This window comes from Lactuca serriola, chromosome 7, assembly GCF_051521515.1.
Source record: "Lactuca serriola cultivar US96UC23 chromosome 7, Lser_US96UC23_V15, whole genome shotgun sequence".
NCBI classification, from domain to species: domain Eukaryota; kingdom Viridiplantae; phylum Streptophyta; class Magnoliopsida; order Asterales; family Asteraceae; genus Lactuca; species Lactuca serriola.
In genome coordinates, this window is record NC_136414.1 from 131286791 (window position 1) to 131358879 (window position 72089).

Sequence of the window (72089 nt, forward strand, 5' to 3'; positions counted from 1 at the left end):
GAGAGTGGACACCCATTAAACTGACATTTTATAGGCAGTAACCTTATACCCCCCTTATAGATCGACTTCGTGAATTAGGCCTACTAACGGTAAGACTGACTTTACTCTTATACATATATATAAATATTATTAACTTCTAATATTATAAAGTATAAGGGTTGAATTTTAACTTTTAAAATTCCAAGATCTAGTTTGGAATTAAAGTATACATGGGGGTAACTTTACAAATTCCAAAACTTGAGGACAAGTTTTGAAACCTTTCAAAACTCTTGGCTTTTTCAAAACATATGAGTTTAATTAAGGATTAATGAAAAAAAATCAATTTCCATAACTTGAGGACAAGTTATGGAAGACATTAAATCATTTAATGATGACATTAAAAATAGAGACTTTTCTATTTTCATAACCTATGAGACTTAATGACACTTTAAAAAGAAAAACTCATCACTTTCCATAACTTGAGGACATGTTATGGAGTTCATAAAAACCATTAAGATCAAATATTCCAATTAACACAATAATCGAATAATTTTTCTATGATCTAGATTAAACTCATAAGTAAAGATAATTCACATCAACAATTTTCAAGAAATTAGATAATCATATAAACTAATACAAATCTTGAAACTTTGACAATTATCCTTTGAAGACTCTTGGACTTCATAACCTAAAGAGTTAATAAATGAGACATTTCACATCCATAACTTATGGAAGTTTCTAAACTCTTAAGATCATAACTTTAAAAAAACTTTTGAGTTCCAAAATTTTATGACAAAATTTGTAACTCCTTAAAACCACTTAGATCAAACTTTTAAAACAAATAAAATAATCATATCATTCTATCTTTTAATAAATTGACCTAATTCAACTCTTGTAGTAAAGTGACTCAAATTTTGCAAATAATTAGTTTTTCATAAAATCAAGAAATTATCATAAAATTTGACAGACTTCATGTTTTTTTTTCTTTTTTTTTCCATCAACTTGAAAAAAATACATTTGCATCAAATATATTAGAAAACAACCCATGGCTCTGATACCACTGTTGGGTTTTGGTATAATACAACATCCTATGGTGCACATACAACCCTAAATACCTTGGATCTATGTTTTCACTAATTATACATGCAAATGGTTTCCAAGGCATTAAACCTATAACTAGCATGCATTTGACATAAACCATATAATATACTAGTTATGGGAACATACCTTTTATGTGGCTTGAAGTCTTGATGTATTTGGACTTAAGAGCTTAGCACCAATAGTATGAAATGCCTCAAATAGAATCACAACACACCTAGGACAAAGGTGGCTCTTGAGAGAGAATTCCATGCACCAAAACACCTCCATATTTCTCTAAGAAAAGAAGTGGTGATTTTGGCTATGGAGTAACCTATTTATATGTAGGATTCCAAGGGTCATGGGTATAACCCATAATCCATACCCATGGGTTTTATGATCCATGGTTCATGTGGCCCAACTCTTTATGTATACATACATAAACTTGGTCCAACATGGATCATATGCCCAACACATATAAATATAACTAATTATCATAATTAGTCCCCATAGATTTAATTAGTCTCTTTTCATCACTAAATTAATTCTAAATTAATTCTTGATCAATACTAATTAAAACATATGATTTCATATTAATATATTATAACTTATGATATATTAATAAACCATAAATAACCTTCTCTCAAAAGTCCATCCTAACAAATTGTCCTGATGATATGCAACCCAAATGGACCATGCTACTCTCGGGTCAAGTACATACCAATAATAGTTATGGGCTTAGACATCTAATCCAACAAAAATTAGCCGAAGGAGTCTAAAAAAAACTTGCAGATTACGTCTCAACCTACACGTGGATATGAAGAACGTCAAAAACAGAGCTCGTATGCGAAAGTTACAGAATTTAAAATTCGGGAATAGGATGATACGCAGGAGGGTGACGTGGCTTAATCTCAGCCCTTCCCCCCCCCCCCTTCGACGGCCTCGATTTGGATGACCAACACCTGGCTCTCAAATGCGCAACATACTGATTATGTGCAACGTACTGAGTATGCGCAACGTAATCCGAGGGTACGCCCATCGTACTGCGCAGCACCATCCTATAAATAAGATGTGAGGTTCTTCACATTTCTTCACACCTCAACCTTACTTTCTCTCTCAAACATATATATAAACCCCTCTTAATCCCTAGTACTTCCCAAGTGCTAATAGTTGAGTCCCGAAGCACCAGAAGGCTCCGAGAAGAAGAGCTTTTGGCTTGGAAGTTCTACCCCCGCAGAGCCCGGTTCCTATCCAAACTCCTAGTAAGTGAGTTATGCTTACCCTACTTTATGTATAGCTTATCTTTAAGTTCAATATCGTTATTATGAACTTATAAACATTATATGTATTATAAAATATAGTATACAAAGTGTTATTATAATATCTTGTAACTACTCGCGATACGGGGAATCTGGTTTGAAGAGCCGCATAGGGTTGTTGAATTTCAGAACAGCTTAAATGCCAAAATGGTCCTACCCTGGTGTTTCCTGTCTGTACGTAGTGGTTGAAAAGTATTGTTTAACACTTATAAAACAATATCGCTCGTAAATAGTTGCAATAAATATTAGACTAAAATCAAGTGGTAATAATACTAGGTTTCGTCGAAGGCAAATAAAGTTGTTAGAAACGAAGCGTTGCTCGAGTTTGGAGTCATCGCTTAAACAAGTGAGTGCATAGTCCCTTTCATGAACATGATTTTAATCTTGATTAAATTATTAAATATATGTTTGTGTGTGAAATATTTTTTATTGCCTGAAATACGTGTTAAGAGCATATCTGATAATATATGATAATTTAGGATAAAGAACAAACCTAAATTAATTGAGATGGATATCAGGTAGTATCTCCTTATGAATGTGGGTGAGATATACACGTAAGGTCGAAATTTAAGATTTTTCATTGATCCGAGAGCATGCATTAACATAGTCATTTGTCCTTAGTCTGAGAGTATGGAGAGGACATAGTTATTTGTCATTAATCCGGGAGCATAGATTAGACATAGTTAATTATCCCTAGTCTGAGAGTATAGAATGGGCATAGTTATTGATCCAAGATAAAGGCTTAGACATACCTGATCTGGGAGTATCGATTAGGTAAAGAGGTTAACTTTAGATTCGAGAGTATAAATCGCGTCATCCTGAGGATCGACAGGGTGGGGTAAAATTGTATGTATGAGTTGAAATTGTATATATTGTGAGTTCTAAAACATATATATATATATATATATATATATATATATATATGTGTGTGTGTGTGTGTGTGTGTGTGTGTGATATAACATTGTGGGATTGAAATCCCTAAGTACTCACCATGTTTCCCAACCTGGCCCACTCGGATTATTTGTATCACAGGTATCGATACGAAGCTAAATTACACTGAGAGATTAAATGATATGTAAATCACTAGTGTAAATGAATGTTTTAATATAAACAAGGTCTTTTTATTCTTATCTTTCTGTATTGACGATGACATGCCAATGTTTTAATATAAACAAGATATATTTCTTCAGAAATGCTTTGATAATATATTTATCATGTTTTCTAGGAACAAATTTCGTAATATTATTCTTTAAAATGGATACTCTAATTTTTAAATAAGTATAAATAAAAATTTTAAAATGACCGTGAATTTGGGGATGTCACAGTTGGTATTAGAGCATTAGTTTAAGTGCACTACGAATTTGTAGGAAATTTCTAAACTTAAACTTAGAATGCGAAGCGATGATTGTGAGATGAGTGTCTGCTATATTTACAATGTTTGGATGAATAGATATGATGTGACAACTCAAAGAATTTGGATCAAGCAAGGTCTAAATTGTAACCATGTACTAGTAAATTCACCACGTCACTTTGTTGCAATGAAATTTTACAAACCAAAAGGGCATTGTTTGTATAAGTTAATGTAATTTATACTTAGAAAACCGTGTCGCAATTAACCTTGAAAATCAACAAACTATAAACAAAATCACACATTAAAAAAATACCTCCCAAAACCGAAATCTTCTTAAGTCCAAACCACTTGGCCGAAATCACCCTTTAATGGGTGATGCTTAGACTGAAAACCCTCCCATGCATGTGGAGCCGCAAGACCGAAAACACCAAGGACAAGCCCACTAAGGCCGAAAACTCCTTGTGTGAGGGAGCTAGGACCGAAATCACAAAAGGAATGAGGTGATTTCGGTCATGCATAGCCGAAAACACCACCATGAACCTTCCTAAGGTGGTTTCAGTGGGATTTAAGAGGATAAGCTTTGACTTTATGACCTGATAGTGTAATCTTTTCCCATGCAAAACAATACCCAACAAATACCCATGTATTACCCCACAGTTAACCAATTATACATCACATCACTTTCCTTTCCTTATCTTTGGACGAAGTCATATCCAAAACCCCACCATTTCTCCATTTTTACTTTCTATTAACTTCCATTTCCTCTCAAGACCAAATAACAAGCTTCCAAGTTCAACATTCTCCAAGCATTATCCTTAGATTTTTGTAAGTATTTTTTTAGATTTCCTAGTGATTCTTTACATTTTTATGTTGGTTTCACTCTATTTACACACATTAAAATTTGTTAAAACCTTTAGGATAACGTTTTTCTCAAAGAAGTTCATCAACCTTATCCAAGAGTTTAGGCTTGGAAATCTTCACATCATCACTTCAAACAACCCACAAATCCACTCAAGGTGAGTTCATACCCCCACATTTTCAATCTTTTTCATGTTTTTAAGGGGGGGGGGTGGGGGGAGGGGGGAATACAAGTCAAAAGTTGTTTATCATACAACTACTTACATGTTTTCATCTTTATGTTAAAAATAAGATATTATTTGCATAAGATATGATTATCACTACTTTTTATACAATATTTGTGATATATTAGTTTTTATATGCAAAGTTAACAAAAACGTAAATTATTATATGCTACAAATATCATAAGGAAAAGTATGATTTGGAAAACTACAAGGTTTTGGAAACTTTTAGTAAAAGATAGTTTTTCTAGCAAAAATGGTTACATTATAGTCATTTACTATTTTGGTGGGTTATAACCCAAAGATATCATGTTTTGATTTCATATTTTGACACTAGACAAGATAACAACTTTATATTTATATAAAATATTATATAAATAGTCTCAACAAACATACAAGATAAACTATAATTGGTATAATTTGGGAGTCTCAAAACTACACTTTAATTACAAAAGAACCATATAATTATTGAAAGGTATAATTATTTCATTTTACAAGAAAAAAGAGTCATAGTTCACATAAATCTGTTGATGTTGTTGTGAGACATTCGCTTCACCGTACCTACCTAGTGTACACCATAAGTCTTGCATTATAACCAGAGTCTCCTTGAGGGAGAGCGAGATAGTTGTGTATACATCTATATGGAATTGACAACCCCCCACCTCAACTGTTAGATACAGTTAGACCAGCAAGTCTAGGGTGACAAATGTCTACCAGCTCCAACGCCTAAAAATGTCGTTCAGGCATATCAGTCATATTATCATGGTTATAATAAATCACAAAGGGATTAACGAAACTACTCCGTTTATGGGGTAACTTGCACTTCATTAGTCTTATAAAAAGATGAAACTACATACTATTTTCAGGATAGCATTACTTACATTTTGGTCTTAGGGTTTAAGACTACACTTCATATTTAAGAAAATATTGGATTTTCTGGAAACATACATTATCATTTTCAAGGAAGAGTTACAGAGGAAAGACATACATTTTAGCCTTGAGTATAAAACTTACAACTTGTTTTTAAAGAAAATATCGGATTTTTTAGAAGTATCCAAAATCATTTTACACAAAACCGTTACAAACCCTTTTCATAGAAAATGCTTATGAACTCACCAACTTAATTGTTGATACTTTTCAAAATCACTTGTATTCTCAGAAAACCAGTAAACATGTATTCAAACTATTTTGAGGGTCGGCGTCATTGTTGCATGCTTTCTACCTTTCAGTTATTTGGATTGAACTTTTGAGAAAACAAAGTTTGAAAACAAAGTAAACTTGAAATCTCAATGTATGAATGATTGTGTTGCTATGTTTCATTTATATTCAGTTGTTATGATACTATACATGACGTCACTCCATCCGTCCCCAGATGTTTCCGTTGTTTTGGTTTGGGGTGTGACAAATTGGTATCAGAGTGTTGTTTATAGTGAATTAGTATATCAAACAATACAAGATATATAACTACAAATACAATGGGGATAAAACACTCTAACTACAAATATACTTTTAAAAATATCATAATATTTTAAGTAAAGTATAAGTACATACAAGTTAGGTCAGTATCATAACGACACCATAATAAAAGTAGTATGATGACTTGAAAACTACGGTTAGGCCTTGGGATATGTAATTAGACCTTGAATAAATATAGGTTGATCAACTATATTTATCCGAGGTGTAACTAGCATATGCTGGGAAATAGTCGTAGTAAACTACGAGTCTAAGACTTACCAACACTAAGATACCAAGAATCAAATGCAACATTTAAAATACTATAGGAGTATTTTAGGATACCATAGAAGCATACACTTAAACCCCCTATGTAGTTCTTATACCTCTATTCTTGCACATGCGACATGGCTGAATTTCACCACGAAGACCCTTACTACCTTCCCATGGCAGCCAACGGATGGATCGAGGAGGAGCTAGAAGAGGTTCATGAGGAGAACCCAGAAGAGGTTCCTGAAGAATACAAAGAGGAGGATTACGAGGAGGAGGATTCTGATGAAGAGTCAGACGAAGAGGAAACCGCTGGAGAGATCATTAGCGAACCTTACCTTATTAGGAGCAGGCAAGAGACCCTTTCACCTCCTTCCTTCCAGGTACGTTAGCACCCAAAAGGGGTACTCTTTGGATGCACATTCCTAGTAAGAAAATATTGTCCATTCAAGGACAAGCTTCATTGCTGACATCTACCACTATCCAGAATGTACCTCCACAAAAGGAAACCTAGCTACATCCCTGGACTAGAGGAGACGGTCTACGATCCACATTAGGCATACACCATACTTCGGGCCCCAGTACCCTCGCAAATCAAGCACTACCTCTAATTGTACCACAAGTGGCCCGTCTAGACACCCAGGCTCAAGCTCTCCATCATGAGGTAATGGAGATTGGAGGTGAAGCCTGAAATGCGAAAATGCGAATTTGACGCCTCCACGAAGAACAAGAGCACCATTCAAGAGATATACTGAACCAGCAAGCAGAGCAGGAGAACATTACAGACCGTATACACTCCTTAGAGGAGGAAGTGGCTACCATGAGGAAACAAATCCTTGCAGCTAAGGCTAGGGCAGCCTTAACATAACAGAGAGTGGAGGAGGCCACTCGCGAAATGAGTGAAATGGCTGGGAACCTTGTGCGCCATTTTGGCATATCATAGATTAGTATAGTCGAGTGAGTTAGTGACTACACTACTCACACTATGTCTGAGGTTTATTGCAGCTTTCATCACAACTAGTAGTAGTAAATCAAGAGAGGTACGCCATCCAAGACCATGTAACCTGAAGCAACTGAATGTATTGATGGCTATGTTCTATTTTGATAACTTAACATTCATACAATACCTACTACTTACCACCATAAGTACATTTTGACGATGTGGTCGAAACATTTGGGAATCATACAACAAAACATGTAATTTAAAAGTGTGCATATATACATATATACATACATACATACATACATACATACATACATATATATATATATATATATATATATATATATATATATATATATATGAGATACAACTAGCAACAACCATAGTTACTTATGAACTCGTTTCATATTATACGACATAATTGTTGGGTTTTAGGTATTATAACACTCCTATGGTGCACATACAACCCTAATAGCTTTGGATCTAAGTTTTCTCTAGTTACACATGCAACAAAATTTTCCAAAGCATGAAGCCTACAACTAGCATACAATTTGACATATGAATCATAAAAGTAAGTTAGAAGAATACCTCTTAAATGTAGCTTGTAGGAATTGGTCTTTCAATAATCCATATGATAAGCCCTTTGGACTAACTCTTCATGGAGTCTTACACGAACTTAGTCCATTACTAATCAATATGGATTATTAGCCCAAACTATATATATCACTGATTTACACAGTTAGTCCCCGTTAATTTAATTAGTCTCTTTTGATCACTAAATTAATTCCAAATTAATTCTTGATCAATACTAATTAAATATTATGATTTCTCAATTAATATAATATACTTATAATATATTAATAAAGCACATTAACCTCTTTCTCGAATATCCATCCTATCAAATTGTTCTAGAGTGTTACAACCCAAATGGACCATGCTTGTATCAGGTCAAGTACATACCAATTATAGTTATGGGATTAGACACCTAACCCAACAGTCTCCCACTTAGATAAGTCTAATAACTATTATTGTAAGTACGACTTCAAAATCTGATTAGCAATTGTAGCTCTCAAAAAGACTGTTGTCGAACTCTGATCTTATTAGTAAGGCGTCCACTAGATAAGGGATCATATATTCCTCCATTCTAGATATCGTATGGACGTGAGATGCGGATTATAATCATTCTATTTATACATGTGTTGTTTCCCGTTTTCTGATTTCTGACAACCGACTAATTGAACAAATCAAATTAGTCCAGGCTTCGCCAAGCGCTTAGGGTTGTCATCACTAAATCATCGAGGGGCCCATAGATATTGCTTTTATCCCACATTGGGTAAAAGGAATGGATAAACTTCGATTCATGTGTTTGATCTATTTACTCATCAAATCACACACAATGATATGTTTTATAACACTGAGTTACTAGTGTGTTTACATATCATCAATGTGCAAGCGACTTGTAAACTGCAACTCATATCTCTCTGTTTCAAGAATATAAGATATTATTGTCTCATGATCAGTCGTGATATAATGCATGAAGTGATTCAAATGAGCGTGAGTTTAATCCAACACTTAAATCTTATTTCAAGAGCACTCATGAATGTTTGTAGCAAACTTTTTCTATGTCTAACACCTTAGACAAACTTACAAAAACTCATTCATGACAGTCTATCTTCAATACCTACTTCCAAAGTATGATCGACTGTGGATAGTTTGAATAATTTTATTATTTGGAAGTCAAAACATGCAAAGTGAAACACAAGAATAATCGAATCTAATATGGTCTCAACCCTTTGAATACACTACTAGAAAAATACCCTTTAATGACGCGCGAACCATGACACACGCTATTTTATGATACACAAAAGTGTGTGCTCTAAAAATAATGTCATCTCTCCAAAAATTAGAAGGATTTAGGGCACGCTATTTTGCACGCCTTAAAATAAGTGTCACATTGAAAAAAACACGGAGGGCACATAACATAAAATGGGTGTCGTGTAACCATGTCGCTTTATATTTTCTTAATGAAACGCGGGGTCTCTTCTCTAGGGGGAAATGAAATTCTGAAAAGTTTGAAAGGCCCGTCGTGTTATTGCCTTCTTTCCACCGTTCTTCTCTCTCTTACTCAAATACCCCAAAAAACCCTAAGTCATCACCAAATCTCTGATCTCCCACCAGCAAAATGTCTCTGCCTACTCTCTGCCCTCACACTACTTCTCTCAATTAAAAATGCAAAAACCCTCAATCAAATAACCATGGCTACTTCTCCCTTCCTTATCTTCTCAAAAACCCCAAATTTCTTTAACTTTAAATCAATTGCGAATCCGACCCGAAGACCCATACTCCAAGCTCACTCTCCTTCTGGAAGATTCTACACCTTGCCATTGTCAAACTCGTTTGCTTCCTCCACCTCTTCCTTCTCGTCGAGCCCATCATTGTTCTTTCAGAACCGATCTGCATCACCTACACGTGTCAACGTATACGGATCATCTCCATCGGCGTCGAATATACGATTTTCTCTCGACAATCATAAAATTTCTCCGAGTCGTTCGATTTCTGTAATTCCGAGGAGTAATAATAGTAATCAAGCGTCGAAAAAGCAGTTGGATAAACCAAGGAGGACGTGTATGTGTTCGCCTACTTCGCATCCAGGTTCATTTAGTGTTTGATTCTAGTGTAAAGATGATTTATCTTCTATCTCTTACTGGCTATATGATCCTCGTATACCCGAGTTAGAAAAATTTCTACACAAGTATTTGTTCTTCCCTTCTAACAAATTCTCTGATGCATTTCATGAAGATTATGTAGACAAGTTGTTCAATGAAATTCCAGGAGACGAGTTTTGGTCTGAACTAAAAGCCATCAGATGGTATCCTGTTTCTATTGACCCACCTTTGACCGGACTTCCATGGTTAGTGTCAGATAATACATGTACACACATAATACATGTACATAGATGGTATCTTTTTTGGTTTTCCCGTTGTTTTTTACTTTTCAAATTGTACACACATATAGCTATACATACATGCATATGTATACATACATACATACATACATATATATATATATATATATATATATATATATATATATATATATATAAATACATGTATGTATGCATATAGATACATGTATGTATGCATCTATGTGTGCCTCCTTGTCATTTTTTTCCTATTTCAAAAAAAAAAATTAATGAAGATGGATATATCATAGACATGATCAGACTTGCTTGATGAATACGGTTCTCAAATGTAGGTTCTCTTGAACTTCATGGATTTGCTAGAAATATTCATAGTAAGTTCAGTTCCAACTGTTGGATATAATGTCTAAGTCGATAACTTTATTTGGTATGTACTTGACCCGACCCGGCATGGTCCATTTGGGTTGCATAGTATTTCAATACTTGGATAGACTAAATGAGAGAAAGGACACTTGTGATTATTAATATATTATAAGTTCTAATATATTAATAATAGAATTATTTAATTAGTGTTGATCAAGTATTTGTTGGGTTTTAAGCATTCTAACACACCTAAGTGTACATTCAACCCTAAATACCTTGGATCTATGTTTTCTCTATTATACATGCAAATATGAACTTTCCAAGGTATTCATCCAAATTAGCATAATAACATTGATTCAAATGAATATATCAAGTTAGAATTACATACCTCTTTGATGTAGATTTTCTTCATGAAGCTTGAGTGCCTAGTGCCCCAAGTGTGACACCTCAAATGGTTCACACAACACCAAATACACTTGGAATAGATTAGAGAGAAATCCACACTTCATAAAACCGGCTAGCCCTTCATTCTCACTCATAGTGGCCGATTTCTTGAGCCATGGGATTCTTTTATATGGTGGCTATTAGGGTTACACCATGTAACTCATAACTTTACCCATTCCTTATGCTCCATGGATTTTAACCTCCATGGAGTATCCATGGGTCACCCCATGCACTTACTCCAACATAAGGAATCTTGGATCACAAGCCCACATATATAAGAATGCAAGATTTACACAATCATCCCATATATTTAATTAGTCTCCTTTTGATCACTTAATTAATTCCAAATTAATTCTTGATCAATACTAATTAAATAACCTTATTAATATTAGAACTTATAATATATTAACAAACCTTAAGTGTTATTTCTCTCATTATAGTCTATCCAAATGCATGATGCCATGCAACCCAAATGGACCATGTCGGGTCTGACCTTGTCGAACTATTATTGCGTATGACTTAAGGAACCTGCAGGATAAGTCTAAAACTATTATTGCATATGACTTCAAGAACCGACTGGCAATCGTAGCTCTCAAAAGCGTCTGTCGAACTCTGACCTTGTCGATGAACTCTGACCTTTGTCAATGACTTTTCCATTAGATAAGGGATCATATATTCCTCCATTCTAGATATCATATGGACTGAGACATGGATTATAATCATTCTCTCTGTCCATTTGTTGTTTCCCGATTTCCGATTTATGATGACTAACTAATTGAACAAATCAAATCAGCCCTGGCCCGGCCGAGCACTTCCATTTGTCATCATCAAATCATCGAGGGCCCAAAGATATCACTTTTATCCCGAAGGTAAAAGGAATGGATAAACTTCGACTCATATGGCTTGTTCTACTACTTGTTGAATCATACACAAAGACACGTTTTGTAACACTGAGTTACCGAATGCGTTTTCGTGCAATCAATGTACAACCAACTCATAGTAACAACTCATATCTCTAGGTGTGAAGAATATAAGATATTATCGTCTCATGATCACTCGTGATAAAATCCATGAAGTGATTCCAATGAGCGCGGGTTGAATCCAATACTCAGAACTTATGAGCACTCATGAGTGTTGTAGCCCTTTGTCCAACATCTTAGACCTCTGCAAGCCAACCCATGAAAGTCTTAATTCATATCTACTTCCAACATATGACCGACTGTGGATGGTTTTAATAACTTAGTCATCCAGAACAATGACCTAGTTATTCAGGAAGTTAAAACATGCAAAATGAAACACAAGAATGATTGAATCGAATATGGTATCAAAATCTATGAACATAAATAAAACACCTTTTATTTATCACCATATGATTACACATTATTCATTGTATACTGTTTCAGCTATCAACTTTATTCTTGAATTTAAAACAATAGTTGTCCCATGCTCCAAGCATGTACACTATGTTTTCTAAACACTAGTCATGTCATACACCAAGTATGCATACTATGTTTGTCTATGATCTTTACTTTGTGAAACAGATCAATTGAACATAACTCCAATGATCCTCTATTCACAGTCCCAAATCCTTACTACAAATGCAAGAATTCCAAATTCATGGCATTTATTGAAATCTGTTAGATTCTAAACTTATATTGTGACAACCCGAAATTTCCATTTTGTACAAACATTATCTATTCAATAGAAGCTAGACCAGTTTCTAGGAATTTCAGACTTTTCCGAATAAGTTTGTGTACAATAGGGTTTACGTTTAAGGAGATATCAGGAGAGTGGATACTCATGGGTTTGTGAAACTTGAGTATTTCAAAACTTCATAATATTAGATTTCAATTCTGGAATAAAAATATTTTCTGCCAAAATATCTCAGGACTATAAATAGATTTCTGAACTAAATTCATTCATTATTCACATTTCCAACTAGAGAAAAGCCATTTTCTCTCTCACGGATCTTTGGGTTTTCATCCCAAATCGTGAGTACACTTCTCTAGTTGTTTTATAATGCTTGTTATATGCTTAATAACATAGATTACATATCAAATATGTGAGAATCGGGAGTTTACCGCCCAAGAACGTTCTTGGGGAGTAAACTCCAAAATGAAGCTTAAAGGCTATCTAGTCCCATTTCCTTGTTAAGTAACTAGCTTAGGATAATATGTATGTACATTTGAGACTAGAAAACAATCAAAAACACATAGCTTAGGGTGTTCACAGCCCAAGAACTTCTTGGACCGTGAACTCCAAATTCAAGGGCCGAATGTACCCTAATCACTCCTAAGGCTTAAGACATTAACCCTCAATTACTTCTAGCTAATTTGTGGACTTTAAAACATCAAAATCACCCCTTAAAGGGAGTTTACGGCCAAGGAATACTCTTAGGCCGTAAACACCAAATAAGGGCACCAAAGTGTGCCTAGGGTCCTCCTTAGCCTTAAACAAATGACTAGAAATTATCCTACTTGTGCTTGGCACTTGAAAGAATAAAAACACCCATCCCATGAGAGTTTACGGCTGTAAACTCTAAGGGATTTGGCCTTGGGTCCGTAAACTCCTCAAAGGAGTATTTCTATGCCCTAAACTACCCAAAGGATTACACAACCAAGCAAGGCTTATTCTAGAAATCAAATAGCACTTCAAAACATCAATTACCACCAAGATTGGAGTTCACGGTCGTAAACTCAAGGGTTTACGACCGTAAACTCCTTGTGTGGGGTTTATTGAGGAGTAAACACTTATACAAGGTCCTTGGAAGCATTAAACCCCCTTTAGCCTTGTCCCATAACAACCTAGAAGCAACCCTTAGGACCTATAACACTTATACAAAGTGTTTACATGTTCCTGAGTGTCCCAACTTATTTCATTAGTTATTATTTAGCTAATTAGTTATATATATGCTCATTATATGATAACTAGGCTCGTGCGTGTGAACAAGTCTCTGTTTGCCACCTAGCACGGTATCTGACACTTCAATCCAATCCACTTACCGCAAGTGAGTTCATACCCCTTTAATTAACCTTTGAAATACTTTTAAATGTTTTAAATACTTTTATGGGGGGGGGGGGGGGGGGTAATACAAGTTAAATACTTATAGTTATTACATCAATCACATGTGATTAATAACTAGAAAACCAATGATTTTATCACTGTTCAAACTGTTTTACTTCAAAATGTTTTACAAACTCTTTTACTTATCAAATACTTTTATTTAAACTTTGTTATACTTCTTATAAATTGCATGCCCATATATGTATAGATATATAAGGAATGTTTAAAGGGCTTAGGAAGGCCATCCGCCCTATTTCCTTTTTCTCGATTTGGATGTGGTCTGGTGGGATTTCGGGTAATCGTCCGAAGGTCGTTTCAATATTAATTATATATCAAATGTACATATATAGACATAAAAGTACTTCCATATTCATGCGTATTAGTCACATCATTAGTAAGTTACCATCGGGGTAACACATGATCATACTACTACAATTTCTAGATCAATGAGTCAGTTCATTCATGAGTCAATATTTATTACTATGAGTACATATACAACTATACTAGAAAGAGAACATATACAACTATACTAGGACGAGAACATATACAACGATACTAGAACAAGTAACATTACATTACATATACATGAATACGTTAACAATTATGATCCACTGTATCGGAGCATGCCTTAAATGTCATGGCCCGAGCTGTAGCCAGAATTCTCTTGGAGGGAGAGCGTGAGTTTGCGTATAGATCTATACTGGATTGACTATCCTACACCCTGCTGCTAGCTACAGCCGGACCTGCAGGTCTGTGGGTGCTAAACGTCCTTCCGTTATTACGACAATTCGTATGTCGTTGTTACCAGTCGATAGTATGGTGCAATTAATCACATGATACCTTAATATAAATCCGGTTTAAGGTAGTTAGTACAGCAGTAGTTCCTATAATACAACCTAACAGTACTACATTAATTTACCCATTACATATATTTAGTGATTATTTCACTTAAACATTAATGTACAAACTATATTTTGTTAAATGATAGTTACACTTGGGAAATTACACACTTTTACAACAAACGAGCATACAAAACAGTTAAGCGTTGGTAGAAGGCCACTTTTATAGAAAATATAGGTTTTTCTGATAGATTCAAACTTTTACAAACACTTACAAACATTTACTTACATTTTACAAACTTACACTTGAGACATGTTCAAACATTTTTGGTAACGAACATCGACACTAAAATACTTATGAACTCACCAGCTTAATGCTGATAAACTCTTTCAAAATAACTTGTATTCTCAGGTCATCAGTAGACAGGTACTGAGGCCAGCTTTTGAGAAGATGGAGCGCATCCAAGACTCATCTTATTATTTTGATTTACATTATATTTTTGGTGTCTAAAAACTGTACAGAACACGCTTGTATTAAAATTATATACTTAATGCAATGGATGATGTTGTTTACATTTACATGACGTCCTCCGCCCCAGAACGTTTCCGCCGTTCTTGGTTTTGGGGTGTGACATATATGCATTGATCCTCTTGTAATGATTATGCACAAAGTCAAAAAGACTTGACAACAACCATTACGGAGCATTCCAAAGGAGATCAGCTCCTTGGAAACAGCCTTCTTACATTAAGTTTCCTAATCTTACATAGATTGAATAATTTCTAACCTTGAAACATTTCCATAATCCATTTTGACTATCACTTCTGAACAAGAGTTTCCTCCTTACAGATTATGTCAATATGGTCCTTCCAGAATTATCACTATACTTCCAACTAACCAATCTTTGGTAAACCTTAGATTATCCTCGACAATTGTTTAATCCTTTTAGTCATATCCAATTCTAGACATTTTCCCTTCTTAATGCCCCAGGAATTTGGAAAATTTTTAGAAAGGATGAATATAGCACATGTAATCGATCCTATATCTGAAGCATATGGGACACGATACATGATGTCTCATATAAAGACTAAACCAGTCTTTTGCTATAACATTTCCATTTCTATTTGCCAAGTTCTCATAATTCAGATTATGAAAAGGGAGGTCGTAATCATAATCAAATTTTAGAACGCAAATAATGGACCCATATACAGAATTTCCTTATGTTGAGCCATTCCAACATGAAATTCATATATATAACCTTGACTAAATAGGATTAAAACCTCAATCTAAGCTTTTAGATTTGAGATGAAGTATAATTTCCTCTCCCTTAATTATAGCAAAACAACTATTTCCCACTTGAAACTTTTGTTTTCTATAATTAACATTGCTAACTTGCAACCTTTATCATAATTATCATGCTCCCACTAACATGATGATTATTTGCATAACACTTATGCTCCCACTAGCTTTGACATGTACTCAGAAATTAGTTGACTTTCTTACCAAAGTTCAGATTTCTGATACTAGATTGTTTTGATAAAACTTTATCAAAATCATACACCTCTTTTAGATAGCTCACAGGTCTGTCTAAAAAATTTTAGAACTATGAAAAGGGATGTCATAATCATAGTCTTAATTTTTTAGACCTTTTTGCCACTTCTCACAAGTCCATGTTAGTGTGCCGGTTAACCATACTGCTCCACTAACGACTTTGAGAATGCAAATATCGCAATTGCTATCTACTTCAAATCTACTTGGTGGAAGTGTTTCCTCACCATCATTTTCATGAATCGGAGAGAAACCTTATGACCCTTAGATTTAATGGTGTATGTGTTCTTATCCATGTGAATTGTCAAAACCATAGTCAGAAGACAAGGATAATGACAAATCCAAACTCATATGGACTGAACTCAATCTTAATTTCTTGCCACCTAGCTGCTTAAGGGCTTGCCATTGCTTCCAAGGTGTTGTGCAATGAATTAAGAACTCTAAGAACTCATATGCAAAGCCAACATTAACTGGAATGGGCATAGAATATGTCAGCACGATAGGTTATAAACCTCAAGTCGTGTGCTAGTGAAGAACTTCAGGTTTTATTCTTGATTAGTTCTTGAGACTTTCAAGACCTTAAAGACTCCCACTGTCCTCTTGACATATAAGATTTCCTTGTCAAATATTCAAGAGATAGTGTGGATTCTAATCATGACAAAAACTTCACACAATTGGCCTTAGTTGGTCTTTGTTTTATCCAAAACATCACAACTTACCAATTTCAAATGTACAAGAGTATAAAACTTTTACTCTTACATTTGATAAGTGTTTTAAACCTTCTTTAAGACATGTCACTCAAGTTACAATCTTAGAGTATAACTCTAAGAATTGTTTTTGGAATGAAGTATGAATCATCTTCTTGATTTAACCACTTCAACAATTCATAACCCCTCTTCTTAACTATCAGAATGCACTTAGAGGATGAATTGTGATCAGGTCTCTAAGTCATTAAGATGATCATATAACATGATACTAAAGTACTCTCCCATCTTTTCAGATTTGAGAAACTTTTATCCTTCTGCCTAATTTGATTCTTCTTATTCGCTCTGTCATACATTGGAACCCTTTCCAATGTCTCAGAATTATACTTAAACTAGTAAGTATAACCATATTTACTGAACTTAAGTAAATCATGATGAATAGTCTTATCGATCTTTTCTGGTGGACTTAATCAGTGCACAAGAATGTGTACTCGATCCTTTAGTCCGTTACTTGACTCACACATCCATGTGAACAAGTAGTTAGTCTTAATTTTTCCAATGCTTGAAAGTTCTCATTCATCATGCTCTACAACTTGCATGATTCCAAGTTTCTATCCAACTGAAACTTGGGTGACAAGAATCTTTTCGTATTTGGTAAATTTAGACATTACCACAAATGAAAGAATCAAACTCATATTTCCACTATTGCTTTTAATGGAATCATATAAGCAACAATTTTCCACAAACTCCATTTTAAGGATACATAAAATAAATAAAATCAAAAATTTCATAACTCCTAAGAAGTAGTTCAAGAATCCGATCTTCAAACTATGCGATAGAAATCCATCTACGCGATCAGATTCATCATATTCTTTCTTTAAGTTTCTTCAGTTCTCTTTGATTCTTAAAACATCAACATGTGACCCAGTCACATCATGTATCAAGAATCTCAGAAGAGAAACTTAGCAGAGTTAGATAGTGGACTTTACCTGAAGTAGAGTCAAACTTTTTGACTTTAACATCCTTAGATAAATTTGGCAGCTTCGCAACCAATGCCCATTCCTATGGCAACTTAACATATGGACCCTTTGGTAATGGTACATATACTATCATAGACTTAGCCTTTCTCTTTACAATTTGGTCAACCGAGTTGACTATGGCCGATCCCTTTCCACTAGGAAGAGAGAGCTTTACTAGATATACAATGTCATCATTGTCAATGTCCATAAAGTTTTAGGAAGTTGATCTTAGAAGATAGATAAGATCATTAAGGGTCTTGTCATACTCTATTTCATAGGAATCCCAAAAGAACTCACTATGTAACTTAGAAGGTGATTGAGCCACCAACTTTCTTAAGACTTTGACACCCAACTCTCCCGGCTTGTCAATATGTGACTACATCTCCAAGATATGATCACACATAGACCTTTGCTTGCCAATAGGGCTTGAGTGACCTTAAACTTTTCAAGAACTTGTGGGTTAGGGAGTATAATTGGAGGAGGTGAAAGAAGTATGATTTCCATGGGACATCATCTTCATTTAGGAAAGCTTGTTTCAAGAGATTTAGCAAGATCATAAATGTCTAAACCATACATGTTTTGGGAGATATTCAAGATAGTTGATCTAAAGTCCTTAATATAACACCCAATATGAAATATTAAGTCTAGGACCCTACAAACTATTTTATAACTTAGAAGAGGGATGCCGTAATCCAAGCTATAAAAGATTTGAAGGTAGATGAATGACGATTCACCAATTTCCACCAAGATAAACGAAATGTATTATTAGGTTTTAATTGGATTTGAAACTCCTAGATCTTTTGAGATTCATTGAACTGTTCAATGGCATGTTTCAATCTCGAGTGTGCCCTTCAGGTTTTGTGACTGGGATGCTGAGGATCACTAAACAAGGTGTGAAGTAACCATGCAAATTACATGGTACCCTTAAGTGTTTACCCCTCAATCGATGTGCCGGTTAACCACACACGCTCCATCGATACTATGATAAACATTAAGTAACACTTTTCCTTCCTTGTTAAATACAAGTTAGTGTGCCGATTAACCACACACGCTCCACTAACCGACTTAAACAAAGTGCAAAGTATAATTTCATGGATTAGCACCTTATTCACATTTTTCTAAGTAACTAATATTGGGTATTTATAAATGGTTTAGTTACTTAGTATTTATCATTAATAATTTTAATGAAGGGAGAATTCTATTCCTTGTCCTACCCGTTCGGCTAACGACCCTCCACCGGTCAAAGAAGCGGTGGGTGAGAGTGGACACCCATTAAACTGCCATTTTATAGGCAGTAACCTTATACCCCCCCCCCCCTCTTATAGACCGGCTTCGTGAATGAGGCCTAGTAACGGTAAAACTGACTTTACTCTTATACATACATACATACATACATACATATATATATATATATATATATATATATATATATATATATATATATATATATATAGTTTAACTTATAATATTATAAAGTATAAGGGTTGAATTTTAACTTTTCAAATTTCAAAACTTGAGGGCAAGTTTTGAAACTATTCAAAACTAATTAATTCCAAAACTTATGTGTATAAAGTAGTTTTAATTAAAAAAAAACTCTTCAAGTTCCATAACTTGAGGACAAGTTATGGATGACTTTAAATTATTATAGAATGTAACTTTTCCTTTATTTTGTAACTTATGGAATTAATTAAGGTTACATATTTTATTACTTAATGAAGTGACTCTTGAACCTCCATAACTTGAGGACAAGACTCGTCATTTTTTGTAACCATTGCCAACTTTTATGAGTTTTATGAAACTTAAATGTGACTTTTCATATAACTTGAGGAAAAGTTACAAAAACACATTTTAGAATCAACTCTTAGATTAAAATGGATTGAAAACAACAATTTCACATAACTTCCTATTAATCTAAGCAACTCATAAGAACAAGATAATCCAAATCATACTTTTTAATGTAATTAGTCTAAACCTTAAACTAATACAAAACATGAATCTATTGACAATTATCTTTGAAATTGGATTAGCATGAGCATTACCACATCAAAAACAAGTTTATAAGTCCAAAAACATCTTAGGGTAATGTTCCTAGTCCAATTGTAGCCAAAAAAAAAGTCGAATTTATGTTGTCTGGGGGTCCAACTCGGCGAGTTGGATCGTTTTGATCACTTTTTAGGCATGGACTCGTCAAGTCTCTTGAAGGACTCGTCGAGTCTGATGCCCAGATAGCAACAACTTCGATTTTTTGAGCAGTTTTGCAAGTATAACAAGAAAACAAGCCTACGCTCTGATACCACTGTTGAGTTCCTAGTGCCCCAACTGTGACACCTCAAATGGTTCACACGACACCAAATACACTTGGAATAGATTAGAGAGAAATCCACACTTCATAAAATCGGCTAGCCCTTCATTCTCACTCATAGTGGCCGATTTCTTGAGCCATGGGATTCTTTTATATGGTGGCTATTAGGGTTACACCATGTGACTCATAACTTTACCCATTCCTTATGCTCCATGGATTTTAACCTCCATGGAGTATCCATGGGTTACCCCATCAACTTATGTCACACCCCCAAACCAAGGATCGCGGAACGTCCAGGGGTGGAGGACTTCATGTTCAGTATCACAACAATATGTATAACAGTGCTCAAAGTAAATACAACCATCATAAATATAATTGAAAAAGTTACACCAAAGTATTTGTTTACATGATTCAAAATCAATTACAATATGATGACAAAAATAAATTGTTGACAGTTTAACGTCCCATCCTCAAAGCGCTGAAGTTTTCCTGTTTCACTGATTTCCTGATAATACAAGTAGTTTTGAAAAGTGTCAACAATTAAGTTGGTGAGTTCATAAGAGTTTTGTTTGGAGTAGAAATCGTTTTCCTCTTTTAAAATCGATAGAGTTTGATCTCTAGAAAATCCAATAATTTCTTAATTAAGTGTATACAGAATAATCCTATATGATGCGTTGATGTATTCTAGATTTACCCGTAGATTTCCCCTATAATTGTCCAGCATATATAAGTTATATAAGATTTAGGTTAGATAAAACGTCGAATATAATGGGTCCGCCCTAGGTCCACAACCAAACAAGGAACAGGAGATGAGGCGGGCACCACCAATTCCAAGCCAATCCAGACTAAATTCTTGTATGACTCAAGCATATACGCTCAACGATTATAGTTGAAGTCTAACCATACGAAAATCTATTGTGAATATAACCTATACATATCATAGTTCACCGGGGAGTAATAGGGATTAGGGAACCTGAACTATGCATATGAATAGCTTATCAAAAGTGGTGATGATGGTGAGTGTAACCTATACATATCATAGTTCACCGGGGAGTGATAGGGATTAGTGAACCTGAACTATGCATATGAATAGCTTATCAAAAGTGGTGATGATGGTGAGTGTAACCTATACATATCATAGTTCACCGGGGAGTGATAGGGATTAGTGAACCTGAACTATGCATATGAATAGCTTATCAAAAGTGATGGTGATGGAGAGTGTAACCTATACATATCATAGTTCACCGGGGAATGATAGGGATTAGTGAACCTGAACTATGCATATGAATAGCTTATCAAAAGTGATGGTGATGGTGAGTGTAACCTATACATATCATAGTTCACCGGGGAGTGATAGGGATTAGTGAACCTGAACTATGCATATGAATAGCTTATCAAAAGTGATGGTGATGGTGAGTGTAACCTATACATATCATAGTTCACCGGGGAGTGATAGGGATTAGTGAACCTGAACTATGCATATGAATAGCTTATCAAAAGTGATGGTGAATTCCTTTCTTGTAATTAAGTTCCTAGGGTAGATGAAACATAAACTATACCTATTATAGTTTATTACTTTGTTTGTAATATGTATTTACCATAACTATACCGATTATAACTAACGCGTTCGTTTGTGGGGGTATAATGGCTTAACTATACTTATTATAGATTATCTTAATCGTCCATAGCGGCAATAACTCTTTTGTAAGTGTAAGACCTTTAATATTGTGTTTGTTATATGAATAACCCTAAACTATACCTATTATAGTTTATCGATTGATTTCGTGGGAAATGAGCATAGGCCTTACTTGTCATAATTTATCAATGTTTATATTTTAATGGATATAGCCTCGTAATATCGTATATATATATATATATATATATATATATATATATATATATATATATATATATTTGTCATACTTGTGAAGGTGTAAATCCATTTGTTTTCTGATGTATGTCTATGTAAGAATACAAAATTTGTCATATATTGCAACTACACATAATCACATAACGATGTATACCTTGCTCAACATGTTACAAGGTGAAATGAAATTTATTGTGTTTTTCTGTTAATAACATTTTCTGTAACTGTTATTGGAAAAATTGTAGAAAAATCATAAAATGTCCAAATCAGGTTCTGTAACTTCTGAGAGTTTGGAAAATGAGTCTACTTTGTTCATAATTTTTATTATAATTTTTAATGACCTCTAACTTGGGTGAAAAAGTCCATAATCACAGACTGGTCCGGATTGATGTTTGAAATGATAGGCAGTTTTGTAAAAATCACCATAAATTGTATAAAAATCGTATGGAGATGTGCAAGTAGTCATTTTAAAGCTAAGAAGTGGAACTACATGCACCTAAAACAGTTTTGAAAAAAAAAATATTTAAGATGTCCAAAACAGTCCGTGAATGGAGTGAAACTTTTCTGATGAAAGCTGTTAGAAAAATGTAGTTATGTTCTAAGTATTTTAACTTGTATTCCCCCCCTAAAAACTTGAGAAAACATGAAAATGTAGGGGTATGAACTCACCTTAAGTGTTTTCAGTAGGTAAGTGTTGAAGAAGAGAAGTGTTCAACCCAAGAACACTTGAAGATTCGAAGCTCTAACACAAGTATATTGGAGTTTGTGTAAGATATCCATGATTTGAGTGGAAATCATTGAGATAAACATAAAGAGAATGGATTATGCTTACCAAATGTGGAGGAAAGACTCAAGATCAGCCCTTGAATCTCGAATTTCTAGAGAGAGAAAGTGAGAGAGAAAAGAGTTTGATCTTCTTGTGAAATGAGAGCAAATGAGAGAAAATGAGGAGAGAGGATGATTATCCAGCTCTCAAAAACGTGGGGATGGCTTGTGAGGGAGGTAAAAGGTACAAGGTATGGTGGAAATGAGTGTGGGTGGTCATGGAGTGGGTATGGGGGTTGCTTGCGTCATAAAATAAGGTAAAGTCAACACTCTACCTTTGTACTTTACCTACTCTTATTTGGATAATATTTTACCCTTAAAATATGATTAAATTATTAATTTAGGGGTCTTATATTTTAAAATAAAGTTTTTGGTGAAAATCCCATGTTAAAATAATTAAAAATGGGTTTAAAACGCAAAAATACGCAAAAACGGGTGAAAAATGAACTTTCCAGCGAGACCCTTCGGATCTCGGCCGAGGTTCGGTCAGGGGAGGTGCTGGTCTCGGAAGCGAAGGCGCGAGCCAGAAGAAGGAGCGAAGGCGGGGTTCGTCCGAAGGCTCGGTCCGATGAGGAGTCAGAAGCGAAAGTCAGGGGTTCGGTCCGAAGTGATGCTAGAACCGAAGGGACCGTTGTGAACAGCAATGAACAGTACTTTCGGTTCGGATTTTCCCTTCTATGCGAGGTTCGGTTCGGACCTTCCTTCTTTGCGTGGTTCGGTTCGGATGAACAGTATTCTCGGTTCGGCTCATCAGTCAACACCTCGGTTCGAATTCATGAACAGTACTCTCGGTTCGGACCCTCATGAATAGTACTTTCGGTTCGGTTCATGAATAGTACTTTCGGTTCGGAGGGTTCGTTTCCTTAAGTCCGTTTTTCGCGTAGACTTCCGTTCTTGGGCTATTTTCGCCAAATTCGGGGGTCGGAATGCCCCGAGTGATTATAGAAAGTTGGGGAGAGATTTCGAGAGAGATTTGAGAGAGATTCCACATACTCAGAGAGATTTGGGAGAGATTTGACATTCTTGGAGAGATTTCACATACGAAGAGATATGTGGGAGAGATTTCACATACTTAGAGAGATTTGGGAGAGATTTGACATTCTTGGAGAGATTTCACATACAAAGAGATATGTGGGAGAGATTTCACATACTTAGAGAGATTTGGGAGAGATTTGACATTCTTGGAGAGATTTCACATACAAAGAGATATGTGGGAGAGATTTCACATACTTAGAGAGATTTAGGAGAGATTTGACATTCTTGGAGAGATTTCACATACAAAGAGATATGTGGGAGAGATTTCACATACTTAGAGAGATTTGGGAGAGATTTGACATACTTGGAGAGATTTCTCATACAAAGAGATATGTGGGAGAGATTTCACATACTTAGAGAGATTTGGGAGAGATTTGACATACTTGGAGAGATTTCTCATACAAAGAGATATGTGGGAGAGATTTCACATACTTAGAGAGATTTGGGAAAGATTTGACATTCTTGGAGAGATTTCACATACAAAGAGATATGTGGGAGAGATTTCACATACTTAGAGAGATTTGGGAGAGATTTGACATAAGAAGAGATAGAGTGAAAACGATTGAGAGAGGTCTCATTGGTGTCCTTTTTGAGTGTCCGGCTACGCACTGCAAGGTCCGTAAATCCCGTTACGCCTTGTTTAAGGATCTTGCATACTCCCGATGAGTATGCGACATTGTTTTATCGGTTTGGCTCGCCACGTACCTCAGTTTAAGGTTAAGGAGATCTAGGTGTACGCACTTTTTGATTTAGGATCCCTCGTTAGAATAAAGAGTCGCTTAGGAGTTTCTTATCATAAGCTCTAGTAGTTACGGCAAAATGAGCGGACCGGTTTGACTTGTTGACTTTCGTTGACTTTGACTTGACTGAAAATTGACGGTTGTCACATCATCCCCCCGTTAGAGGGAATTTCATCCCGAAATTTGAATTTAGGCAAGGAGTTTGAAAATGACTAAGGTCGGCTCAACATTATTTTGATTCTGACTAAGAGACAAGTTATCATACATGAAAACTTAGCTTATACACATTATGATATAACCAATACTAGGCGGATAGTAAAATGTGTGATTCTATTTCAGTTTCACATCCCAACGAGGAAAAGAAACTAAGTCAGAATTCTCACATTTTATTATCTACCAGGTATTCGTTATATATAACTGGGGAATGTATAAGCGAGGAAATCATAACAAATAACTTAGTAATCCTTCTTAATGAATTAGAGTTCCTAGTCAAGGCTAACATTAAACCTAGATGTATTTTAACCGCTCACCTATAAAGTAGAAGCATGTTCTCGAAAGTTTGACCTACATCCCTATGATGCAGTCCCATTGCGGAGTCGAAGCAAATTCCTAGAATGGTCTTATGACGGCCTTGGAATTTCCTATTGTTTACTCTCAGTTTAATCTTTGGTATTACTACTATGCATGCTTAAATCGATGTTAGACTTAATTAAATAAAGAAATTTGGAATTTAAACGTCGATGTTAGAAACACGTACTAATATTTGCAGGCAGTTCCGGGGTGGTCTCTCCTTCGGTGATCGCAAGTACCCTTCCACCACCACTGGCATCCCTTGCTCTTGGGCAGTTCCTTTTAAAGTGGCCTGTTTCTCCACATTTGTAACAGGCTGGGCTTACTCTAGAGCCGGGGAACTGGTTGATGGGTCGTACCGGTGCCTTACAGAAACGGGTAGTGTGCCCTTTTCTATTGCAGTTCATGCAATGCAATTCTCTACAAGCCCCAGTGTGATGGAAGCTACACTTGTTACATTTCGGAAGGGTTCCAGCGTATTGCTTTATGGGAGTTGGCATGGTGAGGGTTGTGGCAGCATGAATCGCAACAATTGGCGTGGTTGTCGAAGTGTCACGGCTGGCTCGATGGTCGATGAGTTGTTGTGCCAACTCCTTGGCGTTGTCGAAGGTAGTTGGTCTTGAGGCCAATACACTATCATGGATCTGGGATGATAGCCCCCAAAGGTATCGTTCTATCTTTTTCTCCTCTGGGGTGACCATTGCAGGACAGAGGAGTGCTAGGTCATTGAATCGGGCAGTATAAGCTTCGAGATCCATTCCCGACATTTTGAGGTTCCAGAGTTCCTCTTCCAGTTTTTGCACTTCGCCTCTTGGGCAATACTCTTTTAGCATTAAAGCTTTTAGATCCTCCCAGCTTATAGAGTTAGCCACTACAGGAGTAAGTGACTTAACTCGGCTATTCCACCAAGTAAGAGCTTTTCTTGTAAAAGTGAATGCCGCATACTTGACTTTGCTCGCTTCGGGACAAGCGCAGATTTCGAAGACTGCTTCGGTCCTTTCAAACCATTGCATCAGCGCGATGACGCCCCCGCTTCCGTCGAAAGGATCGGGTTTGCCATTTGTGAAGTCTTTGTAAGAACACTCCTTAGTGCGTCCTGTGCTGTCCCCCTGATTCGAGTTAGTATTCTCGGATCCGAAGCCGCCGGAACCATTTGTACCCATTTGCGACATTGCTGCCGCCATTGCTGCTGTTACGGCAGCTTGAAACATTATGGGATCAAACTGCGGAGGGGGCGGTGCTGTGCTCCCGGAGGGTCTGGACTTTTTCTTTGGCGGCATAGTCCTGTCATAAGTTGGTAGAGACGTACAAACGATAAGTTTTTAATAGTAGTGACAAGTCAGATGTTATCAAGCCAGACTTGTCTGTATTATGTCCTGACTTAAAAGTATTTTGTATTTAATTCATAACAAAGTCCCTATGAATGAATTTTAGTGGTAATGACTAAAATGCAACTTGTGATTTGTTTCGCCTGATCCCTTTCTAAAATTACTTGGTATATATTAAGAATTTCTTGGAGTTACCATATGTATATTGTTTGTAGTATAGGGTTCGAGGAAAATAGGTCTACATCTCATTAATGTAAGGAAGATTTTGGGCAATGCTACGGTTCCCTTGAATAGTGTAGTCTCCGGATTCTGAAGGATTCGAATGTCTCCACTTAACAACCTAGGTTGGTCGTGTTCTTCTTTCCAGGTTTCCAAGCACTCTACCCAAGGAGGCGTTGGGCCTTGAATAACCGGACGAGGGTTAGGATTTGGAACAAGGGCCATCAGGGTAGGTTCTCCACTTCAGGGTCGGGGTCAGGACCATCAGCAAAGCCTTCAGCTTGGTGACCATCCAAAGGGATTCGGTAATCACTCTATGGCTCCTCCCCGAGCCATTCAGTATTGTCGTGGTTAGGGTAGTACGGGTCGTCGTGGGGAAGGAATTTAGCCATAATATCTTCGCGAGAAATGGGGATATAAGAAATAACTAAGTAGACATACTAATTAGATAATTATAAGATGATCTTTACCAGGTACTTCAATATATTGTTTAGTGCATACTAGTCATATGTATTTGGGACAGGATAGACCTTCGAATAAGCGATCCTAACTCTAAATCCCCAATCCAACGAGAACAGGAAGTAAAGCAAAGACCCACAGATTCTAAGTCTATGACGTCCTGGATACATATAATTTTAATGTATCCACTAGGCAATTATTGACCTGTTGGTAAAAATCTATTTAGTTCTCAAATAAGTAATTATAATAACACCAAATACCCCTATGGTATTTCATTGTGGTAGTGTTGGTAAGTTTTTAGACTTGTTGCAACACCTACGACCATTCCTGGACATATGATAATCATTTCTGGGTGAGACATAGTTGATCAGGCTATGTCATTCCCAGTCCTGACTATACATCCCCAAGCCTACTCGTATTGTTCAACAATTACTACTTTTGTCCCATCCCATCGTGATACTGACCCTAGTGTATGTGCACATGCTCCTACTTTTACCGGGGAATTATTTGTTTCTAAAAGTATAGTTGTTTTGAAAACTTTAAATCAGAGACTTTTGGTCCCAATGTATTTATAGTTTGTATATCTTATGTGGTTCGATATACTGAGTTCACTATAAACAATGCTCTGATACCAATCTGTCACACCCCCAAACCAAGGATGGCGGAACTTCCAGGGGTGGAGGACTTCATGTTCAGTATCACAACAATATGTATAACAGTGCTCAAAGTAAATACAACCATCATAAATATAATTGAAAAAGTTACACCAAAGTATTTGCAAGTATAACAAGAAAACAAGCCTACGCTCTGATACCACTGTTGAGTTCCTAGTGCCCCAACTGTGACACCTCAAATGGTTCACACGACACCAAATACACTTGGAATAGATTAGAGAGAAATCCACACTTCATAAAATCGGCTAGCCCTTCATTCTCACTCATAGTGGCCGATTTCTTGAGCCATGGGATTCTTTTATATGGTGGCTATTAGGGTTACACCATGTGACTCATAACTTTACCCATTCCTTATGCTCCATGGATTTTAACCTCCATGGAGTATCCATGGGTTACCCCATCAACTTATGTCACACCCCCCAAACCAAGGATCGCGGAACGTCCAGGGGTGGAGGACTTCATGTTCAGTATCACAACAATATGTATAACAGTGCTCAAAGTAAATACAACCATCATAAATATAATTGAAAAAGTTACACCAAAGTATTTGTTTACATGATTCAAAATCAATTACAATATGATGACAAAAATAAATTGTTGACAGTTTAACGTCCCATCCTCAAAGCGCTGAAGTTTTCCTGTTTCACTGATTTCCTGAGAATACAAGTAGTTTTGAAAAGTGTCAACAATTAAGTTGGTGAGTTCATAAGAGTTTTGTTTGGAGTAGAAATCGTTTTCCTCTTTTAAAATCGATAGAGTTTGATCTCTAGAAAATCCAATAATTTCTTAATTAAGTGTATACAGAATAATCCTATATGATGCGTTGATGTATTCTAGATTTACCCGTAGATTTCCCCTATAATTGTCCAGCATATATAAGTTATATAAGATTTAGGTTAGATAAAACGTCGAATATAATGGGTCCGCCCTAGGTCCACAACCAAACAAGGAACAGGAGATGAGGCGGGCACCACCAATTCCAAGCCAATCCAGACTAAATTCTTGTATGACTCAAGCATATACGCTCAACGATTATAGTTGAAGTCTAACCATACGAAAATCTATTGTGAATATAACCTATACATATCATAGTTCACCGGGGAGTAATAGGGATTAGGGAACCTGAACTATGCATATGAATAGCTTATCAAAAGTGGTGATGATGGTGAGTGTAACCTATACATATCATAGTTCACCGGGGAGTGATAGGGATTAGTGAACCTGAACTATGCATATGAATAGCTTATCAAAAGTGGTGATGATGGTGAGTGTAACCTATACATATCATAGTTCACCGGGGAGTGATAGGGATTAGTGAACCTGAACTATGCATATGAATAGCTTATCAAAAGTGATGGTGATGGTGAGTGTAACCTATACATATCATAGTTCACCGGGGAGTGATAGGGATTAGTGAACCTGAACTATGCATATGAATAGCTTATCAAAAGTGATGGTGATGGTGAGTGTAACCTATACATATCATAGTTCACCGGGGAGTGATAGGGATTAGTGAACCTGAACTATGCATATGAATAGCTTATCAAAAGTGATGGTGATGGTGAGTGTAACCTATACATATCATAGTTCACCGGGGAGTGATAGGGATTAGTGAACCTGAACTATGCATATGAATAGCTTATCAAAAGTGATGGTGAATTCCTTTCTTGTAATTAAGTTCCTAGGGTAGATGAAACATAAACTATACCTATTATAGTTTATTACTTTGTTTGTAATATGTATTTACCATAACTATACCGATTATAACTAACGCGTTCGTTTGTGGGGGTATAATGGCTTAACTATACTTATTATAGATTATCTTAATCGTCCATAGCGGCAATAACTCTTTTGTAAGTGTAAGACCTTTAATATTGTGTTTGTTATATGAATAACCCTAAACTATACCTATTATAGTTTATCGATTGATTTCGTGGGAAATGAGCATAGGCCTTACTTGTCATAATTTATCAATGTTTATATTTTAATGGATATAGCCTCGTAATATCGTATATATATATATATATATATATATATATATATATATATATATTTGTCATACTTGTGAAGGTGTAAATCCATTTGTTTTCTGATGTATATCTATGTAAGAATACAAAATTTGTCATATATTGCAACTACACATAATCACATAACGATGTATACCTTGCTCAACATGTTACAAGGTGAAATGAAATTTATTGTGTTTTTCTGTTAATAACATTTTCTGTAACTGTTATTGGAAAAATTGTAGAAAAATCATAAAATGTCCAAATCAGGTTCTGTAACTTCTGAGAGTTTGGAAAATGAGTCTACTTTGTTCATAATTTTTATTATAATTTTTAATGACCTCTAACTTGGGTGAAAAAGTCCATAATCACAGACTGGTCCGGATTGATGTTTGAAATGATAGGCAGTTTTGTAAAAATCACCATAAATTGTATAAAAATCGTATGGAGATGTGCAAGTAGTCATTTTAAAGCTAAGAAGTGGAACTACATGCACCTAAAACAGTTTTGAAAAAAAAAATATTTAAGATGTCCAAAATAGTCCGTGAATGGAGTGAAACTTTTCTGATGAAAGCTGTTAGAAAAATGTAGTTATGTTCTAAGTATTTTAACTTGTATTCCCCCCCTAAAAACTTGAGAAAACATGAAAATGTAGGGGTATGAACTCACCTTAAGTGTTTTCAGTAGGTAAGTGTTGAAGAAGAGAAGTGTTCAACCCAAGAACACTTGAAGATTCGAAGCTCTAACACAAGTATATTGGAGTTTGTGTAAGATATCCATGATTTGAGTGGAAATCATTGAGATAAACATAAAGAGAATGGATTATGCTGACCAAATGTGGAGGAAAGACTCAAGATCAGCCCTTGAATCTCGAATTTCTAGAGAGAGAAAGTGAGAGAGAAAAGAGTTTGATCTTCTTGTGAAATGAGAGCAAATGAGAGAAAATGAGGAGAGAGGATGATTATCCAGCTCTCAAAAACGTGGGGAGGTAAAAGGTACAAGGTATGGTGGAAAGGAGTGTGGGTGGTCATGGAGTGGGTATGGGGGTTGCTTGCGTCATAAAATAAGGTAAAGTCAACACTCTACCTTTGTACTTTACCTACTCTTATTTGGATAATATTTTACCCTTAAAATATTGTTAAATTATTAATTTAGGGGTCTTATATTTTAAAATAAAGTTTTTGGTGAAAATCTCATGTTAAAATAATTAAAAATGGGTTTAAAACGCAAAAATACGCAAAAACGGGTGAAAAATGAACTTTCCAGCGAGACCCTTCGGATCTCGGCTGAGGTTCGGTCAGGGGAGGTGCTGGTCTCGGAAGCGAAGGCGCGAGCCAGAAGAAGGAGCGAAGGCGGGGTTCGTCCGAAAGCTCGGTCCGATGAGGAGTCAGAAGCGAAAGTCAGGGGTTCGGTCCGAAGTGATGCTAGAACCGAAGGGACCGTTGTGAACAGTAATGAACAGTACTTTCGGTTCGGATTTTCCCTTCTATGCGAGGTTCGGTTCGGACCTTCCTTCTTTGCGTGGTTCGGTTCGGATGAACAGTATTCTCGGTTCGGCTCATCAGTCAACACCTCGGTTCGGATTCATGAACAGTACTCTCGGTTCGAACCCTCATGAATAGTACTTTCAGTTCGGTTCATGAATAGTACTTTCGGTTCGGAGGGTTCGTTTCCTTAAGTCCGTTTTTCGCGTAGACTTCCGTTCTTGGGCTATTTTCGCCAAATTCGGGGGTCGGAATGCCCCGAGTGATTATAGAAAGTTGGGGAGAGATTTCGAGAGAGATTTGAGAGAGATTCCACATACTCAGAGAGATTTGGGAGAGATTTGACATTCTTGGAGAGATTTCACATACGAAGAGATATGTGGGAGAGATTTCACATACTTAGAGAGATTTGGGAGAGATTTGACATTCTTGGAGAGATTTCACATACAAAGAGATATGTGGGAGAGATTTCACATACTTAGAGAGATTTGGGAGAGATTTGACATTCTTGGAGAGATTTCACATACAAAGAGATATGTGGGAGAGATTTCACATACTTAGAGAGATTTGGGAGAGATTTGACATTCTTGGAGAGATTTCACATACAAAGAGATATGTGGGAGAGATTTCACATACTTAGAGAGATTTGGGAGAGATTTGACATACTTGGAGAGATTTCTCATACAAAGAGATATGTGGGAGAGATTTCACATACTTAGAGAGATTTGGGAGAGATTTGACATACTTGGAGAGATTTCTCATACAAAGAGATATGTGGGAGAGATTTCACATACTTAGAGAGATTTGGGAAAGATTTGACATTCTTGGAGAGATTTCACATACAAAGAGATATGTGGGAGAGATTTCACATACTTAGAAAGAGTCGCTTAGGAGTTTCTTATCATAAGCTCTAGTACTTACGGCAAAATGAGCGGACCGGTTTGACTTGTTGACTTTCGTTGACTTTGACTTGACTGAAAATTGACGGTTGTCACATCATCCCCCCGTTAGAGGGAATTTCATCCCGAAATTTGAATTTAGGCAAGGAGTTTGAAAATGACTAAGGTCGGCTCAACATTATTTTGATTCTGACTAAGAGACAAGTTATCATACATGAAAACTTAGCTTATACACATTATGATATAACCAATACTGGGCGGATAGTAAAATGTGTGATTCTATTTCAGTTTTACATCCCAACGAGGAAAAGAAACTAAGTCAGAATTCTCACATTTTATTATCTACCAGGTATTCGTTATATATAACTGGGGAATGTATAAGCGAGGAAATCATAACAAATAACTTAGTAATCCTTCTTAATAAATTAGAGTTCCTAGTCAAGGCTAACATTAAACCTAGATGTAATTTAACCGCTCACCTATAAAGTAGAAGCATGTTCTCGAAAGTTTGACCTACATCCCTATGATGCAGTCCCATTGCGGAGTCGAAGCAAATTCCTAGAATGGTCTTATGACGGCCTTGGAATTTCCTATTGTTTACTCTCAGTTTAATCTTTGGTATTACTACTATGCATGCTTAAATCGATGTTAGACTTAATTAAATAAAGAAATTTGGAATTTAAACGTCGATGTTAGAAACACGTACTAATATTTGCAGGCAGTTCCGGGGTGGTCTCTCCTTCGGTGATCGCAAGTACCCTTCCACCACCACTGGCATCCCTTGCTCTTGGGCAGTTCCTTTTAAAGTGGCCTGTTTCTCCACATTTGTAACAGGCTGGGCTTACTCCAGAGCCGGGGAACTGGTTGATGGGTCGTACCGGTGCCTTACAGAAACGGGTAGTGTGCCCTTTTCTATTGCAGTTCATGCAATGCAATTCTCTACAAGCCCCAGTGTGATGGAAGCTACACTTGTTACATTTCGGAAGGGTTCCAGCGTATTGCTTTATGGGAGTTGGCATGGTGAGGGTTGTGGCAGCATGAATCGCAACAATTGGCGTGGTTGTCGAAGTGTCACGGCTGGCTCGATGGTCGATGAGTTGTTGTGCCAACTCCTTGGCGTTGTCGAAGGTAGTTGGTCTTGAGGCCAATACACTATCATGGATCTGGGATGATAGCCCCCAAAGGTATCGTTCTATCTTTTTCTCCTCTGGGGTGACCATTGCAGGACAGAGGAGTGCTAGGTCATTGAATCGGGCAGTATAAGCTTCGAGATCCATTCCCGACATTTTGAGGTTCCAGAGTTCCTCTTCCAGTTTTTGCACTTTGCCTCTTGGGCAATACTCTTTTAGCATTAAAGCTTTTAGATCCTCCCAGCTTATAGAGTTAGCCACTGCAGGAGTAAGTGACTTAACTCGGCTATTCCACCAAGTAAGAGCTTTTCTTGTAAAAGTGAATGCCGCATACTTGACTTTGCTCGCTTCGGGACAAGCGCAGATTTCGAAGACTGCTTCGGTCCTTTCAAACCATTGCATCAGCGCGATGACGCCCCTGCTTCCGTCGAAAGGATCGGGTTTGCCATTTGTGAAGTCTTTGTAAGAACACTCCTTAGTGCGTCCTGTGCTGTCCCCCTGATTCGAGTTAGTATTCCCGGATCCGAAGCCGCCGGAACCATTTGTACCCATTTGCGACATTGCTGCCGCCACTGCTGCTGTTACGGCAGCTTGAAACATTATGGGATCAAACTGCGGAGGGGGCGGTGCTGTGCTCCCGGAGGGTCTGGACTTTTTCTTTGGCGGCATAGTCCTGTCATAAGTTGGTAGAGACGTACAAACGATAAGTTTTTAATAGTAGTGACAAGTCAGATGTTATCAAGCCAGACTTGTCTGTATTATGTCCTGACTTAAAAGTATTTTGTATTTAATTCATAACAAAGTCCCTATGAATGAATTTTAGTGGTCATGACTAAAATGCAACTTGTGATTTGTTTCGCCTGATCCCTTTCTAAAATTACTTGGTATATATTAAGAATTTCTTGGAGTTACCATATGTATATTGTTTGTAGTATAGGGTTCGAGGAAAATAGGTCTACATCTCATTAATGTAAGGAAGATTTTGGGCAATGCTACGGTTCCCTTGAATAGTGTAGTCTCCGGATTCTGAAGGATTCGAATGTCTCCACTTAACAACCTAGGTTGGTCGTGTTCTTCTTTCCAGGTTTCCAAGCACTCTACCCAAGGAGGCGTTGGGCCTTGAATAACCGGACGAGGGTTAGGATTTGGAACAAGGGCCATCAGGGTAGGTTCTCCACTTCAGGGTCGGGGTCAGGACCATCAGCAAAGCCTTCAGCTTGGTGACCATCCAAAGGGATTCAGTAATCACTCTATGGCTCCTCTCCGAGCCATTCAGTATTGCCGTGGTTAGGGTAGTACGGGTCGTCGTGGGGAAGGAATTTAGCCATAATATCTTCGCGAGAAATGGGGATATAAGAAATAACTAAGTAGACATACTAATTAGATAATTATAAGATGATCTTTACCAGGTACTTCAATATATTGTTTAGTGCATACTAGTCATATGTATTTGGGACAGGATAGACCTTCGAATAAGCGATCCTAACTCTAAATCCCCAATCCAACGAGAACAGGAAGTAAAGCAAAGACCCACAGATTCTAAGTCTATGACGTCCTGGATACATATAATTTTAATGTATCCACTAGGCAATTATTGACCTGTTGGTAAAAATCTATTTAGTTCTCAAATAAGTAATTATAATAACACCAAATACCCCTATGGTATTTCATTGTGGTAGTGTTGGTAAGTTTTTAGACTTGTTGCAACACCTGCGACCATTCATGGACATATGATAATCATTTCTGGGTGAGACATAGTTGATCAGGCTATGTCATTCCCAGTCCTGACTATACATCCCCAAGCCTACTCGTATTGTTCAACAATTACTACTTTTGTCCCATCCCATCGTGATACTGACCCTAGTGTATGTGCACATGCTCCTACTTTTACCGGGAAATTATTTGTTTCTAAAAGTATAGTTGTTTTGAAAACTTTAAATCAGAGACTTTCGGTCCTAATGTATTTATAGTTTGTATATCTTATGTGGTTCGATATACTGAGTTCACTATAAACAATGCTCTGATACCAATCTGTCACACCCCCAAACCAAGGATGGCGGAACTTCCAGGGGTGGAGGACTTCATGTTCAGTATCACAACAATATGTATAACAGTGCTCAAAGTAAATACAACCATCATAAATATAATTGAAAAAGTTACACCAAAGTATTTGTTTACATGATTCAAAATCAATTACAATATGATGACAAAAATAAATTATTGACAGTTTAACGTCCCATCCTCAAAGCGCTGAAGTTTTCCTGTTTCACTGATTTCCTGATAATACAAGTAGTTTTGAAAAGTGTCAACAATTAAGTTGGTGAGTTCATAAGAGTTTTGTTTGGAGTAGAAACCGTTTTCCTCTTTTAAAATCGATAGAGTTTGATCTCCAGAAAATCCAATAATTTCTTAATTAAGTGTATACAGAATAATCCTATATGATGCGTTGATGTATTCTAGATTTACCCGTAGATTTCCCCTATAATTGTCCAGCATATATAAGTTATATAAGATTTAGGTTAGATAAAACGTCGAATATAATGGGTCCGCCCTAGGTCCACAACCAAACAAGGAACAGGAGATGAGGCGGGCACCACCAATTCCAAGCCAATCCAGACTAAATTCTTGTATGACTCAAGCATATACGCTCAACGATTATAGTTGAAGTCTAACCATACGAAAATCTATTGTGAATATAACCTATACATATCATAGTTCACCGGGGAGTAATAGGGATTAGGGAACCTGAACTATGCATATGAATAGCTTATCAAAAGTGGTGATGATGGTGAGTGTAACCTATACATATCATAGTTCACCGGGGAGTGATAGGGATTAGTGAACCTGAACTATGCATATGAATAGCTTATCAAAAGTGGTGATGATGGTGAGTGTAACCTATACATATCATAGTTCACCGGGGAGTGATAGGGATTAGTGAACCTGAACTATGCATATGAATAGCTTATCAAAAGTGATGGTGATGGTGAGTGTAACCTATACATATCATAGTTCACCGGGGAGTGATAGGGATTAGTGAACCTGAACTATGCATATGAATAGCTTATCAAAAGTGATGGTGATGGTGAGTGTAACCTATACATATCATAGTTCACCGGGGAGTGATAGGGATTAGTGAACCTGAACTATGCATATGAATAGCTTATCAAAAGTGATGGTGATGGTGAGTGTAACCTATACATATCATAGTTCACCGGGGAGTGATAGGGATTAGTGAACCTGAACTATGCATATGAATAGCTTATCAAAAGTGATGGTGAATTCCTTTCTTGTAATTAAGTTCCTAGGGTAGATGAAACATAAACTATACCTATTATAGTTTATTACTTTGTTTGTAATATGTATTTACCATAACTATACCGATTATAACTAACGCGTTCGTTTGTGGGGGTATAATGGCTTAACTATACTTATTATAGATTATCTTAATCGTCCATAGCGGCAATAACTCTTTTGTAAGTGTAAGACCTTTAATATTGTGTTTGTTATATGAATAACCCTAAACTATACCTATTATAGTTTATCGATTGATTTCGTGGGAAATGAGCATAGGCCTTACTTGTCATAATTTATCAATGTTTATATTTTAATGGATATAGCCTCGTAATATCGTATATATATATATATATATATATATATATATATATATATATATATATATATATATATATTGTCATACTTGTGAAGGTGTAAATCCATTTGTTTTCTGATGTATGTCTATGTAAGAATACAAAATTTGTCATATATTGCAACTACACATAATCACATAACGATGTATACCTTGCTCAACATGTTACAAGGTGAAATGAAATTTATTGTGTTTTTCTGTTAATAACATTTTCTGTAACTGTTATTGGAAAAATTGTAGAAAAATCATAAAATGTCCAAATCAGGTTCTGTAACTTCTGAGAGTTTGGAAAATGAGTCTACTTTGTTCATAATTTTTATTATAATTTTTAATGACCTCTAACTTGGGTGAAAAAGTCCATAATCACAGACTGGTCCGGATTGATGTTTGAAATGATAGGCAGTTTTGTAAAAATCACCATAAATTGTATAAAAATCGTATGGAGATGTGCAAGTAGTCATTTTAAAGCTAAGAAGTGGAACTACATGCACCTAAAACAGTTTTGAAAAAAAAAATATTTAAGATGTCCAAAACAGTCCGTGAATGGAGTGAAACTTTTCTGATGAAAGCTGTTAGAAAAATGTAGTTATGTTCTAAGTATTTTAACTTGTATTCCCCCCCTAAAAACTTGAGAAAACATGAAAATGTAGGGGTATGAACTCACCTTAAGTGTTTTCAGTAGGTAAGTGTTGAAGAAGAGAAGTGTTCAACCCAAGAACACTTGAAGATTCGAAGCTCTAACACAAGTATATTGGAGTTTGTGTAAGATATCCATGATTTGAGTGGAAATCATTGAGATAAACATAATGAGAATGGATTATGCTTACCAAATGTGGAGGAAAGACTCAAGATCAGCCCTTGAATCTCGAATTTCTAGAGAGAGAAAGTGAGAGAGAAAAGAGTTTGATCTTCTTGTGAAATAAGAGCAAATGAGAGAAAATGAGGAGAGAGGATGATTATCCAGCTCTCAAAAACGTGGGGATGGCTTGTGAGGGAGGTAAAAGGTACAAGGTATGGTGGAAAGGAGTGTGGGTGGTCATGGAGTGGGTATGGGGGTTGCTTGCGTCATAAAATAAGGTAAAGTCAACACTCTACCTTTGTACTTTACCTACTCTTATTTGGATAATATTTTACCCTTAAAATATGATTAAATTATTAATTTAGGGGTCTTATATTTTAAAATAAAGTTTTTGGTGAAAATCCCATGTTAAAATAATTAAAAATGGGTTTAAAACGCAAAAATACGCAAAAACGGGTGAAAAATGAACTTTCCAGCGAGACCCTTCGGATCTCGGCCGAGGTTCGGTCAGGGGAGGTGCTGGTCTCGAAAGCGAAGGCGCAAGCCAGAAGAAGGAGCGAAGGCGGGGTTCGTCCGAAGGCTCGGTCCGATGAGGAGTCAGAAGCGAAAGTCAGGGGTTCGGTCCGAAGTGATGCTAGAACCGAAGGGACCGTTGTGAACAGTAATGAACAGTACTTTCGGTTCGGATTTTCCCTTCTATGCGAGGTTCGGTTCGGACCTTCCTTCTTTGCGTGGTTCGGTTCGGATGAACAGTATTCTCGGTTCGGCTCATCAGTCAACACCTCGGTTCGGATTCATGAACAGTACTCTCGGTTCGGACCCTCATGAATAGTACTTTCAGTTCGGTTCATGAATAGTACTTTCGGTTCGGAGGGTTCGTTTCCTTAAGTCCGTTTTTCGCGTAGACTTCCGTTCTTGGGCTATTTTCGCCAAATTCGGGGGTCGGAATGCCCCGAGTGATTATAGAAAGTTGGGGAGAGATTTCGAGAGAGATTTGAGAGAGATTCCACATACTCAGAGAGATTTGGGAGAGATTTGACATTCTTGGAGAGATTTCACATACGAAGAGATATGTGGGAGAGATTTCACATACTTAGAGAGATTTGGGAGAGATTTGACATTCTTGGAGAGATTTCACATACAAAGAGATATGTGGGAGAGATTTCACATACTTAGAGAGATTTGGGAGAGATTTGACATTCTTGGAGAGATTTCACATACAAAGAGATATGTGGGAGAGATTTCACATACTTAGAGAGATTTGGGAGAGATTTGACATTCTTGGAGAGATTTCACATACAAAGAGATATGTGGGAGAGATTTCACATACTTAGAGAGATTTGGGAGAGATTTGACATACTTGGAGAGATTTCTCATACAAAGAGATATGTGGGAGAGATTTCACATACTTAGAGAGATTTGGGAGAGATTTGACATACTTGGAGAGATTTCTCATACAAAGAGATATGTGGGAGAGATTTCACATACTTAGAGAGATTTGGGAAAGATTTGACATTCTTGGAGAGATTTCACATACAAAGAGATATGTGGGAGAGATTTCACATACTTAGAGAGATTTGGGAGAGATTTGACATAAGAAGAGATAGAGTGAAAACGATTGAGAGAGGTCTCATTGGTGTCCTTTTTGAGTGTCCGGCTACGCACTGCAAGGTTCGTAAATCCCGTTACGCCTTGTTTAAGGATCTTGCATACTCCCGATGAGTATGCGACATTGTTTTATCGGTTTGGCTCGCCACGTACCTCAGTTTAAGGTTAAGGAGATCTAGGTGTACGCACTGTTTGATTTAGGATCCCTCGTTAGAATAAAGAGTCGCTTAGGAGTTTCTTATCATAAGCTCTAGTACTTACGGCAACATGAGCGGACCGGTTTGACTTGTTGACTTTCGTTGACTTTGACTTGACTGAAAATTGACGGTTGTCACAACTTAGTCCAACATAAGGAATCTTAGATCACAAGCCCACATATATAAGAATGAATGATTTACACAATCAACCCATATATTTAATAAGTCTCCTTTTGATCACTTTAGTAATTCCAAATTAATTCTTGATCAATACTAATTAAATAACCTTATTAATATATTATAACGTATAATATATTAACAAGCCTTAAGTGTTATTTCTCTCATTATAGTCTATCCAAATGCATGATGCCATGCAACCCAAATGGACCATGTTGGGTCGGGTCAAGTCTTAGCAATTATAGTTATGGACTTAGACATTAATCCAACAATATTAATTTAGAATTAATTTGGTTATCAAAATGAGACTAATTAAATATATAGGGTTGATTATGACAATCATCTAATCTTTTATGGTGCATTTATGATCCATGGTTAATGGAGATGGGTTATAACCATTTGGAGCTCCATGGATAGTTCATGGGAGTTACAAACCCATGGATCATTAGAAATGAAAAGTAATGACAATTAAGGACATTCATGTGTAAACTCTAATTGTGTTAATACTATAAAAGGATCCCTAAAGCTAGCAAAATCGGACTACTAGTGAGTTCTAAGAGGGCATAACCGATTTTTTGAGTGCAAGTGTATTCTCTCAATTTATTCCAAGTCTTGTAGTGTTGTGTGAAGCATTTGAGGCACAACATTTGGGGTGCTAGGCTCACAAACTCTTCAAGGAATCCAAGCAACAATAAAGGTACGTATTTCTACTAGTTTTTATATTACATATTCCCCATGCCATGCTAGTTAGGAAGTAAACCTTGAAAAATCGAATTTGAATGTATATTAGAGAAAACATATATTCAAGGTTTATAGGATTGCATGTACACCATAGGAGTGTTAGAATGCTCAAAACCCATCAGTGGTATCAGAGGCTAGGATTGTTTTCTGTATATATATGATGCAAACTGCTTGAAAAATCGAAAAATTATTCACTGTTCGACTGGACTCGCCGAGTGCAATGGGAGAACTCGACGAGTCCAAGGAAAAATTCATCCTACTCGTCGAGTAGGATCATGCACTCGACGAGTAGGTGCGTGCTGGGCAGTTTTCCGAATTTTGCTGCTGGAAATGGGCTAGAATCATTATCCCAAACTATTTTTGACTTATAAGATCTGTTTTTCAAAGTGGTAATGATTATGTTAACCCATTTCAAATGACTATTACAAATTTTCAAGTTTTATATGTGTTAATATGATTTCTTGAAATTGTTTGATATGAATATTTGTTCTTATGAGTTTTAGAAGATCATAGGAATTGTGTGTAACCTACATGCTTGTATAATTCATGATCTTAATGTTAATGATGGTGTCCATAACTTGTCCTCAAGTTATGGATAACCAAAGGTCACTTCTTTAAAAGTAGTCATTAAAGAATAGGAGGTTTCATAAAATGAAGATTCTTCAAATTTATGAACCATTAAAACTCATAAGTTACAAATTGAAGAGTCTTGAAATACTTTCAAAATTTGCCCTCAAGTTTTGGAATTTTTAAAGTCTTATACTTTAATACTTTAATTCCAAATTAAACCTTAGTTTTTTTAAAAAAGTTTAAAAAACTACACTTATACTATTATTATAATCTTATTTATATAGATATGTATAAGAATAAGTCAATCTTACCGCAAGTAGGCCTCATTCACGAAGCCGATATATATGGGGGTATAAGGTTGTTGCCTATAAAAAGGCAGCTAAATGGGTGTCCACTCTCACCCACGGCTTCCTTGACTAGTGGAGGGTCGTTAGCCGAACGGGTAGGATAAGACTTCAACTCTCATTAAAAGTATAATGAATTATAAAGTAACTAGAAATTATTAATTCCCAATCTTAGTTACTTTAGGAAAATGTGAAATAGTTGCTAGCCCATAAAATTACACTATGTACCTTACCAAGTCGTTAGTGGAGTGTGTGTCGTTAACCGGCACACTAACAAGGACTAGTAAGTGTGGCAAAGGGTAACTTGACTTTATTATAGATCGGTGGAGCGTGTGTGGTTAACTGGCACATCGATTAGGTAATATAGTTAAGGTTACCAAGTCAATTTGTATGGTTATTCACACCTTGTTTGTGATCCTCGGCATCCCAGACACAAACTTGAGAGGGCACAATCAAGATTCAAACATGCCATTGAAAGGTTCAATGTATCTCAAAAAGATATAGGAATTTCAAATCCAATAAAACCTAATAATAAAATATTTTGTTCTTATGATGGAAATTGGTAAATCGTCATTTACCTACCTTCAAATATTTTATAGTGTGGATTACAGCATCTCTTCCAACTATAAATAGTTTGTTGGATCCTAGCCTTAATATTTCATTTGGGTGACTTATTAAGGATTCTTCATCTAATTAAACTTGTCCTTCTTCATTTCAGATGTCTTCCAACACTACTATCGGCTCAAACCCTACAGGCTCCTTTTCCCTCATGAACTTGTGTGGGAAAGTCACTTTTGATCGGTCTAACTTCAATGAATGGATTAGAAACATCATGATGATTACCTGCTATGAGAACAAGGAATATGTCCTTGATAAGGAGCTTAAGGTTATCAATGGGTCCACTGCTACTCCTGAGGAGCTTGCGGAGTACACTGCACATGAGAGGGATGCTACAAAAGTGCCCTGCATCATGTTGGCTACCATGACTCCCGAACTCCAGAAATCCAATGAACATTTCTACCCTTATGAGATGCACCTGGATCTGATGAATAGGTACCATCAGAGCGTGTGTCAAGAGAGGTATGAAATCATCTCCTCCATGATAACGGCCAGGATAAAGGATGGTGAACCCATCACCGGTCGCTTGCAGAAAATGCAAAGGTTCGTGGACCGGTTACTGAAGCTGAATGTAGACTTCCCTGAGGACTTGGCGATTGATATCATTCTCCATTCCTTATCTCCTAGTTATGATCAGTTTCGTATGACTTATCATATGAACAAAGAGGAAGTTACACTTAGCAAACTTCAAGGACTTTTAAGGACCGCTGAAAGTGGCCTTAAAGGTAAGTCGGCTGTTACTTCTACTCCTACTCCTACAGCAACCCATGTTCTTGCAATTGGGCAGGGAAAGGGTAAGAAGAGGAAACACCCTTCGAAGGGTACCAAGGGTAAGCCCCGTGATGTTTCCTCTTCAAGTTGGACAAAGAAAGGTCCCATTACTCCTTCCTCAAACCCAAAGGAATCACAATGCTTCTATTGTCGGGAAAAGGGGCACTGGAAGCAAAGCTGCCCCAAATACTTGCAAGATGTAAAGGATGGGAAAGTTAAACCCACCCATGCAGGTATTTATACAATATTGTCTAATAACTCATCTAATGTTAATTCTTGGGTACTTGATACAGGTTGTGGTATTCACATTTGTACTGATTTGCAGGGCCTAAGATGAAGTGAGCAAGTGGAGCACGGGAAGATAAACTTAGTCATAGGCAACAGGAAAACATCACTTGTCACCAAGATAGGAGTTTATTCTTTATTGCTTAATAATGGGTTAATGTTAGATTTGAATAAATGTTGTTACTCGCCTAAAATGGAGAGAAATATTATTTCCTTTCATGGCTTGTACAAATAAGGGTTTACATTTTCATTTGATAATATTAATGGTGCTATTAATGTTTATTACAATGATGTATTTTACTTTAAAGCATTACCTTGTGATGGTGTATATGAAGCTGTGAATGTTGTAGACAATCTAGGAAATAATGTGTTGTATATTGATTCTTCAAATAGCTTGGATAAAGCATCATTGTGGCATTGTCGTCTTGGACATGTCAACAAGAAGCTCATATGCCAACTCCAAAAGGTTGGAGTTTTGGAATCATTTGACCTAAAGTCGGATGATAGTTGCGAGTCTTGTTTACTTGGAAAAATGAAAAAGTCACTCTTCACTGGTACTTGTGAGAGGGGTGAGGGTTTTGTTGGACCTCATACACACAGATGTTTGTGGACCCTTCAAATCATCCACAAGGGATGCTAATCGTTATTATTTGACTTTTACCGATGACTATAGTAGATATGGATATGTCTATTTAATCAAGCATAATTCAGACACTTTCGAGAGGTTTAAAGAGTTTAAACAGGACGTCAAGAATCAATTGGGCGGGAACATTAAGATGCTTCGATCCGATCTTGGGGGTGAGTATCTTAGTACAGAGTTCCTCGACTATCTCAAGGAATGTGGAATTATCTCACAATTGACACCTCCCATGACACCACAGTTGAATGGTGTGGCTGACAGGCGTAATCGAACCTTGTTGGATATGGTTCATTCCATGATGAGTCGAGCTTAGTTACCAATCTCATTCTGGGGGCATTCCTTAGAGATTGTCGCCCATATCCTCAATCTAGTCCCTACTAAAAAGGTTGCCAAAACACCTCACGAGATGTGGACTGGGAAAGTTCCCAATCTAGACCATATCAAGATTTGGGGTTGTGAAACTTTTGTGAGGCGTGATTCTCATGACAAGCTTGAACCTCAAAGTGAGAGGTGTATTTTCATCGGCTACCCATAGAGATCCTTTGGTTACCTCTTCTATAGACCCAGTGATAATGTGGTCCTTGTAGAAAGAAGAGGAGTCTTTCGTGAGAGAGAATTTATAAGCCAAGGGGACAGCGGAAGGCAAATTGACCTTGAAGAGCTTCAAGAGTCAAGTGGTGAAGGAACCTCAAATACTACCGACCAACTTGAGGAAGACACTCCTGTTGAGCCGATAGATGAGTCCGTACCTCCGAGTCGTTCCACTAGAGTTAGGAACACACCTGAATTTTATTATGGTTATCACATCACCAATGAAGGTGATACATTTATTAGTGATAGTACACTAATAGATTTGGCTGAACCTAATAATTACAGGGAAGTCATGGCAGGCCCTGAGTCTGCTAAATGGAAGGAGGCTATGGACAGCGAGATTCAGTCCATGTATGACAATCAAGTGTGGGACTTGGTTGACAATGTACCAGGTCGTAAGACAGTTGGGTGCAAATGGATCTTCAAAAAGAAGATCGACATGGATGGGAAGGTACACACCTATAAAGCAAGACTGGTGGCAAAGGGCTTTACTCAAACTCCGGGAGTTGACTATGATGAGACCTTTTCACCAGTAGCAAAGATTAAGTCTATTAGAGTTTTGCTAGCCATAACTGCATTTCAAGATTATGAAATATGGCAAATGGAGGTCAAAACCACTTTCCTTAATGGAAAGTTTGCTGGGGATGTTTACATGGCTCAGCCAGAGGGTTTTGTCGATGCAAAGTACTTTAATAGGGTGTGTAAGCTTGAGAAATCCATTTATGGATTGAAACAAGCATCTCGTAGATGGAATCTTTGCTTCGATGAGAAAGTCAAAGAGTTTGGTTTTTCGAGGAGCGAAGATGGGTCCTGTGTGTATGTTAGGGCTAGTGGGAGCATAGTCAGCTTTCTGGTGTTGACATACTACTCATAGGAAATGACATCCCAACTTTGCAGGAGGTTAAGTCCTAGCTTGGGAAGTGTTTCGCTATTAAGGATCTTGGAGAAGCTGCCTATATCCTAGGGATAAGGATAATGAGAGACATGATTAAGAGACTAATTGGACTTAGTCAAAGTACCTACTTGGATAAGGTGCTAAAGAGGTTCAGCATGCAAGAATCCAAGAAAGGGGAATTACCTATCTAGAGTAATGGAAAGCTGAGTAAGACTCAGAGTCCGAGTACAGAGGCTGAGATAGCTGAGATGAGTCATCTACCATATGCTTCCGCTGTGGGCTCTATCAAGTATGATATGATTTGTAATCTCCCTAATGTGGCCTTTTCCTTGATCATGGTCAGTAGATATCAAGGTAACCCTGGCAAGGCTCACTGGACTGCGGTAAAGAACATTCTCAAGTATCTGCGGAGGACTAAGGACTAGGTCCTTACCCTCGGTGGCAGTGATGACTTGAGAGTGGAAGGATATAGCAATGCTAGCTTTCAGACTGATAGGGATAATTTTCGCTCTCAGTCAGGCTGTGTCTTTATCCAAAATGGAGGGGCAATTACTTGGAAAAGTTTCAAGTAGGAGAAAGTAGCTGATTCTACTTGTGAATCAGAGTACATAGCAGCAAGTGAAGCGGAAAAGGAGGCGATATGGCTAAAGAACTTCATTGGAGACCTTGGAGTTGTACCAGCTATAAAGGAGCCAATGGAAATTTTCTATGACAGCGAAAGTGTGGTTGCTTTGGCTAAGGAACCAAGAGATCACGGGAGATCTAGGCATATTGACAGAAAATACCATTTCATCAGACATCGAATAGAAGAAGGACTCATTGTGGCAAAGAGGGTATCATCAGATGAGAACCCAGTAGATCCCCTCACGAAGGGACTGAGTAAGGTTAAGCATTTACAGCATGTGAGGCGCATCGGGCTGAAGGATGATATTAGTTTCAACAATTAGATTTCTGAAACTTGTAAAATGTAATTGACATTTTGATGATTAAATAAAAGTTGTTATTTATTTATGAGTAAAGTGTTACTATCTTATGTTAATCATTTACTATGGTTTCAGTTTTGCATATTTTGACTTCCGGAATAATTATTTTATTCGAACTCTCCACAGTCGGTCATATGTCGGAAGTAGATATGAATCAAGACTGTCATGAATTTGGTTTGTATGATATGTCTAAAGGGTATTAGACATAGCAATAGTTGCTGCAACATTCATGAGTGCTCATAAGTCCTGAGTATTGGATTCAACCCACGCTCACTTGCATCACTTCATGGAATTTATCTCGAGTGATCGCGAGACGGTAATATCATATAAATCTTTAAACCTAGAGATATGAGTTGTTGACTATGAGTTGGTTATCCATTGATTATACGAAAACGCATTGGTAACTCGATGTTATAAAACGTGCTTTTGTGCATAATTCAACAAGTAGTCAGTACAAGCATATGAGTCAAAGTTTATATGTTCCTTCTAGAAATAGAAGCGATATCTGGGCCCCTCGATGATTTGGTTTTGACTTATGTACCAGGCCCCGTCAGAACCTAATTGATGTGTTCAATTTAGTTCTATGTCGAAACAAATCAGAGATCGAGAAACAAATGTTGGACAATAAGTAAGACCATGTTCCATGTGTTTGTCCAGCTGATATCTTGAGAGCAGAGGATTATATGATCACTTATCTTAAATGGCGTATCATTATCATCTCAGTTCCAAGAGACTTTGAAAGAGCTATGATTGCTAGTCGGATCCTGAAGTCATATCTGCAAATATAGTTATTAGACTTATCCAAGTGGGAGACTATTGGATATAGTGTCTAAGTCCATAACTTTATTTGGTATGTACTTAACCCGACCCGGCATGGTCCATTTGGGTTGCATGGCATTGCAATACTTGGATAGACTAAATTAGAGAAAGGACACTTGTGATTATTAATATATCATAAGTTCTAATATATTAATAATAGTATTATTTAATTAGTGTTGTTCAAGTATTAATTTAGAATTAATTTGGTGATCAAAATGAGACTAATTAAATATATAGGGTTGATTATGACAATCATCTAATCTTTTATGGTGGATTTATGATCCATGGTTTATGGATATGGGTTATAACCATTTGGAGCTCCATGGATAGTTCATGGGAGTTACAAACCCATGGATCATTAGAAATGAAGAGTCATGACAATTAAGGGCATTCATGTGTAAACCCTAATTGTGACAATACTATAAAAGGAGCCCTATAGCTAGCAAAATCGGACTACTAGTGAGTTCTAAGAGGGCATAACTGATTTTTTGAGTGCAAGCGTATTCTCTCAAGTTATTCCAAGTCTTGTAGTGTTGTTTGAAGCATTTGAGGCACAACATTTGGGGTGCTAGGCTCACAAAGTCTTCAAGGAATCCAAGCAACAATAAAGGTATGTATTTCTACTAGTTTTTATATTACATATTCCCCATGCCATGCTAGTTAGGAAGTAAACCTTGAAAAATTAAATTTGCATGTATATTAGAGAAAACATAGATTCAAGGTTTATAAGGTTGCATGTACACCATAGGAGTGTTAGAATGCTCAAAACCCATCACTAACACCCCTTTCCTGTTTATTTAAAATCATTAACACCCACTTTAACTTTTCTAAATTATATTTATATATTTTTTGACAGCGAATGCTTAGATTGGCCTACATTTGAGTGGCTTCATGATGATTGCTTTCCCAGTCTGATTCTGATTCTCTCTCTCTCTCTTACCACAAAAGGAAGATAATTTAAGAAAACGCATCTCAAGTATACAAAATATTTCCAACTTTATTATATTTACTTTTTTACCCTTACTCATATCTTAAACAACCCCTTATTCATCATTATTTCATTATCTCAGATTTTACTAGTAGTTTCCACAAGATTTGCGGAGGATTATTTAACACATATAATCCTTCCTCTATTCTTAGTGGCTGTTGGCGATAATGCTGACATGTCATGCTTCCGCTCAACATCCCAACCTAAAATTAAAAATACAAACTTATTTTCCCTTTTTTTTACAAAATATTCCATACTAAATATTTTTATTTTTTCAGCTCGAAGACCAATAATTGCTATGGATGCAAGAATTGCCACCTTGTGTGTCCTACTAGTTATGTTACCAGGTGTCCTTGGATTCCCTAACAAGCATGAACTATTAACTGAATACTTAAGGAATCTCTTGATCCAAAGTGCGGACAAGACAACCCAGTCAGCAATCCACAGTGCTGACGTGTACAACTCTGTCCATTTCCTTTGGTGCGTATTCCTCCATTTTTTTAAACCAAAATTACTTCTGGAATTGGATTAGATTACATTATTCTATTTTACAACTTGTTTGAAGAACACCATAATCTGGTTTTCAATATCTTATGGGAGATGGTTGTGAGCTTCAACATGGATTTGAAAATTAACACTGCTAAGCTTCTGAAAGTGATTGTAAGTCGATTTCCTTTTGACTTTTTTTTAATGTTGACTTTTTAATCTCTTTGATTTTGAATACGTGCCTTATATTGATGCTAAAGTTGCTTCATCACATGTTTTGCCTGCTCTTGTGACTTTGGGCTCTGAACCAAACTTACATGTGTTGTATGCAAGCATAGATGCCTTTGGAACTGTAGCTCAAAACTTCAAAAATGATGTGGTAAGTTAAAACTAGTAACATGTTTTTTTCTTTAGGATTAAATTCAAGTAATAACAACCTAACTTGTATATATATATATATATATATATATATATATATATATATATATATATATATATATATTCTGGTAGATTGTTGACAAAATGCGAGTTCAAATAGATGCTTTTCTTGAAGATGCATATATCATAGACACGATCAGACTTGCTTGATGAATGCAATTCTCAAATGTACCTTTTCTTGAACTTCATGGATTTGCTAAAAACAGATTATGGTGTGTTGACAATGACCCCCCTCCCTTCCCCACTAATCCCACAAATAGAGTTTTCATAGATTTGATCTTCAAGTCCACTGAAGATGATTTGAAGACATGGCCTCACAGGTGACCTTAATTGCGAGCCTTTTTGTCTACGAGACATTCTTATGCTATTTACAAGTCTTTCAATTGCTTCAATTCAAACTACATTTTGTTATTTTGTAGCTTTGAATACCGATTGAGGGTTAATCTTGGACCTGTTGGAGACTTGTTGTTAACATCTCGTGTCAGAAATACAAACACGGATCGAAAACCATTTTCTTTCACTGTTGCATATAAAACCTCTTTTTCTGTTTCAGATATCAGGTATTAAGTGTTTTCATTCTTTTCCATGTATATATTACATATAATCATGTTAGAATTTGGTTTATATTAGTTCCTATCAAATAGACATAATATCATGTTTTTTATTATCGCATCATCTTAGTTGTTCCCAATAGAACAGTGTAGCTGTGTTTTCAAAAAAGATTTCATTCTCTTGTTTCAGTGAAATCCGTGTAGAAGGATTGAAGACACTGAAATTAAGCACAAGGTACGACCAACATTCAAGATTCTTATTTCAGATCAGATCACAAATTCACAATATATTTATGTGTCTTTGTTATACATACAAATAAGGAAGGTAGATCTGACTTGGGACATGGAGGCTGATGAAGGAGACAATTGCACACATATTCCAGTAAGAAACAGAGTTGGATGATTATTTGTTAGTTTTGTAGGAATGTATAAACCATGTTAGAAATGTATTATTTTTGTTTAACATTTGAATAATTATTTGTATGACATATTATAATTTGTGCAATTTATTTTATTTTTTCTGTATGAAACTTTATTTTATATTATGCAATGGATTGTATTTTTTGTATATGGTATTTTATTTCTATTATGAGACATTAAATGCAAATTTAATTTAAAAATTAATAAATACATAAATATATTTTTTTTTAAATATTTAAATTTATGATACGCAAAAATGTGTGTCGTCTTTGTTTATGACAAGGCCTTTCTTGACAGGGGTTTTAATGATACGCATTGCATGTCATAAATGTGTGTCGTAAATGTGTGTCGTCTCTCGTTATGACATGGCCTTCCTTTACATGCATTTGTGCGTCGTCTGAGCATTTTATGACACACATTGCGCGTCGTAAAAGGTTGTTTTTCTAGTACTGATATAAATAAAACACCTTTTATTTAATCACCATCTTGATTACACATTAATCATTGTATAATGTTTCAATTTATCAACTTTATACTTGAATTAAAACAATAGTTATCCCATGCTCCAAGCATGCACACTATGTTTACCTATGGTCCTTTCTTTGTGAAATAGATCAACTGAATACATCTTCAATGAAACTCATTTCACAACTCCAAATCTTTATCACAAGTGTAAGAATGCCAAATTTTGGCCACTATTAGAATGTGTCAGATTCTAAACTATTATGCAACGATTCCTTTCGTAATGTCGAGGTATAGAAGTCACAACGACTTTTCCAACGATATTACAAAGTATTCCTTTGGAGATTGTTACAAGAATAATTTCATGGAAGCGAAGTCTCAATTTCAAAGTACATTCCTTTGAACATCCTTCTTGCATAAAAGTTTCTAACCTACAAATAGATTTTTAATATCCAACTCCCATTATGAAACATTTCCATATTTGTCATATGATGACTCATTATTAATAGAATCCTGTCTATTCATAATAATGTCAATACAGTCCATTCATTACTATACTTCCAACTGTCCTTAAGCAACCGATCCTTGGCGAACCTTAGATTGTCCTTGACAATTGTTTAACAACTTTAGTCCAATATGGTTATGGTCCATTTTCCCTCTTAATTCCCTAGGCATTTGGAAAAATCAGAACACATAAATATTATAGCATATGTAATCGATCCTATACCTGAAGCATATGGGATATGATTCATAATGTCTTACATAAAGATGTGAGTCTTTTGCTATAATATTTCCATACATAGAACTTCCTTATGCTGAACCATTCCAACTTAACATTAATATATGTCCTTCACTAAATTTGATTAAAATCTCAATCTAAGCTTTTAAATTTGAAATAAAGTATGAGTTCCTCTCCCTTAAATATACCAAAACAACTTTTCAAACTCTGCAACTTTGTGAACTGAAACTTGTGTTTTCTATAATTAACATTTCTAACTCGCAAAGCTTAACGTAATAATTGTTCTCCCACTAGCATAATAATTACATTCTTATTAGCATAACACTTATGCTCCCACTAGCTTTGACATGTACCAAGAAATAAGTTAGACTTCTATAAATCAATACTTGTTCATTTTCTTACATAAGTTCAGATTTCTGATACAAAATGCTTCGATAAGACTTTATATAAGCTTCTCAAACTCATATACCTTTTCCTTAAATAACTCACATGTGTGTCTAAACAATTTTAGAACTTACAGCAATAAGTCTCAAATGTTTATACCTTTTTCCATTTCTCACAATTCGAATTATGAAGAGGGATGTCGTAATCAGAATTGAATTGAATGCAATTAACACAACTGCTATCTTCTCAAAATCTTCTTAGTGAAAATGCTTCCTGACAATCATTTTCATGAAGTGGAGATAAATCTTTGTCACTTAGATTTTATGGTGTATGTGTTCCTATCCATGTGAATTTGTCATTTCCAACCATTACCATAAGATAAGATCTCTGACAAACTCAAACTCATATGGACTGAACTTGTTCAATCTTAATTTCTTGCCACCTAGCAGCACAAGGGCCTACCATTGCTTCCAGGTTGTTATGCAAACAATTGAGAACTCATAGAACTGACATGCGGAGTCAACTAAACTAGAATGGGCACAGAAACAAGAATATGTCAACACGATATGATATGAACCTCAATTCGTGTGCTAGTAAGAAACAATAGGTTATTCTTGATTAGTTCTTGAAACTTTTCAAGATCGTTAAGACTCCCACTTCTTGGCATATAAGATTCTATTGTCAAGAAACACTCCTTGACAAACAAATATTCAAGAGTTAGTGCGGATTCTTATCAAGGAAAAACACTCCATATAGTTGGTCTTAGTTGGTCTTTGTCTTAAAGACATCACAACTACCAATTCTAAATCTGTTGTAAACCTACTTAAGATATGTCACTCAAGGAACAATCTTGGAGTATGACTCTAAGACTTGATTTTGGAACGAAGTATGACTTACCTTAATTGATTTAACCATTTCAACAATTCATGATTCCTCTTCTTAGCCATACAAATGCACTAAGATGTCCTTAGAGGATCAATTGTGACTTGGTTTTCATAATCATTAAGATGATCATAAAACATGATGCTAAGGTACTCTCCCTAATTTTCAGTTTGGAGAAATTTTTATCTTTCTGCCTAATTGATTCTCATTCGTTCTGCCACACATTGAAACTTTTGCAATGATTCAAAATTACACTTAATCCTGTAAGTATAACCATGTTTACTAAACTTTTAGTAAATCATAACAAATAGTCTTATCGTTCTTTGTGGTGGACCTGACCAGCGCACAACCAAGTTTACCCGATCCCCTAGTCCTTCACTTGATTCACATATACACGTGAACAACAAGTTAGTCCTAATTTCCCAAAGATGAAGGTTCTCATTCATCACACAACACAAGTTGCATGATTCCAAGTTTATATCCTACTGAAACTTGGGTGATGAGAATCTTTCCTTATTTGGTAAATTATGACATTACCACAAACTAAGACTCACATCCATTTTCAATATTGCTAACAGTATATAAACACCAATTTTCACAAATGCCATTGTAAGGATAAATATAAAATAAGACAAAATTAAAAAACATTTCTTTATTTATAAAATGCGGAAAACTTGTCCTTACAATGCAAATACAAATGAAAACTATGTTTCTAACTATTCCTAAGCAATCTATCATAACTCCTAAGTAGCAGCTCAAAAATCTTATCATCGAGTCAGGCGATCGAAATCCATCTCTTCGCGATCAGATTAAACTTACTCTTTCTTTAAGCTTTCTTTAATTTCTTTGATCCTACAACACATCAAAATGTGACCTTGTCACATCATGTATTAAGAATCTACAAATAGGAACTTAATAGAGTTAAATAGTGGACTTACCTGAAGCAGATTCATACACTCTGATTTTACCATCCTTGTGATCCTTCAGGTAGATAAGGCAGCTTCGCAACCAATGCCCCTTCTCTTGGCAATAAAAGCAAACATATTCTTTTGGAATGGAACATGGGACAATCTCAAACTTAGCCTTCCTCTTTACCATTTGGTCAACCGGGTTGACTATGGTCGATCCCTTTCCTTTGGGAAGAGAAGACTTTTCCTGACTTCCAATGTTTCCATTGTCAATGTCCATGGAAGTTTGGAAAGTAGATCTTCCAATCAAGTTTGCTTTACCAGTGCGCCAAATCGTTGCTGATTCAGCAGCAATTAGCAAATAGGTAAGATCGACGAGGGTCACGTCGTGGTCTGTCATATAGTAATCTTTAATGAACTCACTATATGAATTAGGAAGTTATTGAAGAACCAAGTCAACAACCAACTTCCTCGACACAACGACTCCTAACATTTCCAGCCTATCAATATGTGACTTCATCTCCAAGACATGTGCACACACAGACTTTCCATCTTTGTGTTTTCTTACCAATAGGATTTGAGTGACCTTGAACTTTTCAAGTCGACGAACATGTGGGTCGGGGAGAATTATTGGAGGAGGTGAAGTATGATATTGAGGAATATCCTCTTCATATGGAAAGCTTTTTCCAAAAGATTTGGGAAGACCATAGTTGTCAGAAGTAGACATCTACATGGGAGAAATTCAAGTTTAGTTGATTTAAGTCTTTAATATAACACCCAAAATGAAATATTTAGGCTAGGACCCAACACAATAATTTAAAATTTAGAAGAGGGATTCCGTAATCCAATTGCAAAATATTTGAACGTAGGTAAATGACGATTTACCAATTTCGACCATGAAAAATGAAAATGAATTTTAGGTTTTAAATGAACTGAAATTCCTAGATTCTTTGAGATTCATTGAACTTTTGAATGGCATGTTTAAATCTCGATTATGCCCTTCAAGTTTGTGATCGGGATGTTGAGGATCACAAATAAGGTGTGAATAACCATGCAAATTAGCTTGGTACACTTAATGTTACAAATCACCTAATCAATGTGTCGGTTAACCACACACGCTCCACTAACGACTTAACAAGGTGAAAAGTACAATTTCATGGAATAGCACCATTTTCACATTTTTCCTAAAGTAACTAAGATTGAGAATTTATAATAGTTTAGTTACTTTATAATATCATTATACTTATTAGTGAAGATTAATGTACTGTCAAACCCGTTCGGCTAACGACCCTCCAATGGTCAAGACTGCAGTGGGTAAGAGTGTATACTCAATGGCGGTCATTTTATAGGTCGCTTCCTTAAACACCCATTATAGACCAGCTTCGTGAATGAGGCCTACTAACGGTAAGACTGACTTTTAACTTATACGTATATAATATATTAGACTTTTAATTTTATATAGTATAAGGGTGTATTTTAAACATTTAAAATACTAGGTGGTTTAATCTATTAATTAAAGTAGACGTTTAATTTAATTAAACCCAAACCATATAATTATGGATTTATTAATACCCTTTTAATTAATTATCAACAAAACTATATTTAAAAACATTTAATTCTAAACTTAAGTTATGAAGTTAAAAGGTTTAGCATTTAATATTTCACAATTAAAATCTTTTTAATCAAATTTTAAATTCCAAAACTTGAGGAAAAGTTTTGAAACCTTTTAAAAAACTCTTTAGTTTTATAACTTATAATTTTATGTCACATTAATGAGACTTTCCAAGTTCCATAACTTGAGGACAAGTTATGAAACTCTTCAAGACCTTTGGACTCCAAAACTTGATAGCTAGATTTTTAACCTTTCAAGACTCTTGGAATTCATAACTTAAGGAGTTAATTTGGTTTATGAATGAGACTTTTCATATCGATAACTTATGGAGGTTTCATGAACTCTTTAGATCAATCTTTTAAATTAATAAAATAATCAAATAATTTAATTTTCAACTAATTTGACCTAAATCAAATTCATATATCAAAATGATTCAAATTTTACAAATAATTAGTTTTTCATAAAATCAAGTAATTATCTTAAATTTTGAAAATTATCATGTTATTGGATGAGGATAGTCATTACCATATTAGTAAAATCAAATTTTATGAAACAAAACAATTTGTGGTATCGATCCTAATCCAATTCAGGGCAAAAAAAGCTCGAAAATTCTACCAACAGATGATCCAACTCGTCGAGTCTGTTAATGGACTCGTCGAGTTCATCACTTATGAACATGGACTCATCGAGTTCATGTATGGACTCATCGAGTCCAACAGTCAGAAGGTAGTTTTTCAGGTTTTTCAACTTTGAACAATTAGACAGTGCATCTATATAACAGAAAACTACTCATGTCTCTGATACCACTGTTGGGTTTTAGGTACTATAACACTCTTATGGTACACAAATAACCCTAATAGCTTTGGATATAAGTTTTATCTAGTTATACATGCAAAAAAAAATTCCAAAACATGAACCCTACAAATAGCATACAATTTGACATATGAATCATAAAAGTAAGTTAGAAGAATATCTCTTAACTGTAGGTTGTAGGAATTAGTCTTTCAAGAGCCTAGCACCTCAAGTGTGATGCCTCAAATGTCTTATAAAAAACCAAGAACAAGAGGAGGAACTTGAGAGAGAGGTTTGGAGACACAAAAATCATCTAGGGCTTCTAGGAACACATAGTGCACGATTTTTGGCTTAGGGGTTACATTTATATGGTGTAGAATCCAAGAGTTAAACCCTAATCTACTTCCTTGGGCCTTAATCCAATAATCCATATGATAAGCCCTTTGGACTAACTCTTCATGGAGTCTTACATGAACTTAGTCCATTACTAATCAATATGGAACATTAGCCCAAACTATATATATCACAGATTTACACAATCAGTCCTCGTTAATTTAATTAGTCTATTTTGATCACTAAATTAATTCCAAATTAATTTTTGATCAATACTAACTAAATAATATGATTTTTCAATTAATATATTATACTTATAATATTTTAATAAAGCACATTAACCTTTTTCTCAAATATCCATCTTATCAATTTTTTCCAGAGTGTTACAATCCAAATGGACCATGCTTGTATTGGGTCAAGTACATACCAATTATAGTTATAGGCTTAGACACCTAATCCAAAAAGAATCATGTCGCAACACAGAAGTAGCCAGCATGTTGGCGAACCACCAATTCTACAAATGGACCTCAGTACATTTCAATCCATCGTAACAGCCTCCGTGACTGCCGTCATGGTACAACTTAGCGCTAAAAACGCAAACGAAAATAGGAATAGTGCCAATAGTTCCCATCACGGTGACAAGAAAGGACACTACTGGACATGTTCCTGCAAGGGCACCCAAAATCACAAACCGAAGAATTCCCACGACAATGGAGGAGTACTACCCAAGAAGCAAAAGTTCTGGACCAAGAGAAAGGGTCGTTCGACTCAGGAACCCGCCAAAAGGCAACGAATTGTGACAGCCCATACCACCACTATCCCCACTGCCTCAGTGCTGACGAAATCATATGCTGGAAACCTACCTGAATGCCAGAAATGTAACTTCCAACACAAAGGATCCCGCCGAGAGATGCATTGCAATAATTGTAACGGAAAAGGGCATATCACTCGCTTTTGTAGAGTGCCAACCCAATAGGACACCCAAGCCGCTAAAGCTAGAATGAGTCAGGCTTGCTATGAATGCAGGTGTTGGGTTAGTGTCTAAGTCCATAACTATAATTGGTATATACTTGACCTGACCCGGCATGGTCCATTTTGGTTGCATGGAATCATGCATTTGGATAGACTAAAATGAGAGAAATAACACTTAAGGTTTATTAATATATTATAAGTTATAATATATTAATAAGTTTATTTAATTAGTATTGATCAAGAATTAATCTAGAATTAATTAAGTGATCAAAAGAAGACTAATTAAATATATGGGTTGATTGTGTAAATCATCCATACTTGTATAGTGGGGTAAGACTCCATGAATTATTAAGTTAAGCTAAAACCCATAGGATACTCCATGGATTCTCCATTGTGTATTTGAACCCATGGATCCAAGGAAATGGAAAGCCATGACAATTAGGGCTTACCCTAATTGTAACAACTATATAATCATCTTATTCTTGTGCAAAAATCGGCCACTATGTGTGTATGTAGAGGGCAAGCCGATTTCATGAAGTGATGATTTCTCTCTAAGTTATTCCAAGTGTATATGATGTTGTGTCAACCATTTGAGGTGTCACATCTGGGGCACTAGGCTCTTGAGCTCCATGGAATCAAACACCAACAAAGAGGTATGTATTTCTACTAGTTTCTATATTACTTGTACTTCATAATATCCTAGTTAGGATAAATGCCTTGGAAATTTATATTTGCATGTATAATAAAGAAAACATAGATCCAAGGTATTTAGGATTGCATGTACAATTAGGAGTGTTAAAATGCTCAAAACCCAACAGTGGTATCAGAGCCCAGGCTAGTTTTCTTGTTATACTTGCAAAATTGGCTGAAAAATCGAATTTTTGTGTTGTCTGCTCAGCAGACTCGCCGAGTCCAAGGAAAAATGCATCCAACTCGTCGAGTTGGTTCATGCACTCGACGAGTTGGACCCCCAAATAGCATATGTTCGACTGTTTTGGCTGGAATTGGACTAGGAACATTACCCTAAGCTGTTTTTGACCTTATAAACTTGTTTTTGATGTGGTAATGTTCATGCTAATCCAATTTCAAAGATAATTGTCAATAGATTCGTGTTTTGTGTTAGTTTAAAAGTTATGCTAATTACATGAAAATTTTTGATGTGAATTATCTTTTTTCATATGAGTTGCTTAGGTTAATAGAAAAAGTTAATTGATTATGTGTCTTTAATCCATTTTAATCTAAGAGTTGATTCTAAAATGTGTTTGTGTAACTTGTCCTCAAGTTACATGAAAGGTCACATTTAAGTTTCTTAAAACTCATAAAAGTTGGCAATGCTTACAAAATGAAGAGTCTTGTCCTCATTAAATGGTTTTATGACTCCATAACTTGTCCTCAAGTAATGGAGGTTCAAGAGTCACTTCATTAAATAATAAAAATGTGTAACCTTAATTAGTTCCATAAGTTACAAAAGAAGAAGAGTTACATTCTTTAATAGTTTAAAGTCTTCCGTAACTTGTCCTCAAGTTATGGAACTTTAAGAGTTTTTTAATTAAAAACTACTTTAATCACATAAGTTATGGAATTCAAAAGTTTTTGAATAGTTTCAAAACTTACCCTCAAGTTTTGGAATCTATAAAGTGACCCCTTCGTGTATGCTTTAATTCCAAAATTAAACCTTAGGATTTTAAAAGTTTAAAATTCAACCCTTATACTGTTATTATAATTTTAATTATATAGATATGTATAAGATTAAGTCAATATTACCATTAGTAGGCCTCATTCACGAAGCCGGTCTATAAGGGGGTATAAGGTTACTGCCTATAAAATGGCAGTTTAATGGGTGTCCACTCTCACCCACCGCTTCCTTGACTGGTGGAGGGTCGTTAGCCGAACGGGTAGGAAAGGACTATAATTCTCCCTTCATTAAAAGTATATTGATAAATACTAATTAACTAAACACTTATAAATTCCCAATCTTAGTTACTTAGGAAAATGTGAAGAGGTGCTAACCCATGAAATTACACTTTGTACCTTACCAAGTCGTTAGTGGAGCGTGTGTGGTTAACCGACACACTAATAAGGACTAGTAAGAGTGGCAAGGGGTAAGTTAAGTTTATCATAGATCGGTGGAGCGTGTGTGGTTAACCGACACATCGATTAGGTGATAGATATTAAGGGTACCATGTATATTTGCATGGTTATTCACACCTTGTTTATGATCCTCGGCATCCCAGTCACAAACTTGAGAGGGCACAATCGAGATTCAAACATGCCATTGAAAGTTCAATGTATCTCAAAAGATCTAGGAGTTTCAAATCCAATTAAAACTTAATTATATTTCGTTTTCGTGGTGGAAATTGGTAAATCGTCATTTACCTACCTTCAACTATTTTATAGCTTGGATTACGGCATCCCTCTTCCAGTTATAAATAGGTTGTTGGGTCCTAGCCTTAATATTATATTGGGTGTCATATTAAGGACTTTAAATCAACTTGACTTGAATTTCTCCCATTATAGATGTCTTCTTAAGACATCTATGGTCTTCCCAAATCCTTAGGAACAAGCTTCCTAATGAAGATGATATCCCAAAAGGCAATCAATGTGAAAGATCAATCCCTTTGTTGTGCATTAGTGGGACTGGAAATCATACTTCACTTACTCCACCTCCTCCAATAAATCTCCCTATCCCACAAGTTTCAAGACTTGATAAGTTCTAAGTCACTCAATCCCTATTGGCAAGCAAATTCTATATGTGCTTACATATTAGAGCTTACGTCACATATTGACAAGCCGGGAGAGTCGGGTCTCGAAGTCTCAAGGTAGCTGGCTATTGACTTGGTTCTTCAGTGACTCCCCGATGACAGATCATGACATGACCCTTAATGATCTTACCTATTTGCTTGATTCTGACATCCCCATTTTCACGGCCAAAAAAACCGATTTGTTTATGCTTTGTTTTTAAAATCAGAGTAATCTTTTAAAGAAAACGGTTGCGGAATTTGTTCCCAAAACAAGATATGATAATAACTTATCAAAACATTTCTCAAAGAGAATGTATTTTCATTTAATAATAAAACCTCGGGATGTCATGTTCCGATACAGACATATAAGCATAAACAGAACTTACATTCAATTACACTAATGATTTATATCTCCTTTAAATCTCTATATAAAAAATGTCTTTGTATCGATACCTGTGATACAAAGAAAACTGAGTGGGTCAGGCTTGGGAGCCTGGTGAGCATATAGGGTTTTTAACCCACAATAATATAATTATTATAATTAATTATCAAACAATCAACCCAATTTCCCATCCCTATTATCTTCCTTACTCTTAAGGGTCTACCCTAAGAGTCATCTATTCATTCACTCCGTATTAGGCACTAAGACAATTGCTTCCAGGATTCTTTATTAGGACTAAGACAATAGCTGCCAGGATTCTTTATTAGGCACTAAGACAATAGCTGCCAGGATTCTTTATTAGGCACTAAGACAATAGCTGCCAAGGTTCCTTCGTAAAGCACTAATTCCATAGCTGCTATGGTTCATTCATCGGGTACTAAATCCATATCTACCAGTGTAGGTACTAAGTCCATAGCTACTAACGTTTATCTAACAGTACTAAATCCATAGCTACCAGCATTCATCTATACGGTACTAAATCCATAGCTACCGAGGTTTATCTTTCGTCTCGTCCTCAAACTCATCCTTCATCACACACCAACTATTTCGTCTACCCATGTTCTACCCAACATATTTGTAGATATTAATACTTACACAGTTTAAATCATTTAACACCTGTATAAAACATGAATTCCATGCCCATCTCAAATAGACAAATAATATATATAAACACAGAGCACGTATTTTATAGCAAATACTTCGTATTTATGTGTTAGAAGAAAGTAACTATACCCTCACCCAAAACATATACTTAATACATTCAAACAATACTTGTATTAAAATCGTCTTTATGAAAGGGACTATACACTCACACATATAAACAATAATATATAAACACATAACACGTATTTCATAGCAAATACTTAATATTTATGTGTTGGAAGAAAGTAACCACACACTTACTTGATCAGAAGTAGTATTCTTCGGTAGATCTGGAAGATCTTCACAAAAACCGGGCTTCTCGGGGGCAGAGCTTCGGCTCGGGAATTGCACTTCTCGGGATCTTCGGGGCTTTGGGACTTGCTTCGGGGCTCGGGAATGATACTGGGGCTTCGGGGTATTTATGGCACGCAAAACGATGCAAAGCAGGAGAGAGAGAAGAGAATTTAGCAAAAGAGGTCGGCTGCCCTCGCATGCCTTTTATAGAGGCTGAAGCCTCGCATTACGTTGGGCGTAATGCTCTATGCGGGGCGTACTGCGAAACGTCACTGCATGCATCATCGGAGCTCTTGAATGCGAGGCGGTTCATGCATCGGCGTACGCGGGGCATACTCAACTACGTTGGGCATAGTTCGGATCAGATTGGTGACTCCTTCGGATATACATCCGAATTAAAGATTAATTAATAAATATTAATCATTTAAAAACTTCGGAAATTCATATCTTCTTCATATGAACTCCGTTTTCAACGTTCTTTATATCCACGCGTAGGTGAGACTACGATCTACAACTTTCATTTAGACTCCGTCGGCTAATTTTGAATTTATTTTTTATTATTTATTTTTAGTAGGCCGGGACAAGAAAACTCTGTTATAAATTCATAACTTCTTCATCCGACGTCCGTTTTCGTCTGTCTTTTTACCGTTGCACTACTATCAACAAGATCTTCGATTCTCATTTAGATCGCTAAGGCTAAATATCGCTCTAACGTAAATTCACTATTTACGTTGCGTTGTGTCGTGCCGGTTCTGTCGTGAAACTTCGACAAGTCATAACTTCTCTGTTATAACTCGGATTTCAGCATTCTTTATATGTACGAAATCCTTGTAACATATACTAAAACTTAGTTAAGATTACTCCTTCTAAATAATCTTCCATTAAAAATTCATTTTTGATGCTTATCGTCTCTAAATTGACTAGCCCTGATCTACGAGCGTTACATTGATGATGTTGAATTAGCAATGATTTGGAGCATTGGTAAAGCTAATTAGATTGGAAGATCTACTTCCCAAACTTTCATGGACATTAACAATGATAACACTAGAAGTCCAGAAAAACTTTCTCTTCCCAATGGAAAGGGATCGGCCATGGTTAAGTCATTTGACCCAATGGAAAGGGAAAAACTTTCTCTTCCCAAGGATAACTCTATGATAGTCTCATGCACCATTTCCAAAGAGTCCATATGTTTCTTTTGCCAAAGGAAGGGGCATTAGTTACGAAGCTGAAGAATTTACCTAAAAGTTCATAAGGATAGTAAAGTCAAATGTTTAACTCTACTTTAGGTAAAGCCCATTATCTAACTCTGTTAAGATCCTGTTTGGAGATTCTTAATACATAATGAAATGTAATTGCATTTTGATGTTTTGGAAGAATCAATGGAAGCTTAAAGAAAGAGTGTGTTGATTCTGATCGCCTGGTTCGATTACCAGAATTTTGAGCCGTTGCATAAGAGTTATGAAATATTGCTTAGGAATAGATAACAACAAGTTGACATATGTATTTGCATTGTAAGGATAAGTTTTTCCGCAATTTTTAAAATAAAAGAAATTTTTTGTTTTTATTTATTTTTTAAGTATCCTTGTAATGGCATTTGTGAAAAAAAAGTTGTTGTTTATATGTTTCCATTGATAAGCAATATTGGTAAATGGATTTGATTCTTTCATTTGTGGTAGTGTCATAATTTACCAAATAAGGAAAGATTCTCATCACCCAAGGTTTCAGTTGGATAGAAACTTAAAAATCGTGCAAGTTGTATAGTATGATGAATGAGAATTTTCATCTTTGGAAAATTAAGACTAATTCCTTGTTCACATGTATATGTGAGTCAAGTGAAGGACAAAGGGATCGAGTACACATTCTTGTGCACTGGTCAACTCCACCACAAAAGATCGATAAGACTATTCGTCATGATTTAATAACGTTTAGTAAATATTGTTATACTTACAAGTTTAAGTATAATTCTGAAGCTTTGGAAAAGTTTCAATGTATGACAGAACGGATAAGAAGAATCAAATAATAGAGGAAGATAAAAGTTTCTCCAATCTGAAGAGATGGGAGACTACTTGAGTATCTTGTTTTATGATTATCTTAGTGATTATGGCACCATATCACAATTGATCCTCTGAGGACACCTTAGTTCATTTGTTTGGCTAAGGAGATGAATCATGAATTGTTGAAATGGTTAAATCAAAAGATAAATCATACTTCGTTCCAAAATCAAATCTTAGAGTCATACTCCAAGATTGAGCCTTGAGTGACATAATCTTTAGAAAGGTTTAAAAACACTTGTCAAATGTAGAGTAAAATGTTTTCTTACTCTTACACATTTGAAATTGGTAAGTTGTGATGTTTTGGATAAGACAAAGACCAACTAAAACCAATTGTGAGAAATGTTTTTCCTTGATAAGAATCCGTACTAACTCTTAAATATTTGTTTTGTTGAGCTTCGATTCTTAACAAAGAGAACCTTATATGTCAAGAGGATAGTGGGAGTCTTGAGATAGTTTCGAGAACTGATCAAGAATATTGTTAATCACTAGCCCACGACTTAAGGTTTATAACCTATCGTGTTGACTTATTCTTGTTTCTGTGCCATTACAGTTAAAGTTGGCTATGCTTGTGAGTTATATGAGTTCTTAGTTGTTTGCATAACAACCTGGAAGCAATGGTTGGCCCTTGTGCTGACGGCTGGCAAGAAAATGAGATTGAACAAGTTCAGTCCATTTGAGTTTGGATTTGTCACTAACCTTGTCTTTTGATTATGGTTTTGACAAACTCACATGGATAGGAACACATACACCATAAAATCTAAGTGTCATAAGGTTTCTCTTCGATTCATGAAAATGATGGTGAGGAAACACTTTTACTAAGAAGATTTTAAGTAGAGAGCAGTTGTGATATTTGCATTCTCATATAGTTAGTGGAGCGTGTGTGGTTAACCGGCACACTAACTAGTGAGAATTGCAAAAGGTCTAGACAAACATGTGAGCTATCTAAGGAAAGGTGTATGATTTTAATAAAGTCTTATCAAAGCATCTCATATCAGAAATCTGAACTTTGGTAAGAAAGTCAATAAAGTATTGATTTCAAGAAGTCCAACTGATTTCTGGATACATGTCAGAGCTAGTGGGAGCATAAGTGTTATGCAAATAATCATCATGTTAGTGGGAGCATGATTATTACGTTAAGTGTTACAAGTTAGCAATGTTAGTTATAGAAAAAAAAAAGTTTCAATTCAGGTTTGAAAAGTTGTTTTGCTATAATTAAGGGAGAGGATTTTATACTTCATTCCAATTCTACAAGCTTAGATTGATATTTTAATAAACTTTAGTCAAGGATATATATGAATGTTATGTTGGAATAGTTCAACATAAGGAAACTCTATATATGTTGCGTTCTCAAAATTCGATTATGATTACGGCATCCCTTTTCATAGTTCGAATGGTGAGAACATGGAAAATAAAAAAAAATATAGCATGAATCGTGTCCCATATGCTTCGGATATAGGATCGATTACATGTGCTATAATATTTATCCATTCTAAATTTTCCAAATGCCTAGGACATTAGGAGGGAAAAAGGAATAGAACTGGATATGACTAAAATGATTAAGCAAATGCCGAGGACAATCTGAGGTTTACCAAATATTGGTTACTCATGGACAATTGGAAGTATATGGTTAGGACCATATTGACATATTATGTAGGAGGTAACTCTTGTTCAGAAGTGATAGTCAAAATGGTAACATGGAACTATTTCCATAGGTGGAAGTTATTCTCTGAATCTGTGCAAGATTAAAGAACTTAATGCAAAGAAGGATGTTCAAAGGAATGTACTTTGAATTTGAGACTTCATTTTCATGGAATTGATTTCCATTGGAATACTTTGTAATGTCTGTTGCCAAGTCTTTGTGACTTTGTGCATAGTCATTACAAGGGGATCATTGCATATAAGTTTAGAATCTAACATATTACAGTAAAAGGCAAGAGTTTGGTATTCTTACATTTACAATAAGGATTGGAATTGTGAAATAAACATCATTGAAATATTGTAAATTGGTATATTTCACAAAGAGAATACCGTATGTAAACATATTGTGCATACTTGGGGTATGGCATAACTATTGTTTGGACGAACATAGTATGCATGCTTGGTGCATGGCATGACTATTGTTTCAATTCAAGTATTAAGTTGATTAATCGAAACATGAATAATGAGTAATCCATATGGTGCTTAGATAAAAGATGTTTTTATTTACTCTCAAAGTGTTGGGGCCATATAGGATTAATATTATTCTTGTGTTTCACTTTGCATGTTTTGACTTCCAGAATAATTATTTTATTCAAACCATCCACAGTCGATCATATGTTGGAAGTATATATGAATCAAGACTGTCATGAATCTGGCTTGAAAGATTTGTCTAAGGTGCATTAGACATAGCAATGGTTGCTACAACATTCATGAGTGCTCATAAGTTCTGAGTATTGGATTAAACCTACGCTCATTTGAATCACTTCATGGATTTTATCACAAGTGAATCATGAGACGATAATATCTTATATTCTTCAAACCTAGAGATATGAGTTGTTGACTATGAGTTGGTTATACATTGATAGCACGAAAACACATTGGTAACTCGATGTTATAAAATGTGCCTTTGTGTATGATTCGACAAGTAGTTAGTACAAGCATATGAGTCAAAGTTTATCCATTCCTTTTACCCTTAACAGGATAAAAGCGATATCTGGACTGATTTGATTTGTTCAATTAGTCAGTCATCATAAATTAGACATCAGGAAACAACAGATGGACAGAGAGAATGATTATAATCCATGTCTCAGTCCATATGATATCTAGAACGGAGGAATATATGATCACTTATCTAATGGACGCGTCATTGATTTGTTCAGAGTTCGGCAGCAGCTTTTAAGAGCTACGATAGCTAGTCAGGTTGTGAAGGCGTACTTGCAATAATAGTTATTACACTTATCCAAGTGGGAGACTGTTAGATTAGTGTCTAAGTCCATAACTATAATTGGTATATACTTGACCCGACACGGCATGGTCCATTTGGGTTGCATGGCATCATGCATTTGGATAGACTAAAATGAGAGAAATAACACTTAAGGTTTATTAATATATTATAAGTTATAATATATTAATAAGATTATTTAATTAGTATTGATCAAGAATTAATCTAGAATTAATTGAGTGATCAAAAGAAGACTAATTAAATATATGGTTTGATTGTGTAAATCATCCATACTTGTATAGTGGGGTAAGACTCCATGGATTATTAAGTTAAGCTAAAACCCATAGGATACTCCATGGATGCTCCATTGTGTATTTGAACCCATGGATCCAAGGAAATGGAAAGCCATGACAATTAGGGCTTACCCTAATTGTAACAACTATATAAGCATCTTATTCTTTTGCAAAAATCGGCCACTATGTGTGTATGTAGAGGGCAAGCCGATTTCATGAAGTGATGATTTCTCTCTAAGTTATTCCAAGTGCATATGATGTTGTGTGAACCATTTGAGGTGTCACATCTGGGGCACTAGGCTCTTGAACCCCATGGAATCAAGCACCAACAAAGAGGTATGTATTTCTACTAGTTTCTATGTTACTTGTACTTCATAATATGCTAGTTAGGATAAATACCTTGGAAATTGATATTTGCATGTATAATAGAGAAAACATAGATCCAAGGTATTTAGGATTGCATGTACACTTAGGAGTGTTAGAATGCTCAAAACCCAACAACAGGGAGACGGGGCATTTCAAGAGAGAGTGACCAAAGACTAAGAACAAAGATGTTAGAGACGTCGGGAGCATTTCAACAATGGAACACGAGGAGGCAATGAAGGAACCTACTATGATTACCGGTACACTTCTCTCCAACTAACTCATACGCATGCGTACTTTACAATAGATATGTGGAAAGGAAACTCGTAGGTCACAAGGAATAATTGCATGCTAAATCAAAACCCTCAAACATTCACGAAAATATTCCCGGTACAAATGACTAAGGGAAGAAATAAAACCACCAACAATACATACCTAGGATGCACTATAACTCTAAACGAACATTTCTTCTAAAACCAACCTGATATCAGTAACAGTAGGAAACTACGGTATGACCATTTACATGTTTTAGATAAGCCCTTGCCAAACCCATACCATACACCACAAGAGACCGTTCGAATTAACTTACCAAATAACGAAACCCATGTTATCCAAGACGACAAACCCGACACAAACCTCTGAATCGTCCCTTGCATCTAGACTTAGAAGTACCTATGTAAGAGGTACCACGCTCTTTCTTAGTCCACAATAAAAATAGGAAATAGGAAGCGAAAGACATCAAGGATATCCCAGAGGTTGATAACATTCCTGATGCGTTCCCACAAGATCTTTCAGAAATACCACCCATGTGCCAAGTTGAGTTCGGAATCGACTCGACTCATGAAGCCATTCCCGTAGCCAAATCCCCATACCGCTTAGCACCGGCGGAAATGCTGGAATTGCCCAGTCAATGGAACGATCTAACGACTAAAGAAGTTATCGGGCCAAGTCCCTCACCTTAGAGAGCGCCAGTATGGTTCGTGAAGAAAAAAGGTGGATTGTTCATATGAGCGTTGACTGATAAGATCGAAAAAAACCCATCATCAAGGGTCAATATCCCCTATCCCAAACCGACGATCCGTGAAAACAACTTCAAGGAACGTGCAAGGGTCGACATACCACTAGCTCAGAGTTTCGGGGGAAGAAATTCCCGAGACGACCTAAGACTTATAAGGGACAACCACACCACACACAACCTTGACTTTGGAAATAGTAGTTTTCGCCTTAAGGTCTAGAGGAACTACCTTTAGGGCGTCTAGTACACAATTTTCATTGACCATCACCATCCATTCACATCCACCCCAAAGATCGAGGAGGTGCAAGCTCGAAGCCTTGAAACCCTATATGGACACAAATGCAGGCCACCCTTGTACTGGGTTGAGGTGAGTGACACGCAGCTAGCAAGGGGCAAGCACCTGACCGCACCATCACCGGCCCTGAGATCAGCAGAGAGACAACCGAAAAGATCGTCCATATTCGAAAACAACTAAAGGCATCTAGGAACCGACAAAAGAACTACGCGGATAAACAACGGAAAACCCTTACATTTCCAAGTCAACGACCGTATGAAGTTTAAAGTCTCGCCCTGGAAGGGGATGACACGCTTGGGAAGCGTGGAAAATTGAATAAAAGGTATATTAGAGCATTCAAGATCCTTACCAGGATCGGTCCGGTGGTTCAAAAGCTTTGGTTGCTACAAGAACTCAGCGACATACATCCCACATTCCACGTGTCCAACCTTAAGAAGTGTCTGTCCGCCGAAACTCTTGCAGTCCCACTTGACGAAATCTAGGTAAACAAGAACCTACACCCCAAAAAGGAACATGTGGGGATCATGGAAAGGGAAATCAAAAGAACGAAACAAAGTCAAATAGCAATAGAAAAGGTTCGCTGGAACGTCAAGCGAGGACCCAGAGACCCTTGGGAACATGAGGATCAGATGAAACGGAAATACCCACAAATTTTCCCTAGGGCTACCAAGAACCCGTTCAAGATACAAATTGCAGGACGAAATTCCCTCTAACAAGGGGATGATGTGACAATTGGAAGATTTTGGATCAAGCAAGGTCTAAATTATAACCATGTACAAGTAAATTCACAACATAACTTTGTTGCAATGAAATTTTACAAACCAAAAGGGAATTGTTTGTATAATTTAATGTAATTTATACTTAGAAAACCTTGTCACAATTAACCTTGAAAATCAACAAACTATAAACAAAATCACACATTAACAAAATACCCCCCAAAACCGAAATCTTCTTAAGTCCAAACCACTAGGCCAAAATCACCCTTTAATGGGTGATGCTTAGACTGAAAACCATCCCATGTGGAGCCTCAAGACCGAAAACGCCAAGGACAGGCCCACTAAGGCCGAAAACTCCTTATGTGGGGGCGTTAGGACCGAAATCACAAAGGGAATGAGGTGATTTCGGTCATGCATGGCCGAAAACACCACCATGAACCTTCCTAATTTGGATTTAAGAGGATAAGGTTTGACTTTGTGACTTGATAGTGTAATCTTTTCCCAGGCAAAACAATACCCAACAAATACACATGTATTACCCCACAGTTAACCAATTATACATCACATCACTTTCCTTTCCTTATCTTTGGACAAAGTCATACCCAAACCCCCACCATTTCTCCATTTTCACTTTCTGTTAACTTCCATTTCCTCTCAAGACCAAATAGTTCAACATTCTCCAAGCAGTATCCTTAGATTTTTGTAATTATTTTTGAGATTTCCTAGTGATTCTATACATTTTTATGTTGGTTTCACTCTATTTACACACATTAAAATGTGTTAAAACCTTTAGGATAACATTTTTCTCAAGGAAGTTCATCAACCTTATCGAAGAGTTTAGGCTTGGAAATCTTCACATCATAACTTCAAACAACCCACAAATCCACTCAAGGTAAGTTCCTACCCCCCATATTTTCAAGCTTTTCATGTTTTTAAGGGGGGGGGGGGGGGGAGGATACAAGTCAAAATTTGTTTACCATACAAATACTTACATGTTTTCATCCTTATGTTAAAAATAAGATATTATTTGCATAATATATGATTATCACTACTTTTTATACAATATTTGTGATATATTAGTTTTGATATGCAAAGTTAAAAAAAACTTAAATCATTATATGCTACAATTATCATAAGGAAAAGTATGATTTGGAAAACTACAAGGTTTTGGAAACTTTTACTAAAAGATAGCTTTGCTGGCAAAAATGGTTACATTATAGTCATTTACTATTTTGGTGGGTTATAACCCAACGATATCATGTTTTGATTTCATATTTTGACACTAGACAAGATAACAACTTTATATTTATATAAAAATATATATATAAATAGTCTCAACAAACCTACAATATAAAGTATAATTGGTATAGTTTGGGAGTCATAAAACTACACTTTCATTTCAGAAGAACCATATAATTATTCCAATGTATAATTATTTCATTTTACAAGGAAAAGGAGTCATAGTTCACGTAAATTTGTTGATGCTCTTGTGAGACATTTGCTTCACCGTACCTACCTACTGTACACCATAAGTCCTGCATTACGACCAGAGTCTCCATGAGGGAGAGCGAGATAGTTGTGTATACATCTATACAGGATTGACAACCCCGCACCTCAGTTGTTAGCTAGAGTTAGACCGGCAAGTCTAGGGTGACAAATGTCTACCAGCTCCGACGCCTGAAGAACGTCATTCAGTCATATCAGTCGTATCAGAATGGTTATTATAACTCACATAGGGATTAAAGAAACTACTCCATTTAAGGGGTAACTTGCACTTCATTAGTTTTATAAAAAGATGAAACTACATACTATTTTCAGGACAACATTACTTACATTTTGGTCTTAGGGTTTAAGACTACACTTCATATTTAAGAAAATATTTGATTTTCTGGAAACATACATTATAATTTTACAAGGAAGGGTTACATAGGAAAGACATACATTTTAGTCTTGAGTATAAAACTAACAACTCGTTTTTAAAGAATATATCGGATTTTCTAGAAGTGTCCAAAATCATTTTACACGAAACCGTTACAAACCCTTTTCATACAAAATGCTTATGAACTCACCAACTTAATTGTTGAAACTTTTCAAAATCACTTGTATTCTCAGGAAACCAGTAAACAGGTATTCAAACCATTTGGAGGGTCGGCGTCGTTGTTGCATGTTTTCTACCTTTCAGTTATTTGTATTTAACTTTTGAGCAAACAAAAATTGTAAATAATGTAACCTTGTAATCTCAATGTATGAATGGTTGTGTTTCTATGTTTCATTCATATTCAATTGTTATGATACTATACATGAAGTCACTCCATCTGCCCCAGACGTTTTTGCCGTTCTAGTTTGGGGGTGTGACACACGAGCACTAGCTTATTTATGGAATATACCTAAAATTCTTTTATGTGCTAAATAATTAATGTTATAAGATACCTTATATGCTTTATGATGCTATCGTTTGATCGGATCTATAGTCTGTTGCTGACCGGATCTGGAAATTTTATGTGTTCAGATTTCTTAACGTTTAACTACGGTATTAAAACTGTCATATAACTTTTCGGAGTGATAAGGAGATTTATACGTCTATCGTAAATAAAGCTTTCCATATCTTAAATCTCATCACTACACACCAAACGTCTAATTTGGTGTATAGATCGACATCGTGGAAACTCGAAGTGGATTCGGAAACACTAATGGAAATGATAATGCAAGTCAGTGGCCTGTGATTGAGCGTGCACAAGAGGTAGAAGCTGCACT

The 72089-nt window shown here is 36.1% G+C and overlaps 1 protein-coding gene across 1 annotated transcript; it reads left to right on the forward strand.

Moving 5' to 3' along the window:
* The first annotated feature begins 6664 nt into the window (after window positions 1-6664).
* On the forward strand, window positions 6665-49655 carry LOC145064357 (uncharacterized). Its single transcript, XM_079011822.1, has 5 exons — window positions 6665-6910; window positions 48571-49061; window positions 49136-49240; window positions 49305-49446; window positions 49578-49655. The coding sequence occupies exons 1-5, from the start codon at window positions 6665-6667 to the stop codon at window positions 49653-49655; spliced, it is 1062 nt and encodes a 353-aa protein (XP_078867948.1).
* The last annotated feature ends 22434 nt before the right edge of the window (window positions 49656-72089 follow it).

Coding starts and splice junctions, on each gene's coding strand:
- LOC145064357 (XM_079011822.1), top strand. CDS start 6,665: ATGGCTGAATTTCACCACGAAGACCCTTACTACCTTCCCATGGCAGCC. Junction 49,062..49,135: donor AACTCTGTCCATTTCCTTTG/GTGCGTATTCCT, acceptor TCTATTTTACAA/CTTGTTTGAAGAACACCATA. Junction 49,447..49,577: donor AAAACTTCAAAAATGATGTG/GTAAGTTAAAAC, acceptor ATATTCTGGTAG/ATTGTTGACAAAATGCGAGT.